This window comes from Electrophorus electricus, unplaced genomic scaffold, assembly GCF_041902795.1.
Source record: "Electrophorus electricus isolate QZ-2024a unplaced genomic scaffold, ASM4190279v1 Scaffold32, whole genome shotgun sequence".
Taxonomy (NCBI): Eukaryota; Metazoa; Chordata; class Actinopteri; order Gymnotiformes; family Gymnotidae; genus Electrophorus; species Electrophorus electricus.
In genome coordinates, this window is record NW_027658605.1 from 959353 (window position 1) to 1031441 (window position 72089).

Here is a 72089-nt window from a genome sequence, read left to right on the forward strand (position 1 = left end):
TTTTACATGTTGTTTTAGTTTACTGCAATCAAGGCCTGAAACTGGAGTCTACAGACCAGGCAAAAATATTTAAAATATTTAATGCGTTTTTATTTTTTCAGTTTCAGTGTTTCAATGAGACTCAGGAGACTCCAGCATATGCAGAAGCTCCGAGTTGTCGATCTCCAGGCGCAAACCCGTCCCTGCAAGTTTGGGGTGCATGTTCTGGATCACGGGAAACAGACCATCCATCACCCAACATCTGCTTCTGCTGCTGCGGAGGTTCCAGATCCAGCACGGAGGCAGTGAGAGGTTCCTGGCCCAGAGATTGGTCTGCAGCCGGCCTGATGGTACTCGGCATGTATTGGAAATGCTGTGGTTGTATGCTGTGCGTAGCCCAGGGGGTGCTGGGGTGGAGCTGTGCCAGTTGCCTGCTCGGGTAGCAGGCAGGCCAGTTCTGAGCTTGTGGAATGGCTTCCATGTTGTAGCCGGAGGGCGGGGCAGGCTGGTAGGGGTTGAGCACGAGGTTGGGCAAGGCACTCACGCTGGCCGTGCGCTTCATGTACTTGTTGGAGAGATGGGCCTGCCGCTCCTCCTTGCGCTGCGCCAGAGCCACGTACAGCGGCTTGGTGCCTACAACGCGCCCATTCATCTCCGTCATGGCCGTGGCGGCCTCCTCCGGCGAGGAGAAACACACGAAGCCGAACCCTTTGGAGCGGCCGCCCTCCATCATCACCTTGGCACTTGTGATGGTCCCGAACGGAGAAAACTCCTTACGTAGACGCGCGTCGTCCAGACCGTCGTCTAGGTTCTTGACGTACAGGTTGTCTCCCTGGTAGTGAGTCATACCGTCCTGCTTCATCTGCTCAAACTTTCGTTTCAGCCCTGTCTGCCTCTCGCCTTTCTTCTGGGCATAACCCACATACACCTTCTTCCCATTCAGCTCCTTCCCATTTATCTCATCCACAGCCCTCTGGGCATCCTCGTGCCTCTCGAAGTTCACAAAGCCAAAGCCCTTGGACTTGCCGCTCTCGTCGGTCATGACGCGAGTGCTCAGCGTTTGGCCGAACTTGCTGAAATCATCATGTCTCCACCCCAAGGGAATGTTAGGTCTCTTCTAGAATATCCTTCATCATCTCTGGAAGGTCAGGCAAGACCTCACAGATGGCGGTGTGTAACCATGTTTGCCCCAAGTCAGTCATTTCTGGAATCATGGATGATTGCTTACTGTACAAATAAAAGGAAAAACTGTCATTACACTGATATCAAGTATGTGTATATATAAAAAAAACCTTTTCATTTTGTGATACGTTTCTTACATAGTATGTGTGAATTTTTAGTATGGTTTCCATCACAGATCATGTTTACCTCGACAATACACTGTGTTTCAGTGGAAGGACTTGGTGCCCATTAACAATGTACAATGGTAAAAATCTACCAAGTTGTTAATGTTAAGACATTCCAGCCTTGAACTGTGTTTTGTCACAAAGTACAGATGGTATTCAAAATGAACGTCAGCGTTATGTATATCCATTACAAAATACACAGATGTATCATTTTGAATTAAAATAATGAGAAGTTCTCCAAACTCCATGTGCTCATCATTTTTTGACACAAGAAAATGTCCTTTTTTATATGATGCACCCTTACACTGCACCTCTGTGGAAACACTAGTACTGTGTTCTGAAAAGCCAAACTCTCTAACTGCATGTTTAATTGCATCACTGTAAAGGTTGGGGTAGAAGGTACAACTGTCTTTGACTTGCAGAAGCTGACAACGTCCAGGTCCAGCTGAAAGACATGCCTGAAACATCTTCTGTCTTTTGGATAAATTTAGGCAGATATTTTTTAAAGTTTTTCAAATGCCTGGCACACCTTTTGAAGTAGCTGCGTTTACTTTCAAAACGCATTGTCCACAACCTAATCAAGGGGCCAAATTTCAAAATTAGTGCTGGATAGTGTCGCAAGAAATTATGTTTTGGTCTTAGTGGACTCTCACTGTCACGGAACGCTCGCCTCCCCCGAGTCACGTGGTTTGGCCCGCCACGTGCAGTGGGAGGGTGGTTTTGTTTGTAACCACACCTGCACACACCTGCACCTTGTTCGTCCTGCCTCTCGTCCTGCGGCACCCGGGCCACCGCACGCTACACTCAGGAAATAAACGCAGATTCTAGATATTCTTGGATTATAATGTCAAGATAGGCCACCTGTGACAAAGAAATCGTCTGTGTGCAAATCATATCAACAATATCTTTAAGCTGGAGAGTTAATTTACACACATCATCATCTGGATTTTGCACTTTGTCACCAATTAATAAAGGCAGCAACATTAGGAAATTCCAATTCTGGATAGCTTGACCTGAAAGCTTGGACACCCCAGAGTTAACAGAACATAGCTTTGTAAAAGCATCAGATCCTTTGCACTTGAACTGCTTGATGTGCCAGTTCAATAATGAATATGTAAGGCATTTTTTTTTCTTAATGAAATGCTTCAAGTACAGTGCAACGTCATAGAACAACACACACTCAAATATGTCAAGGCCTAAACAAGGTGGGAGACCAGGCTGACAAACATGAAAAGATATCAGAGTATTGAAAACAGTTTACCTTTATGCCTTTGATATCTCGACTGTCCACAGCTTCAATGTCTAGATCACCAACAGCATAATTAGAACTTTCAGGGGTGCCCTGGGGACCACGTACATTTGGATCATCACTCTGAAACTCACTTCGTATGATTTCACAGTACCTGCAAAATTAAAGTAAGTTTTCAGTAAACCCGCCAATGCTGTGTAAACCCAAATTATAACCAGCAATACAACAAAGAGCCCCGTGGATCGTTTCACCACCTACAATAATTCCATTTACATCCAAATCTTTTAAATCCACTAACATCTCTGAGAAAACCTTAGCACTTCCAATTTTCCAATTAAGTCATTTAATTTTCCAATTAAGTCATTTTCTCCACACAGTAAGACAAGGGACGTGATCGATATCGGACCGTACACGAACAGGTAAATTTGCCAAAAAAAGACAGACTGCGACAACGTTGTCTTTTTTCTTAGCAGAGCTGAAGGGATTTACAATTTCAAAAGCATTCTGGTACAGAATTAGCATCAGGCATCATGGATTTTCAATGAAGAACTGGTTGGACTTCACAAGACTGAAGACACAAGACACTGAATTCGTCCATAATTCTGATTCTAATAAACTACTTCATGTTTGTAACACAGGTATGTATTTGAACATCTTTTTGAATACTTGAGCTCTTGAATATGTTGTCCTTAGTGGTCCCGGATGACAGACAGAACAGATCTGAATCCTTAACACAATCACAGATTTTAGCAATAGCATTATCTGTTAGACACATGTCAAAACATGTTTTTTAAAAGTGAATGTAGTTTACCCAAAGTATATTCCTGTCTCTACTTATGCACATTTTACATCTCTTCAACAACAGTCTGTATTGTTGAAGCTGGAAGAAGGTGATGCCCTTCTAACTGTAGGTAGAATAGACATACATTCCCAAGAAAGGTCTCCTTCAAATTCGGTGGCAACTGAATGCTTTCATTTGTTGTTGCATCATTTGAGCTCTGGGAAGCATCCTCAAGTACAAATGAGAGAAATTGTTTTCTTGTACATGTCACATAGGTTATGCTAGCAGTCGAACATTCTTGATGTTTCCTAGACATATGAGCAGTAAATGATGATTTCACGGTGAACGTATTTTTACAACCAGTTACTGGACATGCCACAGGTCGTCCCTCCACTATATGTTCTTTTAAGTCACAAGTTCTTCGCTGTGTGAATTTGACGCTCACAGCGAAATTGCACATTTCAAATCTGTAACAACGGCTCTAGCAGTAACAGAGGGTGCAGGCACACTGTGAACACAATAGAAATGAGCTTTAAAAGCTGCATAAGTACAAAACGTCTGCTTGCAGTCAATGCTAACACATTTGAAAAAACAAGTGGCTTCGTTTCTATGAACTTTACAGTGCAGCACACAACCCTTCAAAGCATCAAGTTCTTTGCTACAAAAACGGCAGGTAATCATTGTTTAGCAAACAAACTAACAAAACAACCCGTTAGGGTTTTAGCCTCCTCGACTGATACTACAAAACTACCGCAGCACAACAGTATGAAAAAAAAACGAACTGAAAAGCTTTAACACGAAACCCACCTTTCGGCGTTATAACTATGACTGAAAAATATACCCTCGATCGAAAGGAGAAGATAGTATATTTCTGACAACAAACGTTAGCATTATCGTATTTCCAGTCTGAAGAAATTAAATTGCTAGCGTACAAGTGCTGCATGCGGTGAGTCTACCGTATCTTCAAGCGCGAGCAGCTCGGCCGCGCACTCACCGACTTCGCCTAAACGGTCGCTCTCGCGACAATGAACCAGTCCAATAAAAGAACGGAAACAAACTCTACTGCTCCGTAATTTGACCATTCGGAGCTCATATGTTTAAACATTGAAAATACAGACCTTTATTTTTGCAGGAATGCAAATTTACGCTGAAAATCCATTACTGTTAAATTTGAAATGGCCTTAAGGCACTATAAATATGACCAAATGACATTATTTCGTAATGAAAACGCAGAAACTTTTTTTATCATTAGCAAATTATTAACAATTAATATGATGCAAAAATAAAGAACATGCTGTCATCTATCTAAATATTGACAACATATTCCTTGTTCACTGCAGTCACATGCACTTATTTTATTTTATACAGCGAACATAAATAGGAAAGTGTTAACATTTCAGCTTAACCCTCAAATGTTTTTTCAGAGGCTGTAAAAATAGTGCATATAATACATTTTTAGAAACCTATTACTACAGTATTACTACTATCCTACTGATATGCTGTTAAATATAGGTCCGGTTGCAGAGGTCTTTTTTTAGCAGCCGTACTAATACGTGTAGTAAGACAGGTAAGCGTGGTCGGGTCGGTCCGGGGTCGTACACGGGGTGGCGTTCAGGAGGTGACGGAGGGTCAGGCAGGAGACGAGGTCTAGAAAGCAGGCAGGAGTCAATAACCGGGAAACCACACAGGATGAGGAAACGCTCGTACGCCGTATAGGAAAGCAATACTTCGCGACTAGTATGCGATGAGGAGAAGCTTATTAAAGGGGTTGGTAATGAGGGGAATAGGACTCAGGTGTGGGCAATATTTGAGACAGGGATAGGTGCGGTGATCAGGATAGGTATGTGATCAGGACTACATAAAGAATTACTAAACAGTCCAGGGAAGTTATCATCAGGAGCTCCAGCCAGTCTTCCTTTAAGGAATTACTAAACAGTCCAGGGAAGTTATCATCAGGAGCTCCAGCCAGTCTTCCTATCTTCGGCTGGGTTGGACCGGCTGGGCGGGATCTTCCCTCGATGACTTGGGTGGAGGCGGCTGCTCACGATTTGTCGCCCGCAGGTCCGGAAGCGCACCAGCTGATTTGTCCGTTTCAGGGGTGGGCACTGGTGACGTTGCCTCCTTGTCTTTACGAGGCTTAGGCGTAGGCGCTTTAAGTTCTGGGGCTGCGAGACTTCACGGAGGGAGTGTCCTCATAGGACAACGACGCTTCTCTGAAAGCCCCCCCAAGGGAGAATCCCCATGGAGGACCAGCTCCACCTGCCTCTCAAAGGCATTCAGGTCCAGGACACTGCAGTCCCTTACTCACCTAACTGACACACACACATACAAACAAGGAGACGTTTGGAAGCAGGGGCCGTATCGTGACAGTATGTAAGTAGGATTGCTGAGCTTGTGAAACAATTACATTTACATTTACGGCATTTAGCAGACGCTCTTATCCAGAGCGACTTACAAAAGTGCTTTGTCATTTACTCATAGAATATGTCCAAGTACAGTATAGTAGGTTAGAATTAAACATACCAATGAACAAGAATACTGTAGAATACAGGGATAAATGCTAATACTTAGAAGTGCAAAATACATAAGGTCTGTCTTAAACAATGATAAATGCTATAAACAATAAGTGCTAGAGTTTGTTAAAAAGCATAAATGCCCTACAATAAGTATTAAATTGGTCAGTCAATAAGGGAGCAGTGTCAGTTGTCCTTTAAATATTCTGCAAATAAATGGGTCTTCAGTCTGGGTTTGAAGACTGCAAAGGACTCTGCTGTCCGGACAGCAAGCGGGAGTTCATTCCACAATCTTGGAGCCAGGACAGAAAATAGTCTCGATGCTTGTCGTCCATGAGACCCGAAGCAAGGTATTTCAAGCCGAGCCGTACTTGAGGTTCGAAGTACTCGAGGTACAGATCGGGCTTTGACCATTGACCTCATGTATGAAGGGGCTGGTCCATGAAACCAATTTTAAACATCTTATGTGTAGTATAATGTACTCCATGCATTATTTTGTAGTGAATGCATTGTAGATTAGTGTTGCTGGTCATTTGGGTGCTTACTATATCATACTTTTGGGATACTTGTGGAAGTGACATGAAAGTAGTGTTATGAGGAATATGTTTGCCTTTTACTATCCAAGGTGTAAAGTTTAATAATTTTTGTTGTTGTTGAAGGTAAAGTCTTGATTGTTCCAAATACGAGAATGAATAGTTCTTTGTTATCTTGTGGAATTTCCACCAGGCTGTTAGAGTTATGGCCTCTGTCAAACAGTTGAAACATGGATGTTTTTAATTGATTTGCTTGATGGTAAGTCTGACTTTTATATCTCTGCATAATGTTTGTTCTATGTCTATCCATATTCTGTCTGATATACTGGGTTTAATCCATTGTATTACATATTGTAGTTTATTTGCAATAATCAACTACAGTTCTGTATCATTGTGAGTTTGATTCTTTGTGATTTATTTTTCCAGTTATGATGGTGTCCAAAGGTTTAAACCAGGTTGCTGGAGCTGGATAGCAATAATTGAAAACAAATCGTTTATCTTAGGCATTATCACTTTAATTGTTGCAATTCTTCCAAAGAGTATAAGGGGCAAATTTGTCCATCAATGAAGTTTGTCACTTATTGTTTTAAAAACTGGAATGATATTAAATTTGAATAACTGACAACTGCAGAGAGAATCTAATACCCAGATATGTAATGTGATTGGCATTCAGAGGGATGGGGAATGTTTTTTAATTGCATCATAAAGTTATGCTGCTGCAATAGTATAATATACAAATATACTAATTGAGATGCAATTTTACCAGTTATGTGTGATGCTCTGTGATGGTCATAGAGAACACCACAGACAACTGTGTGGCACATCACTGTTAAACATGCTGATTGCAACCCTGGGCATCATGAACTGTACAATATTAACCTCAGACAACGTTCTCGGAGTGAAATCTATAAACATATTCATCTAACTATCATTACTTTCTCTAACAGCTCATTGGATGAGAGGCCATTAAGTGAAAGGGAGTTTTAATATCCTTTCTATTTTTAAGTTTAAAAAAACACAGACATAAAAATTTCAGAAAGTGAGACAGAGAAAGGAAACCAGACTTTAAAATGGTGCTTCGCTCTTGAGTTGCAACAGTAGCGTAACGAGGGGTGGCCCGAGTGCCGCAGGGTGAGGGGCAGGACGCACAGACTCCAACGTCTGGGACGTACATTTATTAACATTTAACACAGAACACTAACGGCACTCACAAGAATCACACGCGATTAATACAAACAAGAAACGGTTAACTGCAAATGCACTGTATATGCAAAATGAAAGATGCAGGGAGTGGTTGGTCTCTTTTTCAATCAAATCTGAACAGAGTGAAATCTTCACATTTGATTAATTTGACAGACTTTAAAGGGATAATAGACAACATATAAAATGGAACAGAACACGATATAAAAAGGAACTAAATGAAAAACAAACGAAAAAATACTTTTTATCACATTTGCCCAGACAAGCACCAAATCAGACCAAAATAGATCAAGCAAAGGCATAACTGGGAAGAAGCATATTAGCCATTTATTACTCTATTGTTAACAACCTAACAACAGTAATCTGACTGTTAACTGATTGTTAACATACTTTTCAAGTCTTTAACCGTTTTGCTCCCAACATCCTATATGAATGGGTACGAATGCGGCTCATTACCCGCCTGCACAAACTGCTTCTGAAATACTGGGCAGCTAAAGGGTTCTTCACCTGTGTGGATTCTCATATGCTGCTTTCTGTGGCCTGTTTCGCCAAAGCCCTTCCTTACAGTACTATGACAAGCAGACACCCCTGTGTGAGGGTTTAGGTGCTCCTCAAGAGCCTGTGCATGTTAGAAACACATGTTGCAAATATCAGTGACGTTATTTCTCATTTTTGTGATTAGCCATGTTTTTCTGTAGCTACAAATACTTTGATTTTGAAAAAAAGTTTTTGGTAATTTAATAAAACAGACATCTTAAGTTTTACGACAAAATGTGCAAATAAGCTGGCCTGAGAGGTGCGTTCGGGAATATGACTCAGTGCGTCTCTGGTGCTGCTTTTGATGAGTGCAGTGTCATGAGAGTGTGGCCATCTAGCAGTACAAAGAGGGGTTACAGCTTCTCCCGGACGTTTCCAATAAATGTCTAGATTTGTGAGTTATAGAAAGACAGCTGGAAGAGAAGTCCTCCCAGCCCAGCACACAGGGCCAAGTGTCAAAGCGCTGGGAGGTGAACTGAACTTTCATCTTAGTCAGGTACTCCTGAACCCTCTTACAGTCATCAGACAGCAGCAGCCACGCATGTTTGGTCATGGGGTCCAATGTGACCTCATCCACAGCACTGCAGATCCAGTTCCACAATGAATTTGGAATGGATTTTGAAGTTCTCCAGGATCGCTGTTTACTGAGGACCCAAAGCTGTGAAACTACATCCTGGTTATGTTTGAGTAGAGACCATGCGATGAAGTCCAGGACAGGCAGCATGGGTTCCAGCTTCTTCTTAAGCTCCAGCTGCCTGAAATTCTGTGCCAACTCTGCCCTCATCATGCCGCACCGCTCTGAGACTGTCTGGAGTTCTTTAGCCCATTCAGTGTTTCTCTGCTTGGTCTCCTTCACTGCCTAGGTCCTCTCTTCACTTCCTCTCTCCTGCTGCCCTTCACGTGGACTGAACAATGTATCAACAGCTTTGAGACGGCTGGCCCACTGAAAAATGTGCTGGCAACAGTGTGGGGGTGTACGGTTCCACCGCAGTCATTACTGCTACTGGATGCAGCTGCAGCGCCCTCGTCAGGCTTACAGACACGCTCCACCTCTTGTTTCCACTGAGCGATAAACTTCACGCACTCCTTGAGACCGTGCAAATTCCTCAGGTCTGGTGCTTGAGGTAATAAAAAGAGAACAGAGGTTTAACATTGAATTAGACATATTAATAACATAATCACAGAATGGTATGTGTCCTTTCAGAATGATTTGTGTACAGGGCAGAGGCCTCTGTAAAGGCCTCTGCAGGCTTCTGCAAAGGATGGTGGATAGGCTCCAGCACACTTACAAGTATGAGATATTATTTCCATCAGGCTCAGGACCATCTCTTTAGGATAAGGTCAAGAGAAATCTCTTGGAATGTGGTGTTAAGAGGTTCCAACTGGTGTGGGTGTTTTATATTACTTTGCATATATTGACAAATGTATGGTTTGGATGCAATGGACGTGAAGACAAACGCAAATATGTAAAGGAATGTGGGGTGAATACATAACCACTACTGAAAAATGTATGAAAATGTGGGTTCTCTGATTTTTAGACATTCTCCAGAGGGTGCCTCAATAATGCGTGTTAATGTTAACCTACAATAAAGTACGTGCACAGTTATGCTCTTTAACCAATTCTGAAGTCTGCATTTTTATTTAATATTTGAATTGAACTTTAAAACTAGCCGACTGGGCACCTAGGAACCACATACTGTTGCTATGTGCAGAGATGTGGGCTTGCAGCCCATTGTTGGGCAGAGTCCATCGCACTGCTCCAATAGACCTGCTCTGACTGCTACTTTCCCACGTCGGCAGTCGAAGTCGTTTCTCCTTCACAATGCTTTTCACCTGGTTGGCCAGTTTCACCGTCTCAGTAGACAAGCTAAAAGAAACTGTTGGCAGCCTCTCGTTGCTCCTGTAATATGACCGTCGCCAGACCAGAGAGTGGAACTGGATGGCAGTGTGGCACTTGCAGCTGCAGTTTGTTTGCTTCAAGATTTAATACGTGTAAGTGACCTTTGCTTCTCGTCCTGTCTTTACTGGTTTGTTAATAAGGTCATTTGAAATTGTGTTGTACATAAAGGAATATTACAGAATTATTCTCTATTTTAAGCTACACTGTGGGGTTTTGTTTTTTTGATCTTTACATTTATATTAATGCAACCCAATACACTTATCTAATGATCAGCTATGACCTGTAAGAACTGACAATCTGAACATTCAAACTTTAAGAGGAATAAAAACAAAAAAATGATCAGCTGTTCATGTCAAAATCTGTAATATGTAATAGAAATAACTGTAATATGTTCAATATAACTGTAATATGTTCAATTACCACCATGTAACATATAACTGTAAATATGTCAATTGCAAGATGGGACTGTACATTCTGTACATACATATATAAATATCCATATATACATTGTACATATAAACATAATATATATATATATATATATATATATATATATATATATATTGTACATGCACTATTAATATATTTTTGTATATATATAGAATATATTTCTCTATGCACCCCTGTTTTTCTTTTTCCTCAGATTGGACAGAGCACTCAACCATTTCACTGTGAGTTATACTGTGTATGACTATGTATGCAACAAATAAACCAAACTTGAAATGATTTTACCTTTTTCTGTCGTTTTCATTTTAAGCTTAGAATAACCAAGGCCTGGACTTTGTAAGGTGGTTTTGAATCCAGGTCAGCTAGGTGAGGACACCAATAGCTTACTGGGTAAGCAGCCACACTCTAACAATGGTGGGCTCGTGTGCAGAACAGTTAGAGCTTGGATCAAGCAAAACAAGAGGAAAAAACGAAACACCTCGGTGAGCGTGGAAAAGGGGAGAACAAAGAACGCCACGGAAAGAAATGGCAACCCCGATGCACTGGGGAAAACTCAAACTAAAAGCTCCCAAACAAAACCAGAAAACGGGGAGAAACTTGAATGGCTAAGGGAAGCCTCAGGAGAGAGACAGACTCGAGAGGGGAAAACTGGAGAAGGGAGGGGACGTGTAAAAACACTGACACCCTCGCAGAACAGAAAAGAGGCATAGCACAAGGGCTCACAGACCTCAATACCCAGAGTTACCGGCTAGGAGCTTGGCTCAAAACTTTATCAAAAACCCAGCACTGAATGATTGGGTCACTGGGCTTATATAAGGTCTAGCCCAGCTGTTGGGTGTTGATCCTGATCAGTGGCGTGGTTGACTCGACGCCTCCCTCTGGTCGAGGGGGCCTCGGCCTGGTGCCAACCCTTACAGGCTTGATGTCTACAGACATGGCAAAAATATTTCAATGTTCAATGCATTTCAGTTTCAATGTTTATTTTTTTCAGTTAAAATGTTAATTTTTTTTACTGCTTATTCTTCCATTAGACAGCCAGAAGCGCAGCACTGGTTAAAGTTTTTGAGCGGCTTCCTGCGCGCACTGGTCCTGGAGCACAGCGACTGCCTCATCCACCTTAGGGTGCAGAGACTCAGGAGACTCCAGCATATGCAGTAGCTCCGAGTTGTCCAGTTCCAGGAACAGACCCGTGATCTTCCCTGCAAGGGTGGGCTGCATGTTCTGGATCAGGGGAAACAGACGCTCACCCAGTATCTGCTTCTGCTCCTGTGGAGGTGCAGCAGCCAGCATGGAGGCACTGAGAGGTTCCTGACCCTGCACATGGACCGCAGCCAGCTGCACGGGCACCTGGAGCTCTGCCCCCAGGTGCTGCTGTGGGTTGAGAAACATAAATGTTTTATAATTGATTTGACTGATAAATGGTAAGTTCGACATTTATATCTAAGGGCTGTGTGCCCAGGTGTTGCTGTGGGCTGTGAACGCCTGAGGTGGTTTTGTACTGTGGTACTGCTCTCACCAGCGACGCCTTGTTGGCAGCTTCCGCGCTGGCCATCCTTGTCCCCGGAGCCTCAGATGCCATGGTCTGATAGGCCATCGTGCGTGGGACCTGGCAGGCGGTGGTTGGTCGGATGGCGCTGAAGGCCTGCGGGCAGGATGCGGCTGGACCGATGGCACTCGGCATATCCTGGACTTGCTGTGGGTGGACGCACTGCATGGCCCAGCAAGGGCTGGGGAGGAGTTGTGCCAGCTGGCTGCTTGCGCAGTAGGCAGGCCAGTTCTGAGCTTGTGGAATGGCTTCCATGTTGTAGCCGGAGGGCGGGGCAGGCTGGTAGGGGTTGAGCACGAGGTTGGGCAAGGCACTCACGCTGGCCGTGCGCTTCATGTACTTGTTGGAGAGGTGGGCCTGCCGCTCCTCCTTGCGCTGCGCCAGAGCCACGTACAGCGGCTTGGTGCCTACAACGCGCCCATTCATCTCCGTCATGGCCGTGGCGGCCTCCTCCGGCGAGGAGAAACACACGAAGCCGAACCCTTTGGAGCGGCCGCCCTCCATCATCACCTTGGCACTTGTGATGGTCCCGAACGGAGAGAACTCCTTACGTAGACGCGCGTCGTCCAGACCGTCGTCTAGGTTCTTGACGTACAGGTTGTCTCCCTGGTAGCGAGTCATACCGTCCTGCTTCATCTGCTCAAACTTTCGTTTCAGCCCTGTCTGCCTCTCGCCTTTCTTCTGGGCATAACCCACATACACCTTCTTCCCATTCAGCTCCTTCCCATTTATCTCATCCACAGCCCTCTGGGCATCCTCGTGCCTCTCGAAGTTCACAAAGCCAAAGCCCTTGGACTTGCCGCTCTCGTCGGTCATGACGCGAGTGCTCAGCGTTTGGCCAAACTTGCTGAAGATCTCCTTCAGCTTGTCGTCGTCCATGTCCTCTCCAAAGTTCTTGACGTACACATTGGTGAACTTTTTGGCCCTGGCCCCCATCTCAGCCTCTCGCTCCTTGCGAGACTTGAAGTGGCCAATGAACACTTTGCGGTCATTGAGCAACATGCCATTAAGTCTCTCAATTGCTCTCTCCGCAGCCTCACGGGTCTCAAAGTGCACAAAGCCGTAGCCCTTAGAGCCATTCTCGTCACACACCACCTTGCTGGAAAGGATGTTCCCAAAGGCAGAGAATGTGTCGTAAAGAGCTTCGCTGTCAATAGACTTGTCAAGGTTCTTGATGAAGATGTTGCCAACTCCACTCTTCCTCAGAGAGGGGTCTCTCTGGGACCACATAATTCGCACAGGTCTGCCTTTGATGATGTTAAAGTTCATAGTGTCCAAAGCACGCTCAGCATCTGCCTGCTGCTGAAAGTTCACGTATGCGTATCCAAGTGAGCGGAGGGTCATCGCGTCCCTGCAAATCCGTACGGAGACTATTGCGCCAGCAGGACTGAATTTCTCGTATAGCATGGCCTCGGTAACGTCTGGATGGAGGTCACCCACGTACAACGAAGTCATCGGCGAACTTGGAGCACTTGGATTCATTTTCGTGAGGATCGTCGGTCAACCTTTCTGGAAATCGTAGTCGAAAGTAGTAAATGAATAAAATAAAATCGTAAATGATTTAACCAAATGATCTAACTGCACGAATTATAAAACAGTTTGAAACAGCAATTCAACAGAGCCAGGCAAGTGTCGACCGACCAAAGCGATCAAAGCAACACTTTAGCTTTAGATTCAAATACATGACAACTTGGTTGTTACGTAAGAGTGCTTTTACGTAAATGTTTATTTTTAAATATTATACAAACGCTATTTATTTATTTATGAATTATTCAATTATTTTAACTTATAACGTTAATAGCGTGAATGAGAGGCTTTAACAACGCCTTATATTTCAAAATATTACCTAGTCACAGCATTTTCCAAAAATCGTCCATATGCTGCTCACACTGAATCATTTACCGCATGGCTCAGAATAAATACTTTTAGTTTGATAAACGCAGCAACATTCATTTTCTTTAGCCTAATGCTCGGCAAAAAACATCGCATTAAAGTTAATTAATGGGATGAAATCAGTTTGCCTTGGAGCAGGCCTATGTTCTTTGAGGTTAAAAATAATCGCCTGGATTGTAAACCTTAGTAGAGTTCCACAACGAGGTGCGATTTGTAAAAGGACGTCTTTTTCTCTCCGAGTTAGAAATCTGGAGAAATAAATATATCAATTGATTTCCGCCCATCGGAGGACCTTTAGAACTTTATTATTTATTCATTATTTATTTCTAACTTCTCACTGTGTCCAACTATATCGGGTGTATAAAACGTATGAACAGACATAAATAACGTGGGGGAAACGGGAATAGGGGAGAGAGGAAAAATAAGACGAACAGAGACGAAACAGACAAACGGGAAATGCAGATAGAGTATTTTAAGTATTAGCCACCTGCACCATTACGGGAATGTGTGTGTGTGTGTGTGTGTGTGTGTGTGTGTGTGTGTGTGTGTGTGTGTGTGTGTGTGTGTGTGTGTGTGTGTGTGTGTGTGTGTGTGAGAGAGAGAGGCTATGTGCGAGTGCACTGTATATGTACACGTACTAGATTGGTATATTTATCATTTATGGATTAGCTCTGTAAACTTTTTATCAAAGGCGTCCAGTCTAGGTTATTGGTTCTTATTGATTCATTCTGAGATTTTTTCCTTTGATATGTAGTCTATCAATAGATTTTTCCATTCGGTGACACTAATATTATTTTTTGTTTTCCAATTCATGAGTATGTTTGTATTTGCAATTAATAATGTTATATATATATTATCCTGTTTTTTTTTCTATTGACACATTGGTTGATGACATGTCTCCTAGGAGACATAAAGATGGTGTTGGATGGATAGGGTTATTTAAATCATGGGACATGTGTGTGATGACCTATTGCCAAAATTACTTGATAGGTGTGCTCTGTCACACGATGTGAATGTAATCGTCAGCTGTGTTTGGAGTAAAGTATGTACAGATTGCTGAGCTTGTGAAACCAATTTTAAACATCCAATGTGTAGTATAATGTAATCTATGTATTATTTTGTACTGAATGCATTGTAGGTTAGTGTTGCTGTCATGTGGTAATTATTATTATACATTTTAATCCAGACTGTGGCGTCGGGGGCTAGTAATAAATCTTCCTCCCATTGTCTCGATGGGAGAGTAATTATGCGATTTGATTTCATTATTATTTTGTATATCTTATGTGATAGTTTTTTTGTATTAGGAATGTTTATAATACTGATATGGATGCAGGTGAGTTTAATGTCTCTGAACTGATAGTTGCTCTTACCTGCTTTCTATATCTTATGTTTGGGCTACTTGTGGAAGTGACATGAAAGCAGTGTTATGTTTATGTTAGTGTGGAGTTTGATATCTTGTGGAATTTCCACCAGGCTGTTAGTATCATGGCCACCCACAAATTGTTGATCATGAATGTTCTTTAATTGATTTGACTGATAAATGGTAAGTCTGACTTTTAGATCTTTGCATAATGTTTGCTCTATGTCTATCCATATTCTGTCTGATATACTAGGTTTTATCCATTTTATTCCATATTGTAGTTGATTTGCAATAATCAACTACAGTTCTGTAATGTTGTGAGTTTGATTCTATGTGATTTATTTTTCCAGTAGAATCAAGTTATGATGTTGTCCAAAGATTTTAGACAGGTTGGTGGCACTGGAATAATTGAAAACAAACAATTTCGTTTAGGTAATATTCTCATTTTAATTATTGCAGTTTGTCCGAAGAGCATAAGGGGCAAATTTGTCCATCAATGAAGTTCGTCGCTTATTGTTTTAATAATTGGATGACTATTTATTTTGAATAACAGACAACTGGGAAGAGAATTTAGTACCCAGATATGTAATATGATTGGTATTCAGGGGGATGGGGAATGTTTTTAATTGCATCATAAAGTTATGCTGCTAATATATAGTATAATACACAAATATACTACTCGAGATACAATTTGACCAGTTATGTGTGATGTTCTGTGATGATCATATAGAACACCACAGACAACTGTGGCACATCACTGTTAAACCTCCTGATTGCAACCCGGGGCATCGTGAACTGTACAACATGACCCTCAGACAATGATCTCTGAGTGAATGTGATAAACATAATCATCTTCATATCATCACTTTCTCTACAAGTTCAGTGGAAGAGATGTCAGTGAAAGGGAGTTTTAATACCCTATCCATTTTTAACTTTAATAAAAACACAGACGGAAAAATTCCAGAAAGTGAGACAGAGAAAGGAAACTAGACTTTAAAATGGTGCTGCCCTCTTGACTTACAACTGTACATTATTGAAATTATTACAAATGTCTGACGCCAAAAGGGATTGTATCAGTGTTTCACTACTCAGTATTGCATTTGGTAGACAGTATAAACAAGCAGACTATGGTTAAAAAAATCACAGAAATAAAGCAAACACCAATATAATCTTGAACCACCTAGTGCCAGGAAACATTAGATTACTGGAACAAAATCAGACAACTAGCAGAACAACTTTTTAACCAATGATGCAGATGCACTTTTAGTGGATTTATTTATCTGCATTTCAATCCACTAAAGTTTTTCATTTGATCTAACATTACATTTAAGACCGACGTCCTGTTACGTCTCACAGAAGATTCCACTGATCAAGCTGCTACTTACCCATCCTGGTCCTGGAGTACCTTTGCTCTGTACACTTTAGTGATGTCTTTGCTACCAACAAGCCTATTTTAATCCATCAGATAGTAACCAAACGCTCCTTTGCTGCAGAGCACAGAAATCATTCAAATTTGCAGTCAACAGATACATCTGGGCCAGATTTTGGATCAGTGGACTAGGCTGGAACTGCACATATACTGTATATGCAAAATTCAAAATACGGGGAGTGGTTGGTCTCTTTTGCAATCAAATCTGAATACTATGGAATTCGTTTCACATTTGTTTAATTTGACAGATTTTAAATGGATAATGGACATCACTAGACAAAAAGGAATAAACAACTATATGAAAAGGAACAAAACCAAAAACAAAGGAAGACTTTAACACACTTGCCCAAACAAGCACTAAATCTGACAAAAATAGATCAACCAATGACATAGCTGTGAAGGAACATATTAGCCATTGTTTTCTTGTCATCAACAGTAATTTTAACTGATTGTTAACATACTGTTCAAGTCTTCAACTGATTTGCTCCCAACATACGAATGGGTACAAATATGGTTCATTACCCAGCTGCACAAATTGCTTCTGACATACTGGGCAGCTACAGGGTTCTTCTCCCGTGTGGATTCTGACATACTGGGCAGCTATGGGCTTCTTCAGTTGTGTGGATTGTCTTCTGCTCCTCCATGTGGCCTGTTTCACCAAAGCCCTTCCTGCAGTATTTGCAGCACTCTGGCAAGCGGACACCCTTGTGTGAGCGTTTAGGTGCTTCTCAAGAGTCTGGGCAAGTTTGAAACACCTGCCCCAAACATCACTGACATTATTTCTTGTAGGTGATTAGCCACGTGTTTCTCTAGCCACAAGTACTTTTTGATTTATTTGTTTTTTTAAATAGGTAATTTTATATATAATGGCAACAAATGACATTTTAAGTTTTATGACAAAACGTGCAAACAAGCTGGCCTGAGAGGTGTGTAGCGGGATATGACTCAGTGCGTCTCTGGTGCTGCTTTTGATGAGTACAGTGTCATGAGTGTGTCTGTCCAGCGGTGCAAAGAGGGGATACAGCAAGGCATGGCATGGTGTTTATTCATTCGTTTGCATAGAAAATGACGCCTTTTCACATTGTGGAACTACAAATATGGCGGTCTTTTTTGTGCGGCGTAGTAATGACATATGTTGTGGAATTTTGAACAAACAGCAAGTCAGACGTGATTAAGAGAGTAATTTAATAAGAAAAAGAATAAAATAAATGTTTGGCTCTCCTCAGGTAGGGAGCCCCGAGTATACAAAACCGTGGCTAGTTATACTACTCCTGTGCTGTCTTTAACCAATCATCTTTTCTTAAGCAGCTCTTCTTTCCTTTGTTGCTGTGGCTATAAGCCAATCAGCTCTCAGCTTGTTTTTTTCCACAAACCAACCCAAACTGACTCCAAACTGTGTGGGTTGTGTGTCAAGTTGACCTTGATGTTAACAGTTCCTGATACATGTTCAACTTAATCAGCAACAGGCGGATACAAATGTGCAAACAGCATTATTAATTTAAGAACAAAAGGATCAGTGTGATTTTATATGAATCACATAATACATAGTTTCGTATCATTTTCCATCACACGTAAAAACAGAGTCTCACCGTATTGTCGGGCAGGAGGATCTGGACTCATTTATTACTTAATATCTTCCCCCATCTAGCGGTCATTAGAGGTTAGTCTTGAATTGATTTCTGTCGTGCAATATTTTAGATATAAATGTTTACATTTTCTATTACAGAACACGGCAAAGTATAGTCAACCAGTTCTAACCTTTTGAGAAAAACTTTAACTTCAAAGTAGGTGAATCTATTTACTTAGATTGAACCAATCGGATCACAGTTTATTTACATAACATCAATGCTTTGAGTGCTTTAGATATAAGGACATCATGGCGATCTTTCTGCTCACACCTCAGTCAGTCTATAATTCTGTACTATGTGTTTCTATAGCTTCCAACTTTCACGAGTTTCTTGAATCTGTGGAGAAAAGTGCAGACTCAGGTACTTTCTTATTTGTGAACTTTTATACATTTTATGTAATTTATTTATCATCTATAATGTTTTATTACTTTTCATTTATAGATATAAGGACACAAAAACAGTTCATATACTCAATGAATTGTTACAAGATAATCTTTTCTAGAGAATGTTTACCATTTGTTAAAAGACTGATTTATTTCTAAAAGTTTATGCAGTGTGTTAATTTGTCACATGGAGGCAGAAGGGGTGAATCTGATATACCCCTCTTCCATCATCAACTATTCATCGAGTCCTCCAGCAGAGCTTGTACAACCAAAGAAACGCATACAGTGGTCACCGGCGGTTCTAAGTTACATCTAAAGAGGTCTAGGCCTATACACACTGTTCCACCTGAGGTAATAAAATGTTTTGGGGTAAAGGTATTTTCATGAGGCGATCTGTGATCTAATTATAATAGGCTTTGAAGCTCTCTGCAACAGGTGCAGAGTGGTGCAAGACTGTGTTTGAAAGCATAAAGAGGAATAATGTTTCTGGGGTATCTTAAGGCCTTTTTGGGTCTGTAAGTGCAGAGCAGAGGCTCTGATGCAGGTGGTTTCAAGGCCTCTGTGGAAGTCTACGGCAGATGACTCTGGACTGTTCCCGTGAGAAATAGCTTCCTAAGTATTGGGAAAGATCCCGGCTTTTAAAAGACGTGAAAGCCTCTTCGAGAGTTCTGTGGCTAAGCAAGGTTCATTATCTTACCATAAGAGCAGGGTGATACTGACCTGCAACATCATCTTGCAGGTGTTTGATGGTATGAGTTGAGATCATCTTTGTTAAAAACAAAAAAAACAACAACAAAAAAAAAAAACAGGAAAATCTTCCAATAGGATATACTGGGGTCAAGCTTCAATTTGTACAATGATAGATCTCAATTTGCATATATTGAATAATGTATGGTTGAACACAGTGGTGGAGATTTCAAACACCAGTATGTAGAGAAGGTGTGGCAATCACATAATCAGTTGTGAAAACTGGATAAAAATGTGTGTTCCTTGTGTGATTATTAGACATATTCTGGACTATGCCTCGTTTGTATATAACGCTGAGCTCAAAATAAATAATGGACCTACTACTCTCTTCAATTAATTCTTGAGTCTGCATCTTTATTTTCTGTTTAAAGAGGACTTAATAAAATTACTGGAATGTGGGCAATATCTAGTAACACAGTGCCGAGTCTGCTAAACGTAGATCCCAGCCTTTTATATGGCCTCTTCCCTTTAATTCTACTGACTATAATTAATGTAAACCTTGTCGATTCTGGTGTTTGCTGTATAGAGGTAGCGAAAACTTTGCTAAAACAATGAAAAATATGCATCCTGTGAAAAGTTTATTGAACAATATAACATTGTTCCTTACCCAGAGCCATAACACGTCATTGATGGAAATCACACTGATGTGAGGGCGGTATGGGCCAACTCAACTGTATTTCCTGATTGTTTTATTCTGCAGGAGGATGTGGTCCAAATATTTAAAAAATCACAGGTTTGTTTAAGAGGACATAGTCGAACAGTTTGGGCTTACTGTTATTTTAATACTAGTGGTAACTATTAGTAAATACAACAATCTGACCATCCTCATACTGCATTGAGGGGTGATGGGGTGATGGTACCAGATGATGTTTAGGTATGTGGTTATGTTAATTTATTTTTGTTCCTTTATATTCACATATTTTGCAAGTGCGTATGTTATTGAGTTTAAAACCATCCATATATTATGCAATTATAGAAAATACAGAAACTGCATGAGACTTCTCTTGACTTGCTAGAAGCTCAGACTGTAGCAAGCTTAGCATTAGTAAATGGAATAGGTGTCATTTTAAGGATTCATTTAAAGTATTCATGAGGTATTTCTCCTAACATCGATGTATCGACAGTACCAATAAAATAAATAGCATAACAAGAATTACAGGTGTATAATAGTGTATTTACCCACAATGGTTGAAGTGTTTGAAAAGAGTTGTATAAAAGAATAGTTGGTTGGTTCGTGGCATAAAGTCATGAAACGGTGAAATGAGGTCATAAAAAGAGTGTTTACAGGGGAAAGTGCTTTAACATTGAATTAGACAAACTAATAACATAAAACAAGGGAGTTTAGAGATTCTGTGTCCTTTCGTAATGATTTGTGCATATGGCAGGCTGCTGCAAAGGATCCTGGGTAAGCTTCAGCAGACCTCAGTGTAAGATATATTAATAATATTAATCATAATAATACTATTCAGAGGTTACTTGACTAGTAATCAGAATGTTGCTAGTTCAAGCCCTACCACTGCCAAGTTACCACTGCTGGGTCCCTGAACAGCAATGAATCCTCAATTGTATTATTAATACAATCCAATACACATGCCTAATGCTCAGCTGTCAACTGCAAAAACTGACATTCTGAGCATTCGAACAGTAAGAGGAACAAAAAGAAAGGAGTCACTGACTGTACACGTGTCAATCATTTAGCCTTTTTACATGTTGTTTTAGTTTACTGTAATCAAGGCCTGAAACTGGAGTCTATGGACCAGGCAAAAATATTTCAATTTTTAATGCGTTTTTATTTTTTCAGTTTCAATGTTTCAATGAGACTCAGGAGACTCCAGCATAAGCAGAAGCTCCAAGTTGTCGATCTCCAGGAGCAAACCCGTCCCTGCAAGGTTGGGGTGCATGTTCTGGATCACGGGAAACAGACCATCGATCACCCAACATCTGCTTCTGCTCCTGCGGAGGTTCCAGATCCAGCACGGAGGCAGTGAGAGGTTCCTGGCCCAGAGATTGGTCTGCAGCGGGCCTGATGGTACTCGGCATGTATTGGAAATGCTGTGGCTGAATGCTGTGCGTAGCCCAGCGGGTGCTGGGGTGGAGCTGTGCCAGTTGCCTGCTCGGGTAGCAGGTAGCCCAGGTCTGAGCCTGTGGAATGGCCACCATGAAGTAGCCGGAGGGCGGGGCGGGCTGGTAGGGGATGAGCACTGGGTTGGGCACGGCACTCACGCTGGCCATGCGCTGCTTGTACTGGTGGGTGAGGTGGGCCTGCCGCTCCTCCTTGCGCTGCGCCAGGGCCACGTACAGCGGCTTGGTGCCTACGATGCACCCGTTCATCTCCTTCATTGCCTCGGTGGCCTCCTCCGGCGAGGAGAAACACACAAAGCCGAACCCTTTGGAGCGGCCGCCCTCCGTCATCACCTTGGCACTCGTGATTGTCCCGAATAGAGAGAACTCTTTACGCAGACGCTCGTCGTCCAGACTGTCGTCTAGGTTTTTAACGTACAGGTTCACTCCCTGGTAGCGAGTCGTGCCGTCCTGCTTCATCTGCTCAAACTTGCGTTTGAGCTCTGTCTGCCTCTCGCCTTTCTTCTGGGCACGAGCCACATACAGCTGCTTCCCATTCAACTCCTTCCCGTTCATCTCATCCACAGCCCTTTTGGCATCCTCGTGCCTCTCGAAGCTCACAAAGCCAAAACCCTTGGACTTGCCGCTCTCGTCTGTCATGACGCGACGGCTCAGCGTTGGGCCGAACTTGCTGAAGATCTCATTTAGCTTGTTGTCGTCCATGTCCTCTGCAATGTTCTTAATGTACACATTGATGAACTCCTTGGCCTTGGCCCCCATCTCAGCCTCACGCTCCTTGCGAGACTTGAAGTGGCCAATGAACACTTTGCGGTCATTGAGCAACATGCCATTAAGTTTCTCAATGGCTCTCTCCGCAGCCTCGCCGGTCTCAAAGTGCACAAAGCCGTAGCCCTTAGACCCATTCTCATCACACGCCACCTTGCAGGAAAGGATGTTTCCAAAGTTGGAGAATGTGTCGTAAAGGGCTCCGCAGTCAATAGACTTATCCAGGTTCTTGATGAAGATGTTGCCAACTGCGCTCTTCCTCTTCCATCCACCGGCTGCTGAAAGTTCACATACGCATATTCGAGTGAGCGACTGGTCATCATGTCCCTGCAAACTCGGATAGAGACAATTGTGCCAGCAGGGCTCAATTTCTCGAATAGCATGGCCTCGGTAACGTCTGGATGAAAGTCACCCACGTGCAACAAAGTCATCGGCGAACTTGGAGCACTTGGATTCATTTTCGTGAGTATCGTCGGTCAACCTTTCTGGAAATCGTAGTCGAAAGTAGTAAATGAACAAAATAAAATCGTAAATGATTTAACCAAATTATCTAACTACACGAATTATAAAACAGTTTGAAACAGCAATTCAACAGAGCCAGGCAAGTGTCGACCGACCAAAGCGATCAAAGCAACACTTTAGCTTTTGAATAAAAATACATGACAACTTGGTTGTTACGTAAGAGTTATTTTACGTAAATGTTTATTTTTTAATATTATCCAAACGCTATTTATTTATTTATGAATTATTCAATTATTTTAACTTATAACGTTAATAGCGTGAATGAGAGGCTTTAACAACACCTTATATTTCAAAATATTACCTAGTCAAAGCATTTTCCAAAAATCGTCCATATGCTGCTCACACTGGATCACTTACCGCATGGCTCAGAATAAATATTGTAGGGTATTGTTTATGAGGTTTAACAAACTCTAGGACTTATTGTTTATAGCACTTTTCATTGTTTAAGATAGACTTTATGTATTTTGTACTTCTAGGTATCAGCATTCATCCCTGTATTCTACAGTATTCTAGTTCATTGGTATGTTTGATTCTAACCTACTGTACTAGGATATATTTTATGAGTAAATGACAAAGCAGTTTTGTAAGTCGCTCTGGATAAGAGCATCTGCTAAGTGCCATAAATGTAAATGTAATAATACTTTATTAGTCACTTAATAATTAATTAAATAATTAAATAATTTCGTCTCATGAGCTAGTGAAGTCCTGCCCCCTGGGGAGATTTGCTCGCCCAATGTTCAGTTCATGGCTACAGCCTTGACGTAACCTACATCACATGAGGTTATTTTAAAAGCTACAAGTGTGTAAACTAACAAACCCTCTCATAAGCAAAGTAAATAAAAAAAAGGAAGATTTTCTCCACCTGAAATACTATTGTAATGTTCTGAGCACATACAAAGGCGGAGTCGCTCGCAGTAAGACGAATGCAACTTTATTAGAGAACACGCTTAGCCCACAAACAGAAGCCAAAAACAGCAGACCGGGCGTTATCCAAAACACAGACGCTCCAAAACGGAACCCGAGCCAACGGGACTTACCTACCGAGAGCGCTTATATACAGAAAGACTAACGAGGACTAACGCGCTGCAGGTGATTACAGTAACAGGAGGCGGTACTAAGCAGGGGGCGGAGCCGACAGGGACCAAAACAAGGAAGTAAACAAACATGGTGGCGTCGCCGTGGGAACCGCGACCACAATTACGTCAGAAGCACGATGTCATAGAACACTGATAGCGTCTAAATTCTAAAGTCATTTCCAAACATTCATTCGGAACACAGTCACAGCAAGGTGAACGTAGCGACAGTGTTACTAGTTTATGTTTTCAAACAAAACCACGAAACAATTCTGGACTTTAAAAAATGTTCCCGGTCATTAAGCTGCATCGGGTCGACTGCAAAGGTATGTACATACAAAATATTTTACTTTACTGTATTTTTAGAACAAAACCCCAAGTTGGAAGAAAACATTTAACATGAAGGAAGCATGTTTGTGCTTGTGCCACGTTTGCCAGATTTGCCAAAATGACACATGCCGCTTGCAAAAAACAGACCCACATGACCCATTTCATTGCAAAACCTGGCAACAGTGGAGACCTGATGAATTTTTTTCTTTCCTCAGTGTGCGGATCCAATCTGCATGATTGTGTTCAGTGTGGTGTCCCTCTGACCCTTACTGAGAAAGCACCAAGTGAAACCACTGGGCCTCAGCCCCCCGTCAACAATGAGGTAGAGGATGCAGGTCAGGTACCTCTCCCACCTCTCCCAGAAAGCCCCCAGCATCAGGGTGAACAGGCTGAAGAGTCAGAGGATGAAAGCGATTATGATGATGATGAAGCTGATAATGATGATGACTGGACTCTTCAGCAGCAGAGCAATTTCTCATTTCAGCTTCCAGCAGCTTCCACTGAGGGGAACACACAGTTTGTCAGACATCCGGCTCTGGACGGCGTGAGCAAAATCATAGACGATGTCCACGAATATCTACGAAACAGAATTCCAAGAGAGTCCTTTGGCTACATGGCCCCAGGATATGGCAGGGACCACCCTCTGCTGAGCAGGAATGCTTGGAAGGCTGATGCATGGGGTGCCAGCTTTGGGGTGGCAGGGAATAGTTCCACACTTGGATGGTATCCGCTTTACAATACGCTGCAGCAGAGTGTATTGTACAATACACCAGCTACTTATGCCTCCAGTGCACCTAAACCTGCTTTCTTCGTGATGGCACAGAATTACCAACCTCAGTACAGCTCCTGGTCTGGAAACACTGTCAGATTTCCTAATGAGGTCAGAGCTCACAGTTCCAATGCTGCTCCTGCCGTGGGCCAGAGCTGTAGGAGCCAGACGGAGCAAAGGAGCTCCAGGAAGAGGAGGAGAGAGACAAACTCCCCGAGCTCCTCTCACTGCTCCGAGACAGAGAGCGTCCCCAGGAAGATGAGAAGATGAGAGCATGAATGAGAATGAAAAGTCACGTCGATCAAGCAATAATAATAAAAACTTACGCTTGAAGTTTTGTAGAAGTAATAAAGATAAAATAAAATGCAATTATTTCATGTTTAACATAGCCTGTGTTCAATTGTTTTTTTGAGGGTCCAGCTCATATTTTATGATACAAATATAACATCTTTAAGAAATTTCTGTAATCACAAACAATACAGTCCAAAGTCTTAGATGATTACCAAGAACTTCAAGTTTATTCCATGATTTATGCAAAGCTAATATAAATTCAAATTCAAAATTCAAATTCAAAATGTATTTATTCAGTGCTTTTTACAACAGATGTTGTCAAAAAGCAGCTTTACAAATGTCCAAGCCAAGAGCGACAGTGGCAAGGCAAAGCTCCCTAGAGCATGAGGAAGAAACCTTGAGAAGAATCAAGACTCAAGGCGGGGGGGAGGTGGGAAGCATCCTCCTCTGGCTGACAACGGTCACCACAATGATAACAGTTTAAAGAGAAAAATTAATTAAAAATGAAATAAGCAAATGTACAAGTTTACTTAGCTGATACGTACTATTCTGGAAAATATTATTTAATTCATTTTTGATTTTCGTGAGAATTCTTTACAATATACTGCAATATATCTGAATATCTTGAATACATAATATTTTTTCAATTTTTAAAACTGTTGATACAACACATATTTAATTCAAACTATAGTCTATGTAGAGTTCCAACACACACTGTCAGCTGTTAGCATCTCTTAAAGAATAATACTTGATATTACCTCAGTATGGTAATAATTCATTGGCTCCCTCTAGTTGCACGCATCAGATTTAAAACCTTGATGTTTGCCTACAAAGCCAAAAATGAACCATCCCCTTCATACATTAGGTCAATGGTCAAACCCCGATCCGTACCTGGAGTACTTCGAACCTCAAGTCTGGCTCGGCTTGAAATACCTTGCTTCAGATCTCATGGACGACAAGCATCGAGACCATTTTCTGTCCTGGCTCCAAGATGGTGGAATGAACTCCCACTTAAAGACATTGAAACAGCGTTTCCAAGCAGTGTATTCGCCCTAAACACTGTTTCAGGGCAAGAGATTATGTTTTAGACTAAAATGTAATGCATTTTAAATGGTATCTTTACATCGCTACTCTGTTCTTTACCTTTTAAACACATTGAAACAGCATTGTAATCGCCCTAAACACTGTTTCAGGGCAAGAGATTGTGTTTTAGACTAAAATGTAATGCATTATAAATGGTATCTTTACATCGCTACTCTGTTCTTTACCTTTTAATCACATTGAAACAGCATTGTAATCGCCCTAAACACTGTTTCAGGGCAAGAGATTGTGTTTTAGACTAAAATGTAATGCATTATAATTGGAATCTTTACATTGCTACTCTGTTCTTTACCTTTTAAACACATTGAAACAGCATTGTAATCACCCCAAACACTGTTTCAGGGCAAGAGATTGTGTTTTAGACTAAAATGTAATGCATTATAATTGGAATCTTTACATTGCTACTCTGTTCTTTACCTTTTAAACACATTGAAACAGCATTGTAACCACCCTAAACACTGTTTCAGGGCAAGAGATTGTGTTTTAGACTAAAATGTAATGCATTCTAAATGGTATCTTTACATGGCAAGTCTGTTCTTTACCTTTTAAACACATTGAAACAGCATTGTAATCACCCTAAACACTGTGTCAGGGCAAGAGATTGTGTTTTAGACTAAAATGTAATGCATTCTAAATGGTATCTTTACATTGCTACTCTGTTCTTTACCTTTTAAACACATTGAAACAGCGTTTCAAAGCATTGTATTCGCCCTAAACACTGTTTCAGGGCAAGAGATTGTGTTTTAGACTAAAATGTAATGCATTATAATTGGAATCTTTACATTGCTACTCTGTTCTTTACCTTTTAAACACATTGAAACAGCATTGTAATCGCCCTAAACACTGTTTCAGGGCAAGAGATTGTGTTTTAGACTAAAATGTAATGCATTATAATTGGAATCTTTAGATTGCAACTCTTTTCTTTGACTTTTAAACACATTGAAACAGCGTTTCAAAGCATTGTATTCGCCCTAAACACTGTTTCAGGGCAAGAGATTGTGTTTTAGACTAAAATGTAATGCATTCTAAATGGTATCTTCACATTGCTACTCTGTTCTTTACCTTTTAAACATATTGAAACAGCATTGTAATCACCCTAAACACTGTGTCAGGGCAAGAGATTGTGTTTTAGACTAAAATGTAATGCATTATAATTGGAATCTTTAGATTGCAACTCTTTTCTTTGACTTTTAAACACATTGAAACAGCGTTTCAAAGCATTGTATTCGCCCTAAACACTGTTTCAGGGCAAGAGATTGTGTTTTAGACTAAAATGTAATGCATTATAAATGGAATCTTTACATTGCTACTCTGTTCTTTACCTTTTAAACATATCGAAACAGCATTGTATTCGCCCTAAACACTGTTTCAGGGCAAGGGATTGTGTTTTAGACTAAAATGTAATGCATTATAAATGGTATCTTCACATTGCTACTCTGTTCTTTACCTTTTAAACACATTGCAACAGCATTGTTTTCGCCCTAAACACTGTTTCATGGCAAGAGATTGTGTTTTAGACTAAAATGTAATGCATTATAAATGGAATCTTTACATTGCTACTCTATTCTTTACCTTTTAAACAGCATTGAAATCGCCCTAAACACTTTTTCAGGGCAAGAGATTGTGTTTTAGACTAAAATGTAATGCATTCTAAATGGAATCTTTACATTGCTACTCTATTCTTTACCTTTTAAACAGCATTGAAATCGCCCTAAACACTGTTTCAGGGCAAGAGATTGTGTTTTAGACTAAAATGTAATGCATTTTAAATGATATCTTTACATTGCTACTCTGTTCTTTACCTTTTAAACACATTGAAACAGCATTGTAATCGCCCTAAACACTGTTTCAGGGCAAGAGATTGTGTTTTAGACTAAAATGTAATGCATTATAATTGGAATCTTTAGATTGCAACTCTTTTCTTTGACTTTTAAACACATTGAAACAGCGTTTCAAAGCATTGTATTCGCCCTAAACACTGGTTCATGGCAAGAGATTGTGTTTTAGACTAAAATGTAATGCATTATAAATGGAATCTTTACATTGCTACTCTGTTCTTTGACTTTTAAACACATTAAAACAGCATTGTAATCGCCCTAAATACTGTTTCATGGCAAGAGATTGTGTTTTAGACTAAAATGTAATGCATTATAAATGGAATCTTTACATTGCTACTCTGTTCTTTACCTTTTAAACACATTGAAACAGCGTTTCCAAACATTGTATTCGCCCTAAACACTGTTTCAGGGCAAGAGATTGTGTTTTAGACTAAAATGTAATGCATTTTAAATGGTATCTTTACATCGCTACTCTGTTCTTTACCTTTTTAAAAAACATTGAAACAGCATTGTAATCGCCCTAAACACTGTTTCAGGGCAAGAGATTGTGTTTTAGACTAAAATGTAATGCATTATAAATGGAATCTTTACATTGCAACTCTGTTCTTTGACTTTTAAACACATTGAAACAGCGTTTCAAAGCATTGTATTCGCCCTAAACACTGTTTCAGGGCAAGAGATTGTGTTTTAGACTAAAATGTAATGCATTATAAATGGAATCTTTACATTGCTACTCTGTTCTTTACCTTTTAAAGACATTGAAACAGCGTTTCCAAGCATTATATTCGCCCTAAACACTGTTTCAGGGCAAGAGATTGTGTTTTAGACTAAAATGTAATGCATTATAAATGGTATCTTCACATTGCTACTCTGTTCTTTACCTTTTAAACACATTGCAACAGCAATGTATTCGCCCTAAACACTGTTTCATGGCAAGAGATTGTGTTTTAGACTAAAATGTAATGCATTATAAATGGAATCTTTACATTGCTACTCTGTTCTTTACCTTTTAAACAGCATTGAAATCGCCCTAAACACTATTTCAGGGCAAGAGATTGTGTTTTAGGCTAAAATGTAATGCATTCTAAATGGTATCTTTACATTGCTACTCTGTTCTTTACCTTTTAAACACATTGAAACAGCGTTTCAAAGCATTGTATTCGCCCTAAACACTGTTTCAGGACAGGAGATTGTGTTTTAGAATAAAATGTAATGCATTATAAATGGTATCTTTACATTGCTACTCTGTTCTTTACCTTTTGAACACACTGAAACAGCATTGTAATCACCCCACACACTGTTTCAGGGCAAGAGATTGTGTTTTAGACTAAAATGTAATGCATTATAATTGGAATCTTTACATTGCTACTCTGTTCTTTACCTTTTAAACACATTGAAACAGCATTGTAATCACCCTAAACACTGTTTCAGGGCAAGAGATTGTGTTTTAGACTAAAATGTAATGCATTCTAAATGGTATCTTTACATGGCAAGTCTGTTCTTTACCTTTTAAACACATTGAAACAGCATTGTAATCGCCCTAAACACTGTTTCAGGGCAAGAGATTGTGTTTTAGACTAAAATGTAATGCATTATAATTGGAATCTTTACATTGCAACTCTTTTCTTTGACTTTTAAACACATTGAAACAGCGTTTCAAAGCATTGTATTCGCCCTAAACACTGTTTCAGGGCAAGAGATTGTGTTTTAGACTAAAATGTAATGCATTCTAAATGGTATCTTCACATTGCTACTCTGTTCTTTACCTTTTAAACATATTGAAACAGCATTGTAATCACCCTAAACACTGTGTCAGGGCAAGAGATTGTGTTTTAGACTAAAATGTAATGCATTATAATTGGAATCTTTAGATTGCAACTCTTTTCTTTGACTTTTAAACACATTGAAACAGCGTTTCAAAGCATTGTATTCGCCCTAAACACTGTTTCAGGGCAAGAGATTGTGTTTTAGACTAAAATGTAATGCATTATAAATGGAATCTTTACATTGCTACTCTGTTCTTTACCTTTTAAACATATCGAAACAGCATTGTATTCGCCCTAAACACTGTTTCAGGGCAAGGGATTGTGTTTTAGACTAAAATGTAATGCATTATAAATGGTATCTTCACATTGCTACTCTGTTCTTTACCTTTTAAACACATTGCAACAGCATTGTTTTCACCCTAAACACTGTTTCATGGCAAGAGATTGTGTTTTAGACTAAAATGTAATGCATTATAAATGGAATCTTTACATTGCTACTCTATTCTTTACCTTTTAAACAGCATTGAAATCGCCCTAAACACTTTTTCAGGGCAAGAGATTGTGTTTTAGACTAAAATGTAATGCATTCTAAATGGAATCTTTACATTGCTACTCTATTCTTTACCTTTTAAACAGCATTGAAATCGCCCTAAACACTGTTTCAGGGCAAGAGATTGTGTTTTAGACTAAAATGTAATGCATTTTAAATGATATCTTTACATTGCTACTCTGTTCTTTACCTTTTAAACACATTGAAACAGCATTGTAATCGCCCTAAACACTGTTTCAGGGCAAGAGATTGTGTTTTAGACTAAAATGTAATGCATTATAATTGGAATCTTTAGATTGCAACTCTTTTCTTTGACTTTTAAACACATTGAAACAGCGTTTCAAAGCATTGTATTCGCCCTAAACACTGTTTCAGGGCAAGAGATTGTGTTTTAGACTAAAATGTAAAGCATTATAAATGGAATCTTTACATTGCAACTCTGTTCTTTGACTTTTAAACACATTGAAACAGCGTTTCAAAGCATTGTATTCGCCCTAAACACTGGTTCATGGCAAGAGATTGTGTTTTAGACTAAAATGTAATGCATTATAAATGGAATCTTTACATTGCTACTCTGTTCTTTGACTTTTAAACACATTAAAACAGCATTTTAATCGCCCTAAATACTGTTTCATGGCAAGAGATTGTGTTTTAGACTAAAATGTAATGCATTATAAATGGAATCTTTACATTGCTACTCTGTTCTTTACCTTTTAAACACATTGAAACAGCGTTTCCAAACATTGTATTCGCCCTAAACACTGTTTCAGGGCAAGAGATTGTGTTTTAGACTAAAATGTAATGCATTTTAAATGGTATCTTTACATCGCTACTCTGTTCTTTACCTTTTTAAAAAACATTGAAACAGCATTGTAATCGCCCTAAACACTGTTTCAGGGCAAGAGATTGTGTTTTAGACTAAAATGTAATGCATTATAAATGGAATCTTTACATTGCAACTCTGTTCTTTGACTTTTAAACACATTGAAACAGCGTTTCAAAGCATTGTATTCGCCCTAAACACTGTTTCAGGGCAAGAGATTGTGTTTTAGACTAAAATGTAATGCATTATAAATGGAATCTTTACATTCCTACTCTGTTCTTTACCTTTTAAACAGCATTGAAATCGCCCTAAACACTGTTTCAGGGCAAGAGATTGTGTTTTAGGCTAAAATGTAATGCATTCTAAATGGTATCTTTACATTGCTACTCTGTTCTTTACCTTTTAAACACATTGAAACAGCGTTTCAAAGCATTGTATTCGCCCTAAACACTGTTTCAGGACAGGAGATTGTGTTTTAGAATAAAATGTAATGCATTATAAATGGTATCTTTACATTGCTACTTTGTTCTTTACCTTTTGAACACACTGAAACAGCATTGTAATCGCCCTAAACACTGTTTCAGGGCAAGAGATTGTGTTTTAGACTAAAATGTAAAGCATTATAAATGGAATCTTTACATTGCTACTCTGTTCTTTACCTTTTAAACACATTGAAACAGCAATGTAATCGCCCTAAACACTGTTTCAGGGCAAGAGATTGTTTTAGACTAAAATGTAAAGCATTATAAATGGAATCTTTCCATTCTACTCTGTTCTTTACCTTTTAAACATATTGAAACAGCATTGTAATCGCCCTAAACACTGTTTCAAGGCAAGAGATTTTGTTTTAGACTAAAATGTAAAGCATTATAAATGGAATCTTTACATTGCAACTCTGTTCTTTGACTTTTAAACACATTGAAACAGCGTTTCAAAGCATTGTATTCGCCGTAAACACTGTTTCAGGGCAAGAGATTGTGTTTTATACTAAAATGTAATGCATTATAAATGGAATCTTTACATTGCTACTCTGTTCTTTACCTTTTAAAGACATTGAAACAGCGTTTCCAAGCATTGTATTCGCCCTAAACACTGTTTCAGGGCAAGAGATTGTGTTTTAGACTAAAATGTAATGCATTATAATTGGAATCTTTACATTGCAACTCTGTTCTTTGACTTTTAAACACATTGAAACAGCATTGTAATCGCCCTAAACACTGTTTCAGGGCAAGAGATTGTGTTTTAGACTAAAATGTAATGCATTATAAATGGAATCTTTACATTGCTACTCTGTTCTTTACCTTTTAAACACATTGAAACAGCATTGTAATCGCCCTAAACACTGTTTCAGGGGAAGAGATTGTGTTTTAGACTAAAATGTAATGCATAATAATTGGAATCTTTACATTGCAACTCTGTTCTTTGACTTTTAAACACATTGAAACAGCATTGTAATCGCCCTAAACACTGTTTCAGGGCAAGAGATTGTGTTTTAAATGGCCCCCTCAGCCATTCAGAACACATCAGAACCTCACGCAGTACCCTGCAGGAACTGCACATGGCCACCTTTGTTTTCTCACCGTGCTGCTGTTGAAGTCCAGGAGCAAATCCTCCTCTGATGTTCTCCTGTGCTGTCCTCCACAGGATGCTCATGAGTTCCTGATGCTCTGCTTACTGCAGCTGAAAGAGGAGGGAGAGAGACTCAGGGCCTCTTTCTTCTCTTACATCTGCCCTGTGGCAAACTTTGAGTTTCATATCAAGTCTGTGCTCACATGTACCAGGTAATTAGGTATCACTGTTGCATATCTCCTTTGTGTTAATGGACTGGTCTTAACCAGTCTTAACGTGTTTGTTTAAAGTACATTTTCTCACCGAGAGTAGGCGCTTTCTCCGGACATCTCTGTTTAAAGTATTCATGAAAGTTTCATAACATACATACCTTAAATATGAACATGTAAAATGCTCACAAGTTCAGCTTGTATTCATCATATAGCTTTCAAATCTCAGAGTGTGTGTGAATTTGGGAAAACATAACAGGAGAGAGGAGAGAGAGAGACCAAAAAGAAGAGAGATGCAAGCTGAGAGAGACACAGAGACAGAATGAGAGAGAATGAAAGAGGCCTGTTAATACAGAGATGGCGTTCGATCCGTGATGCGTTTTCAGTTAATCATATGAAAAAAAAGGTGTATTTGTTTGTTGCAGGAATGTGCACCCACTGGCACCTACAGACTCCAGGCGGTGGTTTCTCATTTAGGTGACAGCATGGACCATGGTGAGTAATCTGACATTATTTATACACGTGCAGTGGAAACTATTAAATGACTAAGGACCACCGACTACTCCGACAGGCCACTATATCAGTGACACAGCTGAGGGAGAAGGACAGAGCTGGTTGTCATTCAGTGACTTAAAAGTATCAAGAAGCACTGAGCCAGCCATCCTGAAGAGCAGGACAAAAACAGCCTACCTGATTTTCTACGTGCACAGGTAGAATCTCACCTTTCAGACTTGGGAATGTAGGTACCTCAGTCTAGGAGCACTCTAACAGAAACAAGTTTTACAAGCTTATATATGTAGGGAGTAAATTAGCCTTTACTGTGCCCTGGGACTGCAGGTCTCTTGTGCATGACAGGTGAGTGAGGCCTACTCCCAGCACCGGTTGGCAGGTGCTAACCTTCTTTCTCAGTCCTTTCACCCTTCCCTCTCTGTAAAAGAATTAAAAAAAATTTAACCCATTAAAATGAGCCATTTTTTATTCTCCACAAAATAGTAAATGCCCCCTCTGGCGTTCTTGTTAAAACACTTTTTCCATATTTTTATGCCATAGATTTATAACATGAATAATACTATACTTGTCAAGTCAACATATTTAGATGAGGTGTCCTAGTGTCAGTTATTGTCTTCTAATCGCTATTGGAGATGTACAAGTCCCCATTCTTTATCCCCAACATTGTTCATACTAAAAGATTAATTTCTTTTCCAAGTAGCACATGGCAGGGATTAAACACCTATTTACATGGACGTCACTTCCATCGCCACATATGAGAACACTACCAGGGTGCTTCACTGACAGAGGAAGAGCTTCAGTCCTTTTTGAGAAATAACCAACTTGTATTTTAATTTGCAGATGTTAGGAGTGAACCAGCATCTGTCTATAGTTCTTTTAATTGTGAGCACACATATTTAAACCCTTGTTTTGTTGTTGCTTGTCAGTGTTTGACCCCATGTATGCTGCTTTGCTGTGTTTTAAGACTGCCTGTTATGTTCTAAGTAGTGTTAATGCTTAATGTTCTTCGTGTTTGGTTTTGTCTTGTTCTGTATGATAATAAACGTCTGTGGCATCTGAACCGCAGCTCATCTTTGCATCCGGCTTCACGTCACAGGAACACCGACCGTTGAAGGTTGCCTCGAGCCAAGGGAAAGAAGAAAAAGGGGAAGAAGCAGTGTAGCTGCTTCTACCCAACCCATGCAGGAGAATCCTCCATGCTTGTGGGAACACTCCCTGTCATCACATCGGGGGAGAGTATCTCTGGAGGATTTTGGGGGGGCCCTGGTGGTGGTCCAGGATCAGATGCTGCAGAGTCCTGCCTACCTTCACTGGATTACCGGGACCCGTACGATTACGACTACCAATATCCAGGGTCTGACTCTGCAGGGTCCTACTCTCCCCCCACGGACTACCAGGAGGACTATGAGGATTACAGCAGGAGTGAGGAGTATGTTGACGTCGGCCTCAGGTCGGACACCGAATCCGACCGCTCTGAGGATCCATCAGTGGAGGTGGAGGAGGCCCGCCATGAGGATCCTTCCTGTGGTTTATAGACCGGGTCAGAGGACTCTGAAAGCAACGAGCCTCCGATGTTAGTGCTTAATGTTCTTCGTGTTTGGTTTCATTTTGTTTTGTGTGTTAATAAACATCTGTCTCATGTGAACCACGGCTCGTCTTTGCATCCTGCCTTGTCTCCCACGTCACAGAACAGCAATTCATCTACACTTCTCACAGATAAAACTATTGCTAACGGCGAAGAATAAACATGTTGCAAAAAAGCAGTAAGAGCTAGTATGCAGAAACAGTGGTGTTAGCGTGAAACAGTTTCAAAAACAGGAGTCTCCTTATGAAGGAAGGAGGTCCTTATGAACCTCTGTATTTTGACAGCAAGTATTGACCATGTGCCATTAAAACCATGCCAGGTATGGTATTAATCCACAAAATAGCACATCAAATCTAATTATTTGGCTAGTACAGGGTTATGCAATATTCCCTCAACTCAGCAAAATGCAACAGCTTGAATTACTTAACTGATTAATAATAATAAAAAATCTTTCCTGACTAGAAAAATATAGCTGACCCATTCGAAAGATTAAACATCCAGTGAGTGTGTATCCTGGCATGTTAAGGTAAAAGGCATCTCCGACTGGAATACATTTAAGCGGTTTCGGGCGCCATCTGGTGGCGACTTGGAGTCCTTATCACGCTCTCATTTCTTTTGTATGGCGGGACAAGTGTTTTGTTATCCTACCTATCGAACAGTTCTACCTAGATTTAATGCACTTATGTACATTAGCATTAGTCCAGGCTTCTGGTGTTTATTTTGGATGCATATATTATAATTAGGCTACTGTGGACATTTGTATTTTGTATAGCTACAGCACCTGTACTTCACACACGTGTAGTAATCGGATCTAGAAAGTTGCCAGCCCTATTAAAATATTAGATTTATAGTATAATAGTTTCATTAAACAGACAACGCGTTAATCACAATAATTTGCATGATGATTAATCTTGAACCAAAAATCTCGCCGGGAGCTGTAGTTCTCTTTCCAGACACACACCCAATAAAACTGTGCTTGATCATTTCTTATTGATAGCCACTGACTATAGGATCAATAGAATAGTACAACCAAATAACCTTTAATGTTTTGCTTTACTGTAATACAATTTAGAATTGCGATGTTACCCTTTTAAGAAGAACTGAACACATTGTGACAAGAGCAACTAGATGAAGCTTTATTGACATGCTGGTCAAGGACTCACATCCAATATGTTTAAAATACATTAATTGAGGCCAAGTGCAGCATAAAAAAATATTTTAACTTCACACAGAACCAAAACCATCAACATCAAAATATAAATGTATAAAAATATGGGTATTGTTAAAAAAAATGTTAAAAATGGGGCCTCCCACAGAAAGGCATGGCACAGTCAGCGACTTCAATTCAAAGTTTTTTATTCAAAGTAAAAAAAAACAAAAACAAAAAAACACTTGGGCAGGTTGGTGGCGCTCTACACGAACTTGGACAGACGCTTGGGGCTGAGCGGGATGTATGTGGACATGTCGGAGTGCTGCGCCGTCACCCAGCTCATGACGTTTGCCCGCCGCAGCTGGGAGTTGGGGCCAAGGAAGGGAAGGAAGGGTTAAACAACAAGATGAGTGACAGCAAGGAAAGTGTTAGGAAGGATTTCATAATGGCTTTAAAAAGGCGAGGCGAGGGCACCTGGTGGGCTGGACTTTGGTGTCATCTTCGTCCTCCGAGTCGCTGGAGATGATGATGACGCTCATAGCTGGGCTAGGCGTGTCAGAGATGATAATGGGCTCCGATGCGTCGCCCATGCCATGCACGGGGGAGGACACAGGTCTGGCACAGGGTCAGAGGAGCACGTCAACACTCTCAACACACACTGCACACTCGAGTGAACACACACAACCTATCACCAAAGTGTGATGGCACAGAGCCATCCAGCACTTGTTACAACAGTTGTACCCACAATGCAGACCCACACACTAGACCAGTAGGTCTCAAGTCCTGTTCTAGGGTTCCCTTGCACTGAATTAGTGTGGAGTTTTAGCGTTAATGCCAGCCATTATAAAGTGCAATAAGAAGCAGGGAGTACCTAGCCCGGCTCTCTGCTTGGCGATCTTTTGACCTCTTGAACCCGCCCTGCTGTGCCGGTTGTCCCACCTGGCTGTGCTGGGCGAGCCAGCTGCTGAAGGTGTCATTGAGGTTGGCAGCTGTGCTGGCCCCGCCCCCCGCCCCACCCCCACTGCCAAACAGGCTCTTGCTGCCATCACACCCTGTGCACTGCCGATTGCAGATCTCCATTTTCTGGAAGCAAGATTTCACACTGCAGCGAGAGAGAGAGAGAGAGAGAGAGACACGGGCGGGGGGCAAGTTACAGTACTACCATTTGGATTTGTAAATTAAGATGGTGTTCCTTAATTTTTTTTAAAAACTGTGACATGTAGATTGGAAGGCCTGGAACAACTCACTGGGCACTTTGAGGGAACTGGAGGAGGTGGCTCATGGTGACAAACGGGTGCTTCAGGGCCTTCATCGGCGTGATCCGTTTGTCAGCGTCCAGCGTGAGCATCTTCTTCAGCAGGTCGATGAACTCCCGCCGGTCTGCCTTCTCCGCCGAGACGTCTGCGCCTTCCAGACTGGTCGCATTGACCTGCGTGAGAGACCCAGGGGTGAGTCATATTAAACACCAGCAGAGGGCACCGATCCACCTAAGACGCAGCAAGTTCTGCAGCAAGTTACTATGCATTGCTCTGCCTTTCGTAGATGCCATTCTCCAGAGCGATTCATGTGCGTTCCTCATTATAACGGCACGAACGCTCGACCTTTGAGCTAGCACCTTGCTCGACCTGCTCTACAACGTGAGCCGTGGAAGCTGTTTCTCACGTTCTTCAAATTCACATCACAACAGTAAAGCAATGCGTACAGTTATGTGCACAAAAGCCAAAATAACCTGCATCATGTCGTCAAGACAGGTGAAAATGTACTTCCGTGTCTCTTTGGACTTGATGCCATGCTCTGCCTCATGCTCTGAAGGCGTCTGGAGAAAGGAAAGAAAAAAAATCAACCATTCAGCTCCACCATAAAGTTACATGACATCATTAAGTTACATCCCTTATGAAACAAACACATGGTATTTGGCATTTAAAGACTGGCAAACCTTGAGTCTCCACAGGGGGCAGCTGGAGTCAGGGCTCCTGTGGAAATAATAGTTGCTCTTGGTCCCTGCGCTCAGCAGGTACTCTGCTGGTAGGCCCTGCGTCTGGGAGATGTAACGGATCTGCAGAGACACCACACGGCAAGAGGATTACGACTTTATTTTGTGTTCATCCTTCCATTTTCAAAATGCATGTATAAAAAAAAAAAGAAAAGAAAAACAGGCCATAGAAACTCTTATTTATATTATTCCTAAAAATAAGCTAGCCAAAGCAGTAGCTAAAAGCTCAAACCATACATTCACTCTCTTCCTTGCTAGCCATTATGGACTCCCTAACAAACTGCATAGTTAGAAGAACGGCCATTTCCATTAGCAACACTACGCCACTCTTTTCACAAACAAGATTTACGTCTTCATCACACAGTGAGAAAAGTGTGAAAAGAAAGTGAAAGAACCGACCCCAAATCAGCGAAATTCTACAGAGCTCCGTGAATCCAAGCCCAAGATGCGTGAAAAAGACTAGGCACAGCTCAAAGGCCCGTGTGCTTACCTGATCATATTCAGAGGCTCCCGGATACAGGGGGGAGCCCAGAAACAGCTCGGCGATGACACAGCCCAGCGACCACATATCCACGGCCTCGCAGAAAGGGAGACCCAGGATGATCTCAGGTGACCTAGACCAAAAACACAGATATCGCCATCATGAAATAAGTCTCGGCTGATTCCGTAGTTTGTGGTGATTCGGCGGCAATTGCTTTAACACAAACGGTGCTGAATTCATTCATGAAAATGTAAAAGGTTTAAATAGTATTTTGTTGATGAGTCCAGGTTTTTTTTTCCCCCCTACACACCACTTTACATTACACACCCACTATTCTAACATGGAACTATATGCAAAAATGCACTGACACTACAATGATGTTCTGTTTTCCATTAAGTAAATACAGAGTATCAATGCAGTTAAACACTGTTACTCGGTAAACAACACGGTTAATTAACGGTATAGCTACAATGCAACAGCAGTTTTGTACAGACATGACCAATACTAATATTACCAAAACCTGCAACTCGGAGCATCTTAACTAATCTCAGACATTGAAGAGGATTCATCAGGTATTTTGCTAAATAACAGCACTCACATGACTCACTAAAATTAAACCACTTATAAATCAAATATGAATCAGTCGTGCTCCAGTTAACTGTAATGCTTATCACGATTTTAATGTGTAGCAGGGTCATCGCAACTGCCAAAATGTGCAGCTCTACTCTAAAGCACACTCGAGTGCAACAAGTGCACACTTATTTCTAACACGCCTCAGCACGTGTCCCTCACCGGTAGTATCTGGTCTGCAGGTAGCTGGAGCACACGGCCTCGGAGACGTGGCTAGCCGAGCCGAAGTCGATGACTTTGACCCTGTACGGCTGCCTGACGGGGTCCACCAGCATGATGTTTTCGGGCTTGAGGTCGGTGTGGATCAGGCCCAGGCTCTTCAGCTTCATGAGCGCTTTGGCGACCTGCTGCAGCACGGGCCGGACGCACTTCAACAGAAGCGGGCTGAACATGCTGTCCTTCAGGAAGTCGTAGAGGCTCTGCCCCAGCATCTCGAACACCAGGCACATGTGCTTCTTGTGCTGGAAGCACTCATACGCACGCACGAAGTTGAACTCGTCTGCGTTCTCCCTGCTCAGCCGTCTCAGGATGCTCACCTGAGGAGGAGCAAATGAGGAAAGACAGATTTAATTTTTCTGCACTTTTTTTTTTAATACACATCCAAACAGGTATGGCTTATGCAATTGTAGCTAAGCCTTCTTTTTATAGTAAGCTTCAAGCTGTCGATGTGTTATCTGAACTAGTTCCTACTGATGCTTTGAAAATTAGAACTAGTGTGCTGATACCAAACACAAGTGTTTTTGTGCTACCCTGGCTGTATACAGATTCCACAGTGTGAGTTAGCACATCTGATACCAACAAACAGAATCGGGGCTACAGCTGATTCCATATCAAAAGCTCCAAAAAAGCAGGCAAAACTTTCCCACCTCGATCTGACCCTGTCGAGCAAAGAATGGATGGTTTTTCAGGATCTTGATGGCAACCATTTCATTGGTGTCCTTCTTGGAGCATTTGGCCACCTGGCCAAAACTTCCACAACCAAGGTAGTGCAGAACCTCGTAGCTGTTGGAGGCAGAGCAGAGGATTTCATTCTGCACCAGCTGGTATTCGCAATCACTTATCGATTTGCTGCTATCTGCGGTACAACCGGAGTACGCAATGGACTGGGTGGAAGAGGTGGTTGTTCCGCTCCTGGCCACGCGCTTGGACAACGAAGGAGTGTAGAGATCCTCCAGGATCTGTACGCTGTCGCTGCTGTGTTCCCCTTCTCTCTTCCTCTTCAGGCTGCACCGCTTCTGACGGGCGTCTTCTCCCCGCTGGCTGGACGACGACGCAGCCTTGTCTGAGGCTCCAGAGGGGGAAAAGACCAGGGCAGGTAAGCCATCGGTTGAACTGAACCCTGGATCCGAGGGCCAGGGCGTCCCCGGCCGAATCCGAGGACCAGGACTCCGCAGGTAGTAATTGCTCTCGAATTTTACTTTCTTGGCGATCCCACTGGAGGAATCTGAAGGGGAAGAGAATATTCCTTTAGGGAAAGATGAAAACAGGGCCACTAACCAAAGGAATGCTATGCAGATCTAGTTAGGGGCTATATTCAAAATTAAAACTAAAACAGCAGATTTAAAAAAAAACAACAACAACAACAACAACAAAACACGATCTATGATTTAGCTAACGCTAGCTAGCTAACGCTAACGCTAACCGCTAGTTAACTTCATAATTTACCCTCAGTGTTGATTATTTTCCCACCTTTAACCTTACGGAAAGAAGGCTCAAGAAAACCGAACGGATATAATTCATGATCATCCATGTTGTTCTGTGGTTCTTAATTTAAAGAATTGAAATTATTAGCACTATATCGACCGGAGTGAGAAGATTTCCACCAAATATCAATTCGCTACTCTACGGACTCTTCGTTCCATGGCAACAAGGTGACATGGACAGGTGTAACGTCATAAACTGCTGCACCTACGGGCCCAAACTGGCAGACTCATATAAATCACTTGATAGCATCGAATATTAAATACTACATTTATCAACATAACATTTCTTAGGACTAATACATGTACCTGCTTACCGATTTCAGCCGTCTACATGCATCCGTTCTCCAGAATCCCACGCTAAATATTTTGTGCTTTTCTGGTAAATTTCCACAACAATCGTGGCTGTCATTTTAAATGGCATTTTAAAACATGCTTCCAGTATAAGATAACTTCAGATTTTGTCAAAGAAAATTCAATTACATAAAAAGTGGGGTGGGTGACTTCATATGTTTCCTGGGCAAGTGGCGTGATTGGCAGGTGTTTCAACAAATGGAGGAGGTATAGATGAAAACGTAGACCCTTCACTTGTCTTATTTAGTTCTCCTTTTAACCGTTTAAAGGTCCGCGTGCTGTCAATCAGCTTCCCATTTATTATAAGAATGATTTGAACGCCAATACTTTTGGACATCATGGAAAGGAAGAGGCTTATTTGAGCTGAAGTTTATGTGGAGTTGTTTGGGAGCTTCTAGCATGGACTAGCTACAATGTATAAAGTATACTATTTCTTTACAGTATTATGGTATAGATTCTGTGGATTCCATATATACATTAAATGTAAAATGTTGCCCAGTTATGTCAGAAATAGCAAACAAAAACCACAGGCTCCAAGTTACTGAAAGAGAAGTATTAAATGAGGTCCTGGTAGAGCATACGTGCAGGTTTGTCAGACATGTTCATGAGGAGTTTAACTGAAGCAAAATCCTCATCACACACCCAAGGAGTCAAAGCCTGCAAAATCCCCAAGTAGCAAGACTGCATCCAGGTAGCACTTGCTGATGGAAAGCAAAAAATAGTGCTGTATCCTGCTCTGTGCCTCATCCACTGTACCAGTCTCTTAGTATTGGACTTAGTGTGGTTAATCAATCTTTGACTGTGCTGATTACATTTATGTCATTTAGCTGACACTTTTATTCAAAGCGACAATTATGACTGAGTACGATTTGAGCAATTGAGGGTTAAGGGTTTTGCGCGGGGGCCCAACAGTGGCAACGTGGCAGTGAACCAGCAATCTTCCGAGAACAAGTCAAGTACCTTAACCGTTGAACTACCACTGCCTGTGTTTATATATTGTACTATTTAAAGATTTTGCAGTTACTTGGATTTTGTCAATATAGCAACATGCCCTCAGTCCAGCAGAACAGGAAATCTGAAACCTGATAAATTACCTGTTTCAATTTTTGTTTTCTATTTTAAACACACACAATCCCAAAAAGATTTCTCTGTAGTAATACAGTTCACTACTATAGTTATAGAATTAGCTCCAATTACCCCACAATATCCCTTTAAATTAAGCCAAAATTCAAAGTCTGAGGTGAAGATCCTATAAAGGTTACATAAGAGCTTGATGTTACATGTGTTTTGAACAAATACTGCCACTAAGTGCCAAAGAACTATTTTTTATAGTTACACCTCCCATGGAATTCAAAATACAACAATCAACTTGTTAAACACATTAATCACACATTGCATTTGAGATACATTTAATACAGTTTGTTAGTCTGTTTGTAAAAAACACTATTTTTTTTAAAAAATGAAGGCATTAAAACAAACAATAAGCCCAGAAACTACAATAATCAAGTTCAATAATCGAGCTGATGTTCAATGTCCGAATCCCTCATGTCTCTCCGTGTTCCTCTTCCTCTCACAGGTAAGGATACAGGCTTTCCTCTGGCCGAGCGAGTAGGCCACGGGCCAATGGTAGGGCTGGTCAGGGAGCTGGTGACGAAGGGAGCTGCTTCCTGATCTATCGTGGGATGACATCACAGACTGCTGGACCTGTAGGAGGAGCCAAAAAAAAAAAAGGGCACCAAGATATCGATAGGTATGTCAATATTCCCAGGCCCCAGCTAAACTACTGCCCAACATTGGAAACCTATTATAGCGTGTAATTATTATGAACCTATTATAGCGTCTAGATTCCACTATTACTGCCTCGTAGTAGCAGGGCTCTGCTGTACTATAAATGTGTTTCTGTCTTCTACTAAAAGTCTCTTTTGGCAGTGTAATTTATTTTGGTCAAATGGCTGCATGACCGTTTTCAAAACAAATTTATAGAGGTGTTGGTGAGGTGATCCTTCCTGAGTTCCCCGGCCAGCAGAGCATGAATGACCTGAGTGGGCGAGCAGCTCTGCACCATGGCACCGAGCGCAAGGTCCTTGTCCTCCCTGATGAAGAGGTTGCTTTCGCCCGCCTTGTGCGGCAGCATGCAGGCAACCAACTCCGCCTTGGCGTCCATGGCCCTCCACAGGTCGGTGGACATGTGCGCCAGTGTTGTCATGGAAGCACGCGACACCATGGAGCTCAGATTCTTCAACTGAGACAGTGGACATGGGGCTCAGGTGTTCAGGCACTCCATGGGGATGTGCCTGTTTAAACACGCCGATCGGACTCATCCGATATGTGGCAGATTTACTTGGTGTGTCAGAGAAGGAAAAGCATCAGTTTGTACTACCTACCATGTTTAAGGACAAGATATTCCTCGCTAGAACATTCCAAATTGACTCTTCATCAGGTTAGAACCATTTTGGTCACAAAACAGAGCAATTCCAGCTCGGACAGCAAAATGCGAAGATCCTTTTTGGGCCATTGTTTATATGATTTGATTAGAGAATCTTTTGTCCCTGAGAGGGCCCCTCTGGACCACAGTCAGGCACACATCGTGGAGCTTGGGAAGCAGGATGTCGGTGTGGTTCTGGGCCAGAGACTGCACCAGAGTCAAGCTCCCCTTCTTCTTCTCCCTAAAACAGCGTTAGAACACGGTGCACATACCTGGTGTTATGATATCGGTAATGCTAAACAGGTTTCATTAATAAAATCAACTTTTAAAAACACAGAAACAAATGTATTCGCTGTCAGGGTGACCCTCACTAATTTTTATATTTATTTTTCCAAAGCATGCCATTTGTGTATTTTTAGGTATGCTCTGTAATTATAGCTCTTTGCCACCTGCCTGAAGTGGGGCCGCTCTTCTCTGACAGCAGCCTGTGGGCCGCGGATCCTTCGCTCTCTCTGGGGCTCATCCAGTGGTGGGAAATGGCTCACAGAGGAAGCATCTGCCTCAGAGTGGGAGCTACTCTGGCTTTTCCTCAGGGGATCAAATCAAAAATCAAAATCAAAAGTTATTTATATAGCGCTTTTTAGAACAGATGTCACAAAGCACCTTTACAAATGTCCAAGTCCAAGCCACCAGTGAGCAAGCCAAGGCTGACAGTGGCAAGAAAAAACCCCACTAGAGCATGAGGAAGAAACCTTGAGAGGAACTAAAACTAAACGGTGGGCCCATCCTCCTCTGGCCGACAACAGTCACCACAATAATAACAATTACCGAGAAAAATATAATTATAAAATGAAAAAACAAGTAAAGTGTCTTGGTACAGGTAAAGAACCTGCACCTTTCGATCTAAGCAGACATGGTGGTTTATAATGAACTAAGAGTTCTCTAAGGAACTGTGGGGCAAGACCATTCAATGCTTTGTAGGTAATTAGAAGTATTTTATAATCAATATGAAATTTTATTGGGAGCCAATGTAAAGTATCTTAGATAGCCGTGATGGATTCAGATTTTGTCGTTCTAATGAGCACTCTGCCTGCTGCATTTTGAACTAGCTGGAGCTTGTTTAACCACTTAGTAGTACAGCCTAATAGTAGGGCATTACAATAGTCCAATCTTGAAGTAATAAATGCATGGACTAGCTTTTCTGCATCATGTGAGGAGAGCATGTTTCTAATCTTAGAAATGTTCCTAAGGTGGAGAAAGGCCTTCCTAGAAATATTATTTACATGAGCTTCGAACGAGAGACTGGGATCCATGATACCGCCAAGATCTTTATCTGTGAGGGAAGATGTGACTGTGATTTCATTGAGGTTCTTTGAGTAATTAGAGGATCTAGCTGTCTCTGTGTCTAATAGAAGCACCTCTGTTTTGTCAGGATTAAGTGAGAGAAAGTTTCTCAACATCCTTTATGCATTCGGTTCTGATTCAGATATGCGCTTAGCTGCTGAACTACAGCTTTTTCTAGGATCTTGGAAATAAATGGTAGGTTTGAGATCGGTCTGTAGTTTGACAGCTGACATGGGTTGAGGTTAGATTTTTTGAGAAGTGGTCTGATTACTGCAAATTTGAATGATTTAGTAACGTAGCCAATATTTAAGGATTAGTTTATTAAATTTAGTAAAGGTTCAATTACTTCAGGTAGAATTTCTTTAAGAAAGTGTGTGGGCAGTGAATCTAGTAAGCACTGGAGGACTTTGAGCGCAACATCAGATATGCAATTTCTGGCTCTTGGATAGGTGTAAAAGATTCAAAAGTCATTTTTGGCTTGGTTGTTCTTGGTTGTACCTAAGTAGTTGCCCGATGTCATATTAATGCTCTTAACGTTATCTCTAATGTGCTTTATTTTCTCATTGTAGAAATTCATGAACTCTTTACTACTATGGTGGTGATGTAATCTGAGCATTGGTGTCAATCTTATTCTTAGTTAGATGGGCAATTGTACTAAAAAGAAATCTAGGATTATTTTTTTCTTTTTCTATTAGGTTTGAGAGATAAGCTGTTCGAGCGGTAATAAGTGCTTTTCTAAACTTGAGAAGGTTCTCCTTCCATGCAAGCCGGAAGACTACAAGCTTAGTGTGGCGCCATTTACGTTCAATTTTTTATTTAAAATGTGAAAGTGTTTTGATTTAAATTGCAAATGTGGTCATTATACCAAGGTACCAATTTTTTGTCCCTAATTTTTTTATTCTTAAGTGGGGCAACATCATTAAGTGTGCAGCAGAATACTGATTCTAAGCATTCAGTTATTTGATGAAGTTCTGTGGCGTTTGAGGGCATCCTAGTCACAAATAGTATGTCTGGGAGACTGCCAATGTCATGTTATGGCCCCACCCCCTCCTCAAACGTCTTGGTTTGTGTGTTCATCCGTGTTGCCATGTCCTCTCGTGTTGTCCACCTGTTCTGCATTATGTGTAATCGTCTTTAATGTATATACATCCCCTGTGTCGTAGTGTGTTTGTTGATGTTTAAGGTGTACAGAGCATGTGGGTTGTTTTATGTATCATTCGTGTGTGTAATAAACGTCTGGTTAATCGTGCCTCTTCCCCGCATCCTGTTTACCTCGAGACGTTACAGAAACACCAACCGAAGAAGGATGCCTGGGAAGGGTAGGAAGAAGGGGAGGAAGGGGAGTAGACACACTTCCCCAGCTCGTGCATGCAATTCCCCCGTGTTCTTGGCTACCCTGCTGACTCCCACAATACGGGAATGTGGTCCTGGGACGGAAGTGGAGGAGTCACAAGGGACTGCGTCCGACTACCATGACTGGTATAATGATTTCCAGTCCTCGGAGTTGTGTGCAGCAGAATACTGATTCTAAGCATTCAGTTATTTGACCAAGTTCTGTAGGGTGTGAGGGCATCCTAGTCGCAAATGATATGTCTGGTAGATTGCCAATAAAACCAGGTGCAGTGGCTGATGTGATTGTGCGTACATAGTTCAAATGAAATTAAGGAATGGTCTGAGATGGAGTAGTATAACTACATCTACACCATAGCTCAGTACTAAGTCAGGCGTATGTCCACCAGAGTGTATGGGTTCTGTTATACATTGGGTAAAACGAACTGATTCTAATATAGAACTAAAGGCCCATCAGAGGGTCTTGGCCACTATCAAAGTGAATATTGTTGAAATCACCAACAAAAATGTAAAGGAAATCTGCAAATTCCTTAATAAATTCTGAGTAGCGTCCTGGTGGCCTGTAGATGCCAATTACTGGAAGAGGCTGGATGGGCTTTTTATCGCTGGCTACATGATTTATGCTAGTAAAAATCATTTCAAAGGCTTTCTGGTTTATGCTTAATGTGTCAATAGAAATAACTGCAATGTCAGCTCCGCGGCTAGTTAGACGAGGGTGGTGTACATAGCTGTAGCCAGAAGGACACGCTGCATTTAAAGCTATGTACTCGTTTGGCTTGATCCAGGTTTCTGTTAGGAAAAGTACATTACATCTATGATCTGTTAGTATTTCAGTTATCATGAGCATTTTAGACGCTGATGATCTAACATTTAGCAAACCCAGCTTTAGATAAAAGGAGTTTTCTGTGAATCAGTTACTTTAATACTAATTATGTTATTAAGCGCATACTACAGCATCGGACATCGCCTTCGCTAATTGACACACCTCTTCAATATTATTTTTAGTAATCTCTGACTGACGAAGGCGTATATCGTTAGCTCCTACGTGAATAACTATCTTAGAAAACCCATGCTTGCCTAAAACCTTAACACTACCTGCAACATCCGGCGCCCTGGCACCTGCTATACAGCTAACTGTTGCTGCTGGTCTCCCTAAAGGCCTGCTAATTTCACGTGTCGCAAAATAAAGTCCCCTATAACCAGAGCACTTCTAGCGCTTGAGTCTTCTCCGTCAGACTAGCAATTCAACTACACTTCTCAGATAAAACTATCGCTAACGACGAAGAATAAACATGTTGCAAAAAGCAAAATGTTAACGTTACTTACGTTTCTGGTAGTTCCTTAGATGTAGTTTGTGATGATAAAGTAGTTTTCGATGGAAGTTGCCACCATACCTGGTATGGCATTAATCCACAAAATAGCACATCAAATCGAATTATTTGGCCAGTACAGGGTTATGCAATATTCCCTCACCTCAGAAAAATGCAACAGCTTGAATTCCTTAACTGATTAATAATTTAAAAAAATATTTCCTGACTATTAAAATATAGTTTACCCATTAGAAAGATTAAACATCCAGTGTGTGTACCCTGGCATGTTAATGTAAATGGCAGCTCCGACTGGAATACGTTTAAGCGGTCTCGGGCGCCATCTGGTGGCGACTTGGAGTCCTTATCACGCTCTCATTTCTTTTATATGGCGGGACAAGTGTTTTGTTATCCTACCTAAAGAGCAGTCCTACCTAGATTTAATGCACTTATGTACATTAGTATTAGTCCAGGCTTCTGGTGTTTATTTTGGATGTATATATTATAATTAGGCTACTGTGGACATTTTCTATTTTGTAAAGCTACAGCACCTGTACTTCACACACGTGTAATAATCGGATCTAGAAAGTTGCCAGCCCTATTAAAATATTAGGTTTATAGTATAATAGTTGAATTAAACAGACAAAGCGTTAATCACAATCATTTGCATGATGATTAATCTTGAACCAAAATTCTCACCGGGTGCTGTAGTTCTCTTTCCAGACACACACCCAATAAAACTGTGCTTGATCATTTCTTGTTGATAGCCACTGATTATAGGATCAATAGAATAGTACAACCAAATAACCTTTAATGTTTTGCTTTACTATAATACAATTTAGAATTGCGATGTTACCCTTTTAAGAAGAACTGAACACACTGTGATAAGAGCAGAGTATATATGTGTCCTAAATCTACAGGATGACGGGGAAAAGTGAGGCATGTTCTAAGGGTCTATGTAGAAAGGAAAGAAACAAGGTTAGTAAAGATTAGATGTTCTCTGCATGAACGAGCCACTAGCTGTTCCCGTGCCCGTCATCAGCCACTGCTGTCCTTAAAGAGAGACAGGGAGAGAGAGAAACAGAAAGGGAGCGGTAAAGGAGACAAGAAGAGGGAGCGGATGACCTCGGGCGACCAGCTCGCGGTCAAACCGCCATGTCATGGCTGATAGGCAGAGACCTTGCGTTGGGTGCCTGAAGACAGAAAGGCTCCAGTATCTAACACGCCCCTCTTTGATTCCAAAGGAATCACATATCAGTATATAGACCTTTCTCATATGCAGGCACCAAGGCAACATTAGCATGATTAATCACGGAGGTAGAAATGAGAGTTATGAAAGAAGACAGGAGTGACAATAAACAGGGTCCACAAACAAGAATCAACACAATAATCAGGAGTATGGGAAAACATATGTTTATGAGCCAAGATCCCCAAGGGCCGACAAGCTCAGTTAACCAACTGAACCAAGAATCATCGGCGGGTGGAGGCTCAGCAATAGCGGTCTTCATGTGCAAAATGATGTCAGTAATGCTGTTATAGTAACTAGGGATGTCAAAGCAACACGTTTCATTAATGACCTTGCAGATGCCTCCCTCCTTTGCCAAGAGGAGATCTAGGGCTAGGCGGTTCTGCATGACAGCGGTACGGATCTTATTTACCTTATCATTGAGTAATGCCATGGCGTTTTCACTCCTATTGGCTAAATTAAGTACCTGCCATGCCAAACCGTTAATTTTATTAAGGGCTGCAGTAGTTCCTCCTCCCAGGAACAAACTCCCACCCGCGTTCATTCCAGGATTAGTCCATGGGTTGGCCAGTACATACCCACCATACCTATTAGGGGTGCCATTAATTACAGACCTTTTAGCTCTGTCAGATGTCAACTGCGAACATGTATATATGACCAGAGATGGGATAGTTAATGCTGGGGTACAACATCCTTTTCAGGGAAATTGATGATGGGTATGACTAACAATCAAAGTGGGTAGGCTGGAGTATTCCATCCTACCGCATACCCACATGATAGCTGCAGATATGCCAGTGCCCAGGATCGCAGGGCAAAGAGACGGTGTGCCTGTTATATTATTTATTGTGCATCTGCCCAGTCCCGTGCCTAATGTCCATACCTCATTTATACACAGCGTGTGACCAAAAAATGGACAATCAGGCAAGCCTGCAGAACATAGACAGGTGCTACCTTTCACAGGTAATACTGCTAGGGTCATATTTCTGAAATGGGGGTAATACCATTTACAAATGCCAATGTCACAGTCTGTCCTGTGGTTTGGCCATGAACGATCAAACAGGGCCCATGCGGGGAGATTACCACTGGCAGCTGCTGCCTTAGATACATTTCGTATAAACCGTACTCCCATATTGATCTGACAGTCGGATGAATTATGATTAAGTGCTGCTGTCATAACATCATCTACCAGGACTGGTACCCAGGGTGTATGGAATGCTTGACAAACCAGACAGTCCTTTCCTGGCTCCACCTCTCCTACCGCTACCAGGGAGACCACACAAGCTAATTTACCATTACACTGTTGTTGATGACTCTGAAAGCCCACTATCCCCCATTTTGTACTTTTTGAGACTGAAAATAATGCCAATATTATCAAATGAATGGGGCCCATTATTCCTATAGTAAGGTTTTGCAAGAACCTTTCAGGAAAGGACCAAAGAGTCAGCAAAAGGATGTTAATAGGCAGAAAGGATATCTATCAAGTTATAATACCAATGCTAAAGTGTATTGACATACAGGGACAAGGAGTACTTCCTTGGTGTGTGGTGCAGCCAAGGGCCAGTCCCTCAGCATGAAATCATATAACAAATTTTGTACTATATGTGAATGTGTTTAGGTGCATTTTGCTTGTCGGACGCGTCAGCTACTGGTGATTTCTTCAGCCGGCTGGTGTGTATCCACTGTGCTGATCCCGATGTAAGCACAGCGGTTCGGGTCACTGCGATCACGGTTGTTGGGGGTCCATACGCAGCTTTACCAGCTTTCCAAGGGTTCAGTGATTTGACCAAAACAGTGTCACCTGGAATAAATGCATGAGTAGGCTTGTCTGCGGGAAGAGGGAGAGAGCAAGCGACATTACCATGCACACTGTTCAATTTCTCAGTCAACATTTGGGTGTAGTCCACCAAGATCACGTCCATGTCACCTGAATGAGAAACACCTGGGTTACATCTGACCCATGGGATGGTAAATGGTCTACCAAAAGTTACATCAAACGGTGACAATTTATTGGTGGCACTGGGCGTCATTCTGATCTCACATAACACCGCTGGCAGTAGATGTATCCACTTCTTTCCTGTTTCCATCATAGCCTTTGTTAACCTTTCTTTCAAGGTATGTTTCATTCTCTCAACAATGCCAGATGACTGAGGATGATAAGGGATGTGAAATTTCCAGTCAATAGTTAGGTAGGTGCATAGTTTCTGAGTTACCTTGGAAATGAAACAGGGTCCCTAACCTGAATCTATTACCCAAGGCACACAGTACCTCCGTATTATCTCCTTGGCTAGGATTTTAACCTAAGAACAAGGAAATGCCTCAGTCCACTTGGAAAACCTGTCTACAATCACCAGCAGGTACTTCAACTGACTACAAGGTGGCATGTGCGTAGTCTATCTGTAGATACTGAAAGGGATATTCAGGAGCCGGCAAGGCATCATGTTTGGTTTGTGTTTTACCCTGGAGGCTTCTAGCACAGGTTAAAACACAAGCCAAACATGATCTAATGGCAAATGTACAATTTTGCAAAAGGTGCGGTATCAGAATTCTGTCTTGTATGTGAGATTTGTTTATAGATCTGGGAAATGTCAAAGTATATATGTCCATACCATGCCTGTTCAAACACAGAAAATATGTGTAAATATAATAGATAAATGCATTTATTATAAGAATTTTAACAGAGTTCAGTACTTAGATTTTGCATTTCTGATGAGAGAATCATTATCAAATAAAACCAAGACGAACAGCTGGGAAAGAATCGTGAGGATCCCTGTTTTCTGTGCACACTGTTTGCACAGAGCAGTGCGAGCCACTGCAATCGAGACTGATTCTCCTTCTCCAGAAAGTTGATTATTTCAATGATCAGCAGCATATCATTTTCTAATTTAAGGCATATGTTTTGAACAGTTTGCATACTTTTAAGGCATGCACACTGGATTTGAAAATTAAGTGAACTGTCTTTGATGTAGTGTGAATGAGAAATAAAATGGATCATTAAGAATACATTGGTCAAGGAATGTGCACTGATGGAACCCACAGTCCCTCGCTCACCCTTGGCCAAAACGAGTCGAGGAAGAGCAAACCCATTCCTGGTTCGGTACGTCCACTTAACAGATAATTTAGTGGTTTTACTTTTTGGCTACTCTACCCACCTCTGTCTGTATTGCAGTTTGGGTTGTTTGTCTGTCTAAATGTCCGCTTAGCTACTATAGCTAGAGCTTTTCTAATTTTATGATGAACGGTCTGTCTGCTGTAGTTTTATATAGTTATGGAATGCATTGACGTTCCACCTGTTTTCTCACACAAGGCTTTATGTCAAGCATAAGCGACTGCTTTTCATGCTATTTAGATTTTGCTATTTTAAAGGTACAAGACAAGTAATATAAGTGATTAAACCAAATTTCATCACCATACCCGCCCTTTCTCGTCTGCCCACACTTGGTGACGTATTTCGATGTGGTACGTCCACGCTGCAGGTGCGTATAACGTTCCTAAGTGCGGGCAGTTTGAGACGAACAGCTCAACTTAGCAGAGAAGAGTCGGTCCACAGTAGCGCCCCTCTCTCTGCGTCTACCTCTGTTCACTCACTAGAGAGAATCTGCTTTTGATTTTGATTTTGAACAATTGAATTTGATAATTTTGACCATTAACACTTTGTGCGCTGTGTGAGTGAAAACAATGTATTCTGTGCTTTCTAACTTTCACAGCAGTTGTCGGTTATGTGTTGATTTTGTCAGATGCCGTCACGGTTATAAAATCATTTTAGCGGTGCCGAGCCGCAGGTTGAATATTTGGAAATGACTTGGATAACACGTAAGCTACGTAACACGTAACACGTAAGCTGTTAATGGGTGCGTTTCAGTCCCTGTCATTTTCGTCCCGTTGTGGAAACCAATATATGTAAAAGAATTACCAAAAAAAAGGACTTATTGCTTGAAGCAGTGAAGCGGAGATGGGTTTTATGTTATGAGCAAATTTTTTGGCCCTTAACTCAAAAGAGAGTTCCATTTTTTGATGATAATTTATTGTAACACCATGAAAGGTAGCAGCGACCCTTTTGGTCAGCTGCAACATATAAAATCAAGACATAACCTGTGCATACATATGGGTGTGCTTTCTGTGCCTTCTTGTTATGAGTAAAGTAACCTAAATAGTAAAGAAAACAGGGCTCTCAGCAGACATTAGTGTTTTCTGGAAATTTGCTTGCTACCTTACAGCTTGTTTTCTTAGAAAGAAACATTTGACGGTGGAGTATCAGTTTTTGAAATATGGGTTACCTCTTGAAAAGTAGAGTTTTAAAGTACCTTGTTAATGGCTATAAATGAACAGTTTAAATGCATAAAAAGAGCAGCTGACGTGTTGCTTGCCATATGGGCTAGTTATCTCACCTTCATACGTACTGCTAACCTGACTGGTTACTTATCTTAGTTTGCCTTCTGCAACAGTCACCATTTTGTGGGGTCAGATATTTGTTAGCTAATAAGTTACTTCCATATACCCACCAACACATTCTACAGGTCAACACATTCCTGCTGCCCCTTTTGTGTATGTGTCATGACTGTTTATTTAATGATGTTTAAGTTGTTTGTGACCTAATTATTAACCACTAATAAAATCAGTTTAAACCATTCATAAACTTTTTGTATTCAATGCAGTAAGATTTAGCCTTTGGAACTAATGGTTTAGGGATATGCATACCCAGCTGCTTGCCTGTTGAAATTTACCTGTAAAGGTGTGCTGCCATTCTGATTGCTTTCTTGCCTGTTTTCTGTCCTTCATGAGTGTTGGTCTGCATACTGACAGTCTTTCTGAACTGACTGCCATTCACATGTATAACTGTCTGCCTTCTGATCCTCAAGCCTGCCTGCTTACATGTTAGATTGCTGTCTGTCCACCAAACTGTAAAAATGATTTATGCTTTTGACTTCATATCGCCTTTTCAGAACAAAGTATTCCAGGAGAGTCCTAAGAAAACTTGGACCAGGACAAATGGAGAAACAGAAGCGTCTTTTTGGCAGGAAGATGTAAGGCCTTTGCACTACAATGTTAAAAAATCTTAGAATAACAATATGAATTTTAAATGATTCTTATTTATACAGCATATTCCTTATAGAACCCAAAATCTCAAGGTGCTTTACACTGAAATGAACGAACAGTATTCAGCAATAAAACATTGATCAAATAAAAGTTAAAAGTCACAAAATATAAATGTAGAAAATGAAATTAATTTAAACAGAATTTAAATTAACCCGGCTAAACAAGCTGAACAATTAGACTAAGCTAAACAAGCCACTCTTTAATCTGTATTAAACACCAATAGATACTATAAATACTTTCTGGACTATTCCAAAGTATCGGAACGATGAAACATGAAACAGATTAAACATGTTTCATCAGCCTTGTTATTTTAAAAGATTAGGAAGTAATGTTAAAGGAATTAGTCTTATTTTCCTTATAATGTGCTAAAGTAGAATAAAATCATTTTGATTGTATTGTGCAATTAACAAAATACAACATGGACCTGAGCTCTATGAGTGATTCATCCATTAAATAGAGAATAAGAATAACAATCTATAAACTTAGACACAAGCTCTCTCAAAATAATTTGATCATGGATTTTAGTTCAGGCTGTTGATGTTTGAAGAATGACAAACGAACAACATTTCCTTATATATTTTTGTTGTTTCCATAGTAAAATTCCTTCACCTCCAAAAGTGGCACGGGCTTCTTCAGTATTTAAAAAGGTGAGTTTAAAATGGCCAAATTTGTTATTCATCAGAAAATCGAATTGTTGCTAATAAGTGAGATGTCAGCACAGTTGTTATGTTATCCTGATATTTAATTTCTTTTTATTCAACTTCTTTTATGGTTCTCAAAACAAGAGCAAGTCAAAAAGCACAAGACAAGACGAGAATAAACCTGTGAGGAATGACAGCAAAATGCTCCTTGATAGAGCCAAAAAAATCATCCCAGACTTGGTTGATCTATTTTTGTCAGATTTAGTGCTTGTTTGGGCAAGTGTGTTAAAGTCTTCCTTTGTTTTTGGTTTTGTTCCTTTTCATATAGTTGTTTATTCCTTTTTGTCTAGTGATGTCCATTATCCATTTAAAATCTGTCAAATTAAACAAATGTGAAACGAATTCCATAGTATTCAGATTTGATTGCAAAAGAGACCAACCACTCCCCGTATTTTGAATTTTGCATATACAGTATATGTGCAGTTCCAGCCTAGTCCATTGATCCAAAATCTGGCCCAGATGTATCTGTTGACTGCAAATTTGAATGATTTCTGTGCTCTGCAGCAAAGGAGCGTTTGGTTACTATCTGATGGATTAAAATAGGCTTGTTGGTAGCAAAGACATCACTAAAGTGTACAGAGCAAAGGTACTCCAGGACCAGGATGGGTAAGTAGCAGCTTGATCAGTGGAATCTTCTGTGAGACGTAACAGGATTTCGGTCTTAAATGTAATGTTAGATCAAGTGAAAAACTTTAGTGGATTGAAATACAGATAAATAAATCCACTAAAAGTGCATCTGCATCATTGGTTAAAAAGTTGTTCTGCTAGTTGTCTGATTTTGTTCCAGTAATCTAATGTTTCCTGGGACTAGGTGGTTCAAGATTATATTGGTGTTTGCTTTATTTCTGTGATTTTTTTAACCATAGTCTAATTGTTTATACTGTCTACCAAATGCAATACTGAGTAGTGAAACACTGACACAATCCCTTTTGGCGTCGGACATTTGTAATAATTTCAATAATCTACAGTTGTAAGTCAAGAGGGCAGCACCATTTTAAAGTCTAGTTTCCTTTCTCTGTCTCACTTTATGGAATTTTTCCATCTGTGTTTTTATTAAAGTTAAAAATGGAAAGGGTATTAAAACTCCCTTTCACTGACCTCTCTTCCACTGAACTTGAAGAGAAAGTGATGATATGAAGATGATTATGTTTATCGCTTTCACTCAGAGATCATTGTCTGAGGGTCATGTTGTACAGTTCACGATGCCCCGGGTTGCAATCAGGAGGTTTAACAGTGATGTGCCACACAGTTGTCTGTGGTGTTCTATATGATCATCACAGAACATCACACATAACTGGTCAAATTGTATCTCCAGTAGTATATTTGTGTATTATACTATATATTAGCAGCATATCTTTATGATGCAATTAAAAACATTCCCCATCCCCCTGAATACCAATCATATTACATATCTGGGTATTAAATTCACTTCCCAGTTGTCTGTTATTCAAAATAAATAGTCATCCAATTATTAAAACAATAAGCGACGAACTTCATTGATGGACAAAGTTGCCCCTTATACTCTTTGGACAAACTGCAATAATTAAAATGAGAATATAACCTAAACGAAATTGTTTGTTTTCAATTATTCCAGCGCCACCAACCTGTCTAAAATCTTTGGACAACATCATAACTTGATTCTACTGGAAAAATAAATCACATAAAATCAAACTCACAACATTACAGAACTGTAGTTGATTATTGCAAATCAACTACAATATGGAATAAAATGGATAAAACCTAGTATATCAGACAGAATATGGATAGACATAGAGCAAACATTATGCAAAGATCTAAAAGTCAGACTTACCATTTATCAGTCAAATCAATTAAAGAACATTCATGATCAACAATTTGTGGGTGGCCATGATACTAACAGCGTTGTGGAAATTCCACAAGATATCAAACTCCACACTAACATAAACATAACACTGCTTTCATGTCACTTCCACAAGTAGCCCAAACATAAGATATAGAAAGCAGGTAAGAGCGGAGCAGTCAATGTGCCTAATATGACTGCAAAAGCCTGGCAGGACAGGAGGTATTCCTGCTTCTGCTAATCAGCAAAAGGAAGCTCCTGGCAAAGTGACGTGGACTGCAAAAAAATCACCAGGAAGGTCAAGCTACAAATGCCAGAGAGGAGCAGGGAGCACCAAAAGTTCCATAGCATCCTGCGGAAAGAGTACCACATAAGCATGGAAACAGTACAGCAACCCATGGTATGAGCATGGACAGATGAGGAAGAGCTGCTAGAACAGTACGTCCCCAATAAGCAGGCAGGATGTGGATCCATCTCACTATTTCATCGGCAGAAATGCAGGAGCAGGTGATAATACTCCTGGGCCCAGCACTCTTCAACCTGGGTACTTTAAGGAGAACACGGCAGCCTCCCAAAAGTGATACAAAGTCCCAAAATGGCTATTACCTGTGCTGAATAACAGTATGAAGGACAAATCTACCCCTGTCCAAAGTTTAATTGATTTAACTGAATGCCAACTATACTACCACCATCAATCTGTGTAAGGTGTACTTGCAAGTGCCTTTAGCACCAAAAGCAAAAGAACTCAGTGTTTTCAACACATTTCATCCAAGCATCATCATGTGAAATGTTGTTCTTTTCGGAAATTCTTCATCTAAATATGGTTGTGTTGCTAATGAGATCATATTATTTGTTACTCTTTAAACCTTATTATTCATTTAAGATTCAAAGTCTACTGTGTTAGGAAACCTATGTGAGAATATAAAATCAGCAGTTTCTGCATGCTTGTGTGATGAATACAGAAAGTGATCTCTTATACCTGCGGAATTAAGGCTTCAAATGTCTTGGTGTTCAGACGATATGGAGAGGCTCTGGGAATCTGGAAGGATAAACGTTTGTTTCATTTTCAGGGACTGTTGATCATTTATTTGTCCATTCATTTATTACACTATTAAGGGATTATTAATGTGCACTGGGAGAACAGTATAAAGTTATCAGTCTTCTTCATCAGTCTTCTAACTAAATAGCCTGGTCTTGTAAGGTAACCACATCCACACCTTTCCCTCAGTGATGGCAAGGAGTGGTTTAAACTCACCATGTCGTCTGTGATTCTGAGTGTGAGTGCTCCTGCATTTTTCTACACAAAGCCTGCTGAGTTGGCAGTGAAGGCAGAGATGCCCATATACAGCATGTTGCTTTCATCAGGTGGCAGTGAAAATGGTGTCGGGGCAAAAGCGGGTTTCTTGTGCACTCCAATGTTGTAAAACTCCCCCTATATAGAGAGCAATGCAGAGATTAACTTATTCTTTTACAGCTCCTGGGTCTTGATTCTTCGTTCAGATTAAACTGTTTTATCAGTGTAACCTTTGTGTAACCTTTTTTTCCTACAAAAGCCCAACAGTGCTTTCTGGATACACTTAGGCACAGTTTTGCAAGTGCCCCTGTTATTCCCTGTTAATTCAGATCTTTGGCTCAGAAAGGCTTTCTTATGATCATTATGGTCATTATTCTTATGCTTTGACAACTTGTGCCTTTTTTAACTTGTGCCTGAAAACCCCTTTACCTATGCCAATGATAAAACACTGATGAACTCCTGCAAACAAGTTGTAGTTTATTAATTAGTGCATTAATCTTAGTTTGGGATCTTTAATGGCCATCTTAATCTGTGTATATTATTTGATTGTTGGTTCTTTCCTAGCTGAATGTAACTTCCTCTCACAGTAGTGTACAACTTCCAAGCTTATCAAAGGATAGTGTTGTAGTCAGGACCATTAAAAAATCATTCAAGCAAAGACCAAGATTTTGTAGTGTTTGAATCTGAGACAAGAATGAGACTTATTTAACAATGATTTTACTTTAATTATACCACTCACTGATAATGTATTGTAAATTGTCATTGTCATAAATTGTCATAAATAATTGTCATTATAAAGGCAGCTGAATATAAACAAATATAAAGCAAAAAGGTTCATATGGTCATTTTTATTATTAAATTAAAACATAGTAACACTTAAATAATTGCTATCTGCCCTTGGGTCAATCATGGAAAGGATTAACTAGATGTGTTCTGTAATGTGTTAAATCCTCTTGATAAATGCATAGCTTTAGCTATATCATAAAACATATGATGAGTCCTTTTCTCATTATTACTTGTGTACAACAAAAGTTTGTGTGACAAGCAGCAACATGTATATTTACCAATTTATGAAAACGGGAGTATGCGCAGTGGGAGAGTAAATATCTTTTAAAATGACTCTCAATTAATGGCAATGCATTTACAATAAGTCTCTTGCCACAATAACAACACTGTCTGGATTTGCCATCAGCTGGTTGATTGCAGCATCGTGCAGCCTGCAGCCTAGCATTTGTTTGCAGGGGAACATATACTGCCATAATTATTACCATAATGAATTTTTTAAGGAGAAAGAATAGTCTGTACATTAATGTTAAAAATTCCAGATCCAGATAGCAGTGTTTATGTATGTCAGTGGCTGTGCACCAGTACTTGTGAATGTACACACACAAACCTCACCCTTTGGGTCTTCCCCAAGTCCCCTGTCCTGTTCACACTACTAGTTAAGAGCAACCAGCTAACTTGATAGCAGTTTGACTCAATAATAATAAAAATAATAAAAATAATAGTAATAATAATAATAATAATAATAATAGTAATAACAATAATAGTAATAATAATAATAGTAATAATAATAATATGGTGCTTCCATGCACATCAGCAAGCAAATAGGAACACTAGCACTTGCATGAAATTAAGCATATTAGCATTTCAGAAGGCAGATTATTTAGCCTGCTAAAATAGCAGGTGTGGCAGCAAATGTCTGTTCAAAACACTATGTCACAGGTATGAGTATCATGTATTTGCTATAGTATGATTGTTCATGTTTGTAAATTTAAAGCTTACAAATGCTGTATTTACAGTGTATTACAGGTTATTAAAATGTGGCAGTAATTATTAGGATATAGAGAATTGTAGTGTTTAAACAAATGATTATGTCAGAAGTATGTTTAGGGGAGAACACACCCTGACCCACCCAGAGTTGACACACACTTACCTTACATTATTGATCATAAACTTGAATAGCTACAATACTGTCTGCTAATCATGCAGTTTGAAGTTTGCAAAGTGTGTACCCAGACAAAATCTGTGTTAAAACTTTCCTTTAACACCGAGTCATACATGAGTCAGACATGATTCTGAATAAATGAATGAATGAAAAAATGAAAAGCCTTATTTCATTTCAAACTGCACTTCAGGAACACTGAGCTCAAGTTCTGAGGAAACTTCCCTGCATATTTTCAGGGGTTTTCTGCCTCACCATGCCTGAATCACCTCATAATGAGCTTGATAATGAGGAGACAGGGTGACTGAGGCAGTGAACACTCCTCACTGAGCATACTGGCTTCCAAGAGCTGGAGCTGGGAAGACCTATAGGTCTGTGACACACACTCCCACCCAGTCCTGATACTAAGAAGGTGGAACCTACAGGCTAATATGCAGCTGCTTGTGCATCAATAGGCGTCTGGGGTGTCCATCACTCAGGGAGGCGTGGCTGAAGGCGTGGCCTTGCAGACTCTGAGAGCTGGCTGAGGTAATCTCTAAAGGAGAGAGTAGTCACCAATAATCATGGAAATGTAGCCACAACTGTACAGTATATTTCACAGCCATGTATATTACATATCACAGACAGGCTTACCAGAATAAATATTCCACACATACAGCTCATATATATCTGTGTGTGTGTGTGTGTGTGTGTGTGAGTGTGTGTGTGTGTGTGTGTGTGTGTGTGTGTGTGTGTGTGTAAAAACATGCTCCTGTTTTAGTCTCAACACAGACAGATATACATGTAGGAGTAGCAAACTGAAGTAAGAGCTCACCTTCACCAGTACATAGTCTCCAGCTTTAACAGTGACAGGGTTGGTATCCGTGGGATAAGAAAGCAAATCCTTTCTTGGAAAAATAACCTTCACATTCCCATCATTCCGACCACAAAGATCTTGAGATGACTTCTTACTTTCCTGCAGAAAACAGACTCAGTCAAGCAAAAACAGCAGATAACATTTGTACAATATAAAAGGCTTGACTAAGCACTGTAGCAGACAGAAATTCTCTCCTGCTCTTACATTGCCTCCAGATACCATGCCACAACGTCTCACTAGTGTTATCCAAACCAAGGGTGGTTATTCCCACTGTTATGTAGATGGTCATAAAATTCTGTTATCAGTGTGTATATCGGTAGATCCAATCTCAGCATGACTGGTAGCGCATATTAACACACAAGTGGCAAACACCTTGTGGTAGTTTTCTGTGCATTCGCCAGGCATGTCCTCAAAAGAAGGACACTAACAAGAATCAAAATTAACTAAGACCCCAATCTTCAAACAGTTATTGATGGCAGGTAATACACTAAAGACCACAAGCACAGGGAAACCAGTCATTGGGATTTCCCGGTACCAAAGATGTGAACTGCTCTCAACACTTCAAAAATAACAAAAAGCTCAAAGCATCCAAAACAGACACAATGCTATGCCTAACCAGGGAAGGGTTTCAAATGAAAGGGCCACAGAAACCCATGCGGCAATCGCAAACTAACACCACAAACGGGAAAGTGACCATACAACTCAAATAGACTAAAATAGACCAAACAATGCCCTAAATACATAAACACATAAACTCTATTTGCCCTCCAGAAAAGAACAAAGCCAAAACCAAAATGAAATGCCAAAAGGTGCTAGGGCTGAGCTGATAGACAATGCCATTGTTCATCATCGTTGTCAGACAGACCTCATGATGTTGATCCAGCAGGTCTAAATAAGATAAGGGAGGAGAATTTACTGCAACTATTTATTTTCTTGCAGAAATCTAGTTAAATCGATATGCAAAACATGATGACCAAGACACACAGATGCAGCAATCCCAAATTATTAACAGCAGAAGTGCTCCAAACACAGTTGTAACACAGCATGGCTTCAACCCACTGCAGTACTCACTCCCTCCACTAGGACAAGCTGTTTGCTGTCGATGAAACTGGTGTTGACCTTAGCCGCATCTTCTCGGAATGTAAAGATAAGCTCCTCCAGGCGACAGCTTCTTCACCTCAGCTGGGATATCGTCCCCGAGACGGTGGTATGCCTGAGTTTTCTGTGGGTGTGGTACACACATCTTCATGTCAGAAGGTAAAGCCCAACTGGCAGCCACAAGACCCTTTCAATTCTCCAAATGATAATAGACAATGGTGAATTTCTTGATAGAACCATCACATGAACCAGGGAGAATGTCTGTTTTTTGATAGTGTTAAACACAATGACAAAATAGGATCTCACCTTCCTCATGCTGTAGGCAAACAGGAAGGCTACATTATAGCCCACTTCCCTGATCAAAGAGACCGACTGCTGGTGGTCCTCCTCTGTTTCCCCACAGAAGCCTGTGATGAAGTCACTGCTCAGACTGACCCCTGTAAAAAGAAATTATACATAGATATTTATTCACACAAGACCTATTATAGCTACAATAATTTTATAATTACATACTGAATGTTTGGTAATGATAGGACACCTGGTATTATCTTTCGAATGTTTTCCACAAGCTCAAGGTAGGCTTCCCTAGTATACCTATGAAAACATCCCAGAGCATGATGACTTAAAGTGAGAACTAAGTTTTAACACATGAGACATCAAGAGATTTGAGATAAGCAGGCTAATCTCTACTGTGCTTGTGGTGAGTGCTGTCGTTCTAGGAGCGTTTCTCACCCACGCCTCATGGTCTGTAAGACTCTGCTGCTGCCACTCTGAGCTGGCAAGTGGATCTGCTTACAGATGTTCCTCCGCTCTTGGATTAGCTATAACACCTTCAGGAAACATACTCACCCACCCCAGCACAGGTCAAACGAAAACAGCACAAATTGACTATGGCAGTCAAACCTTATTTCACATATCTGATAAGCATAAGGCTTTTTCAATCTGATAATCTATTAATGATCTTTTCTACTGCTCACATCCAAATTTGCGAATCCTAAATTATTATCCAATCTGCTGCTTAAAATGGCCTATAAGCAATATCTGCACATGAATTCAGACTATAAGAAACTGTTCAACTAAATACTTAAACTCTTTGAACATCCACTACACCACACAAGCCATAAACAGTCAGGGCCGGATTACCAATAGATTACCAGAGCAGGCAGTGACCTGTAGGCCCCACACCTTTTAGGGGCCATGCAACAAGGAATTTAAAAAAAAAAAACATATTAGGAGATAATTTGCAAGGGAGGCCCCAAGATTATGACTGCCTAGGGGCCTCCACAGGGTTTAATCTGGCACTGTAGGCAGTGTACATGTACATGCCCCTAAATGTAATTGGTAACATATTCCATTACATTACTCAAACGAGGAACATACTTTAAAAACTTTGGAATACGTCAACATTGTCCAAGACTATTTCAAATATAACTCACTTTAATTACATTTAAATTACATTTAACAGCATGTATTCTGTGTTCTGTATTTTGTCACCTGCAATGAAATACATTTTAAAAGTACCTTCCCCACACTAGTCATGGGTATCCCAACCAAAAACCACATGCTCACATCCATGACTCTGGGGTTTCTACCTCATCAGGAAAGTCTTTAGGATGTGGCCAGGTGAAGCGAATCCTTGTCAGGGTTTACGAGGGAGACGTGGTGTAGCAGGTCAGCGAATCGTAGGCCTCCTTGCTCATCACGGGAACACGGTGCTGAAACCACGGCTGAGGTGCGAACCAAGCTCCGAGTTGCTGGCCCCGTCCCCAGACACGTCTCTGTAGCTGTTCACGTTTTGACCCAGCAGGGTCACTTCCTTCACCCCCTATGGCCATGATCATTTCATATACTTAGTGTTCACATCTGGCCAAGTTTCACACACAGAAACTAGTAAAGCCAGACTGCACACATAGTCGCTGAAGGGAAGAGACCTGGTCAGACAGCATGCGCACTTCTTCAAGTATGGAGGACACAGGTCTGCTCCTTTCCCTCCCCCAGGTAAACGGCACAATGCAGTAGCTGAACATGTTGTCACAGCCCCGCATGATAGACCTACAGCAGTCAAAGAGGGACAAAATATACTGGATAATCCCACTGTAAGACAAGGTGCCACCAACAAGGCTTGCAGTACACAAGGTCTGTACTGTCAACAGCTTGAAAGGACTTTAAAAGTATCGACACCCCTGATATCAAACCATTGTTTGAAGTGCTACATCTAAAAGCATGAAGGAGCTGAAGATGAGCCACCACGGTGTTTGAAGTTTTATATCCCTTCATAAGTGTAGGAGGGTCAGTCATGTATAAATATTTAACCAAAAAATGCAGATTGAAGTGTTCAGTAAAATGATAATAATAAACAACTGAACTATGAGCATTTGCTGTTTTTGGCTTTATTGTGGATGCAAGTCCCATGTTTCATGCAATATGGTAGCAAATGCCCTTAAATTATAGCTGACATTTCTGTATTTTAATCTAACAGTTGCTGTTCAGATTAAATTCAGTGTATTAGAGTTGAATATGAAAACACCAAAAACTGTCTATACATGTTAACTTAAAAATTGAACTGTACATGTGAGACTGTTATTTTACTCTTTACCATCTTTACAAAATCACACAGTGCAAAGTTAATTTAAGAGTTAGTGTTTAGTAGGAACTCCTCCCTTATAAATCAGCCAGATATTATTATGGCACTCACACAAAGGCACTGTGTCCTGAATGGTGAATGGGCATGACATCAGCATATGCCTCTTCCAGGGAGAGCAGGACATTGCTGGTCCTCTGACCCCCATGGGCCAGTGCAAGGAGTCAGAGAAGATCTCTGTAGGCATCTGGCCCTGCTACAACATCCACCACCCTCTCCTTCTCCAGCAACTCAGTCTTCAGTCTCTCTGCCATGCAACCTACAAGAGAGCAAGCAGACATATGCGTATACGGGCGCGTGAACCCACACACAAACATACATGCGCACACACGAACATTTCAGACTGAGAGATACATTTGAACGTGAATGAAGAACTATGGTGAAGTGAGAAGTTACCCAGGACTCCTATCTTTAATGGAGTGCTGCTCTTTAGATGCTTCTTTTTCAGAACTGCTGGATGTTTGAGTCTGTTCCAGATGGTCTGCTCTGCCTTTTCCCTGTCACAATGATTTTTATTTTTTCCAACAGAAAATAGCATTACATCCAAGCAAAAAATGTCACTGAAGTCAAGGACTGCTGTCAAGTTGCACAAGATTGGCAACGTATAGATTCACTGTGTAAAATACAAACAGAAATAGGCTTTTCCTACCTTATGGAGCATGTGACAAGAAGCACCACATCTGCCTGTATAAAAAAAAAAAAAAATTAAGAAAGATGAGAATGAAAGCTTTCAAATAAAGGAAGCGCTGTGTTTATCAAGGGTCAAAGGTCAAGGCATTGACACTTACCTCTGATAGTTCGTGGGTCCGAACATATCCACCCTTCTGAAGAATGGACCACGCAATTTCAGTGTCGTTGACGTTCATCTGACAGCCGTATGTTTCGAAATACACTGCAAGATGTAAACACCAAAATAAAATTGGCAACGACTACCGGCATACTGACACATGGGAATTAAAATCCTAAAGCCTGAACTATCATGGCAACAAATGCAGTTACATACCTTTCCGTAGCTGCGCCAGACCACTTTCTTCAGGAAGATACGATTCCTGATGTTCCTGTTGCGTCTCAGTTGAACTTTTGCCTGAAGAACTCTTAATGACGACAGCTTGGTCTTAAATGTGCTCACTCTCGTCTCATCAGTCTCATTAGTAGGAGTGCTAGATAGAGACACTGAGCAATAACCTCTGCATTTGTCGGCGAGTCGAGATAAACACTTTTGAACAGAAAACACTAGACGTCTAAGCCTGCGGGCAGACATCATGTCTAAACGGGAGATTCGGCTACAAAGCCATGAACAAGACAAGAAACTCAATTTAACTTTAAAAGTAACGTTAGCTAAGGCTAAGTGCTAACTTAGCAATGGTGCTGTGGTTTGCGCAGAACAATTTTATATACAAAAGTATATTATCAGCGAGCTAACAAATCTGTACAAGCAGCCAATAAATATAAAAATATCTGTAGCTTAGTTAGGTAACCTAATAATTCAGCTGTAACATACACTCACGTATGACCCCACACGGTTAACATTGACATGCAGTTTTGTAATTTTCAAAATAACGGTTTCATTAAAACGTAACAGTGATACTCGTGTTTCAGTTCTAAGACAAGTAAACGGTGTAACTTGGGAGGGAGATCAATCGCAAAAATATCGATTTACGTTTTTTAATTCATATTTTTGTAATTAATATTTTTTAATTAATATTTTTTTAATTAATAGTTTTGTGAAATCTTATATTTAACATAAACGGCTACTTTTATTTTGCAAGTGTTTACTTGTTAGTCATAAGTAGTGTTTTGTGAGATGATTGTTCGTTTTCACACATGGCTCTCTGTCCCTCACCTACTCTGATCTAATGACGAATGCGTAATTTATTTTATAAGTGGACTTCACATTTCGTTCTGTTACCTAAGGGTCAATACAACATACTCGTTTAAATGTGCTGATACAAAGATTGTGAAACAATTAATGTTTTTAATTAACTGATTAAAGTTTTACTCTGAATGAACACATTTTACGAATATATAGGAATGTTAACCTTATTACATTGTCTTTGATGAGGAAATGGGTATTTTGGATGTTTTAACCTTTTAAACATGTTTTAACCTTTTAAACTTTTAAATATTACCGTAAGGTTGTAAATACGTTCATTAATATTTTAGGTATTTTGATTATTCATTTTGCAATTTTGATTAAAAATAAATAAATAAAAAAAATAAAAAATCAAGTTATTTAAACATGTCCAAGAATTGCTGTCCACTCTCTCATCTTTGGATAACCATCTTGGTAAAAATGCGACCTTTGACATCAGTGACCTCACAACTTTAAAAAAGGTCTATCTTCATTCGACTAAAGGCATAAACTGCATGCTCCTATAGTATGTCAGTTCATTTGAATTTCTCACTTTGTCTCCATACTCAGATGAGTTAAAGCTAAAAATGTCCACCCCATTGTGATGAAATATTGAGTTAATAAACATTATTTTAGAATATCAAAATATATGTTTGAAATGCTAACTTTAGCTAAAATTGTCCACCTGCTGACATGACAGTTGCACAATACAGTGAACATATACTTGCATATACCTTCTTTGCTGTTTTCTTGTTGTTTTGTTTTAAGTAATATTTCCTAATAACTATTAAACTATTGATGTTCAGCTACGACAGGAGCTGAAGTAGCAAACAGGAAAAGGTCCAGGTGAGATGCAGACCCTTGGAGGAAAGAGACAATTACCTGTGAAATTAGAGAGAGAGAAAGCGCTGTAGAAAAGGTGAGGAGATTTTAACAAAAAAGGGAATTCATGACTGAAAAAGAAAGGTATGCCAAAAAAACCCCAAAACAAAACAGAGTCGAGAAAGGAATAGTTGCCATGACAACTAAACATTCTTGAAGAGCTATAAACTGTGTTATCAAGGTGTATTTTAAATGTTCATAACTTTGCTTTTAATGGCTTTAAACGTTATATATAGCTTAGAAGTATGTAGAGGTTGGAGGAATATGTGTGGCTATATTTGGGCTATTTCTTCTGTTTGGGTATGAGTGGTTTGTAGCATTTAGCATTGGACATTGAGAGTGCTGAAAAGTCTAAATGTGTCTGTGAAAGCTTTAGAAGTATAAAGTGATTGATTTTTAAATTAGTAATGAAAATGCTGAGGTAATAAAATGATATTGTAAGCAGAAAAGTATGGATGGTCCCGAATAAACTGGTTTCATGCAGGAAAGACCAGTGTAGGCTTCAGCATAAATCTTCAGGAGGCCTCTTTGAAAAAGCCTCTAGGGGATTCCGTTGAAGGGAGAGCCTTGGTTCAAGGATGGGACATCCCGGCCAAGCACTGGAAGAAACAATATGGAGATCACCAAAAGAAACAATATGGGCATCCGGGGATATAGAATAGGATCGTCTTTTAAAAAAATAGAAGTAGTTCAGGTTGAACATAATAGTACCAAGAACTTGTTGGTGTAACTATTAAATATCAATTAGCATATATTGAATAATGTATGGTTTGAACATAATAGTGGAAACCTGGACAAGTATTATGAAAAAATAAAAATGGTTATGCAAGTGTCCTTGAAGCGTTTGGTTACTATCTGATGGATTAAAATAGGTTTGTTGGTAGCAAAGACATCACTAAAGTGTACAGAGCAAAGGTACTCCAGGACCAGGATGGGTAAGTAGCAGCTTGATCAATGGACTCTTCTGTGAGACGTAACAGGGCGTCGGTCTTAAATGTAATGTTAGATCAAGTGAAAAACTTTAGTGGATTGAAATACAGATAAATAAATCCACCAAAAGTGCACCTGCATCATTGGTAAAAAGTTGTTCTGCTAGTTGTCTGATTTTGTTCCAGTAATCTAATGTTTCCTGTGGACTAGGTGGTTCAAGATTATATTGGTGTTTGCTTTATTTCTGTGATCTTTTTAACCATAGTCTGCTTGTTTATACTGTCTACCAAATATTGAGTAGTGAAACACTGACACAATCCCTTTTGGCGTCAGACATTTGTAATAATTTCAATAATCTACACTTGTAAATCAAGAGGGCAGCACCATTTTAAAGTCTAGTTTCCTTTCTCTGTATCACTTTCTGGAATTTTTCCGTCTGTGTTTTTATTAAAGTTAAAAATGGAAAGGGTATTAAAACTCCCTTTCACTGACATCTCTTCCACTGAACTTGTAGAGAAAGTGATGACATGAAGATGATTATGTTTATCGCTTTCACTCAGAGATCATTGTCTGAGGGTCATGTTGTACAGTTCACGATGCCCCGGGTTGCAATCAGGAGGTTTGACAGTGATGTGCCACAGTTGTCTGTGGTGTTCTATATGATCATCACAGAACATCACACATAACTGGTCAAATTGTATCTCGAGTAGTATATTTGTGTATTATACTATATATTAGCAGCATATCTTTATGATGCAATTAAAAACATTCCCCATCCCCCTGAATACCAATCATATTACATATCTGGGTACTAAATTCTCTTCCCAGTTGTCTGTTATTCAAAATAAATAGTCATCCAATTATTAAAACAATAAGCGACAAACTTCATTGATGGACAAATTTGCCCCTTATGCTCTTCGGACAAACTGCAATAATTAAAATGAGAATATTACCTAAACGAAATTGTTTGTTTTCAATTATTCCAGTGCCACCAACCTGTCTAAAATCTTTGGACAACATCATAACTTGATTCTACTGGAAAAATAAATCACATAGAATCAAACTCACAACATTACAGAACTGTAGTTGATTATTGCAAATCAACTACAATATGGAATAAAATGGATAAAACCTAGTATATCAGACAGAATATGGATAGACATAGAGCAAACATTATGCAAAGATCTAAAAGTCAGACTTACCATTTATCAGTCAAATCAATTAAAGAACATTCATGATCAACAATTTGTGGGTGGCCATGATACTAACAGCCTGGTGGAAATTCCACAAGATATCAAACTCCACACTAACATAAACATAACGCTGCTTTCATGTCACTTCCACAAGTAGCCCAAACATAAGATATAGAAAGCAGGTAAGAGCAACTATCAGTTCAGAGACATTAAACTCACGTGCATCCATATCAGTATTATAAACATTCCTAATACAAAAAAACTATCACATAAGATATACAAAATAATAATGAAATCAAATCGCATAATTACTCTCCCATCGAGACAATGGGAGGAAGATTTATTACTAACCCCCGACGCCACAGTCTGGATTAAAATGTATAATAATAATTACCATATGACAGCAACACTAACCTACAATGCATTCAGTACAAAATAATACATAGATTACATTATACTACACATTGGATGTTTAAAATTGGTTTCACAAGCTCAGCAATCTGTACATACTTTACTCCAAACACAGCTGACGATTACATTCACATCGTGTGGCAGAGCACACCTATCAAGTAATTTTGGCAATAGGTCATCACACACATGTCCCATGATTTAAATAACCCTATCCATCCAACACCATCTTTATGTCTCCTAGGCGACATGTCATCAACCAATGTGTCAATAGAAAAAAAACAGGATAATATATATATAACATTATTAATTGCAAATACAAACATACTCATGAATTGGAAAACAAAAAATAATATTAGTGTCACCAAATGGAAAAATCTATTGATAGACTACATATCAATGGAAAAAAATCTCAGAATGAATCAATAAGAACCAATAACCTAGACTGGACTCCTTTGATAAAAAGTTTACAGAGCTAATCCATAAATGATAAATATCCCAATCTAGTACGTGTACATATACAGTGCACTCGCACATAGCCTCTCTCTCTCTCTCTCACACACACACACACAGGCAGACGCACACAAGCAGTCACACACGAACACACACACACACACACACACACACACACACACACACACACACACACACACACACACACACACACACACACACACATTCCCGTAATGGTGCAGGTGGCTAATACTTAAAATACTCTATCTGCATTTCCCGTTTGTCTGTTTCGTCTCTGCTCGTCTTATTTTTTCCTCTCTCCCCTATTCCCGTTTCCCCCACGTTATTTATGTCTGTTCATACGTTTTATACACCCGATATAGTTGGACACAGTGAGAAGTTAGAAATAAATAATGAATAAATAATAAAGTTCTAAAGGTCCTCCGATGGGCGGAAATCAATTGATATATTTATTTCTCCAGATTTCTAACTCGGAGAGAAAAAGACGTCCTTTTACAAATCGCACCTCGTTGTGGAACTCTACTAAGGTTTACAATCCAGGCGATGATTTTTAACCTCAAAGAACATAGGCCTGCTCCAAGGCAAACTGATTTCATCCCATTAATTAACTTTAATGCGATGTTTTTTGCCGAGCATTAGGCTAAAGAAAATGAATGTTGCTGCGTTTATCAAACTAAAAGTATTTATTCTGAGCCATGCGGTAAATGATTCAGTGTGAGCAGCATATGGACGATTTTTGGAAAATGCTGTGACTAGGTAATATTTTGAAATATAAGGCGTTGTTAAAGCCTCTCATTCACGCTATTAACGTTATAAGTTAAAATAATTGAATAATTCATAAATAAATAAATAGCGTTTGTATAATATTTAAAAATAAACATTTACGTAAAAGCACTCTTACGTAACAACCAAGTTGTCATGTATTTGAATCTAAAGCTAAAGTGTTGCTTTGATCGCTTTGGTCGGTCGACACTTGCCTGGCTCTGTTGAATTGCTGTTTCAAACTGTTTTATAATTCGTGCAGTTAGATCATTTGGTTAAATCATTTACGATTTTATTTTATTCATTTACTACTTTCGACTACGATTTCCAGAAAGGTTGACCGACGATCCTCACGAAAATGAATCCAAGTGCTCCAAGTTCGCCGATGACTTCGTTGTACGTGGGTGACCTTCATCCAGACGTTACCGAGGCCATGCTATACGAGAAATTCAGTCCTGCTGGCGCAATAGTCTCCGTACGGATTTGCAGGGACGCGATGACCCTCCGCTCACTTGGATACGCATACGTGAACTTTCAGCAGCAGGCAGATGCTGAGCGTGCTTTGGACACTATGAACTTTAACATCATCAAAGGCAGACCTGTGCGAATTATGTGGTCCCAGAGAGACCCCTCTCTGAGGAAGAGTGGAGTTGGCAACATCTTCATCAAGAACCTTGACAAGTCTATTGACAGCGAAGCTCTTTACGACACATTCTCTGCCTTTGGGAACATCCTTTCCAGCAAGGTGGTGTGTGACGAGAATGGCTCTAAGGGCTACGGCTTTGTGCACTTTGAGACCCGTGAGGCTGCGGAGAGAGCAATTGAGAGACTTAATGGCATGTTGCTCAATGACCGCAAAGTGTTCATTGGCCACTTCAAGTCTCGCAAGGAGCGAGAGGCTGAGAT

The 72089-nt window shown here is 40.3% G+C and overlaps 1 protein-coding gene across 1 annotated transcript; it reads right to left on the minus strand.

The window, feature by feature from the left end:
* Positions 1–36666: 36666 nt before the first annotated feature.
* LOC145655690 (homeodomain-interacting protein kinase 1-like) lies at positions 36667–43750 on the minus strand. The gene is made up of 10 exons (XM_081709179.1): positions 43633–43750; positions 40375–40790; positions 39671–40044; positions 38888–39011; positions 38341–38460; positions 38134–38220; positions 37652–37833; positions 37276–37506; positions 36893–37019; positions 36667–36765 (listed from the first exon to the last, which is right to left on the minus strand). The coding sequence occupies exons 1-10, from the start codon at positions 43748–43750 to the stop codon at positions 36667–36669; spliced, it is 1878 nt and encodes a 625-aa protein (XP_081565305.1).
* Positions 43751–72089: the final 28339 nt, after the last annotated feature.

Coding starts and splice junctions, on each gene's coding strand:
- LOC145655690 (XM_081709179.1), bottom strand. CDS start 43,750: ATGTCCACCGACCTGTGGAGGGCCATGGACGCCAAGGCGGAGTTGGTT. Junction 40,791..43,632: donor GGACAAGGACCTTGCGCTCG/GTGCCATGGTGC, acceptor CTGGAGCCTCAG/ACAAGGCTGCGTCGTCGTCC. Junction 38,221..38,340: donor GCCCCCTGTGGAGACTCAAG/GTTTGCCAGTCT, acceptor TCCTTTCTCCAG/ACGCCTTCAGAGCATGAGGC.